This window comes from Mauremys reevesii, linkage group 2 (assembly GCF_016161935.1).
Source record: "Mauremys reevesii isolate NIE-2019 linkage group 2, ASM1616193v1, whole genome shotgun sequence".
NCBI classification, from domain to species: domain Eukaryota; kingdom Metazoa; phylum Chordata; order Testudines; family Geoemydidae; genus Mauremys; species Mauremys reevesii.
The window spans coordinates 136,306,217-136,369,935 of record NC_052624.1 but is presented as its reverse complement, the minus strand read 5'-3'; the positions used below and the strand labels follow the sequence as shown (position 1 = coordinate 136,369,935).

The 63,719-nt window shown below is 44.6% G+C and overlaps 2 long non-coding RNA genes across 3 annotated transcripts; both read left to right on the top strand.

Annotated features, from left to right (window-relative positions):
* The first annotated feature begins 1,647 nt into the window (after positions 1–1,647).
* Positions 1,648–13,399, top strand: LOC120398968. Of its 2 annotated transcripts, XR_005594850.1 has the most exons (5): positions 1,648–1,776; positions 2,660–2,805; positions 9,797–9,990; positions 12,025–12,143; positions 12,710–13,399. It is a non-coding gene; the product is annotated as an uncharacterized LOC120398968 (long non-coding RNA). The 2 variants fall into 2 exon arrangements; XR_005594849.1 differs by lacking the exon at positions 9,797–9,990.
* A 39,725-nt stretch (positions 13,400–53,124) lies between these two features.
* LOC120396490 lies at positions 53,125–63,405 on the top strand. Its single transcript, XR_005593177.1, has 3 exons — positions 53,125–53,168; positions 53,257–53,321; positions 63,142–63,405. It is a non-coding gene; the product is annotated as an uncharacterized LOC120396490 (long non-coding RNA).
* The last annotated feature ends 314 nt before the right edge of the window (positions 63,406–63,719 follow it).

Sequence of the window (63,719 nt, the reverse complement as noted above, 5' to 3'; positions counted from 1 at the left end):
ACATAAGCTTTTATTAGATACCTCACTGGATCCTCTTTGGATAAATACTATGAAAGCAATGTGTTGGGTGTAGTGAATTTATCAGGTGCCTCAAGAGTTGCTGACAAAGAACAGCAAAGAATCCTGTGGCACCTTATAGACTAACAGACGTTTTGCAGCATGAGCTTTCGTGGGTGAATACCCACTTCTTCGGATGCAAGAAGTCTTGCATCTGAAGAAGTGGGTATTCACCCACGAAAGCTCATGCTGCAAAATGTCTGTTAGTCTATAAGGTGCCACAGGATTCTTTGCTGCTTCTACAGAACCAGACTAACACGGCTACCCCTCTGATACTTGACAAAGAACAGTGCTCATTTTGTGTGATGCACTCAGACAATCAGCAGATAATGCTGAGAGTGACACAATGTAACAATGAAGTAGGGATTCTAGTATAGTCCTACATCAGTATGCCCGTTGCGCAAAGGGAGGAGGGGTGTGGGGGGAGACCAAAGAACTTTAGGGATCTGTTCCTCCCTCCTGTACTTCAAAACTAGAGCCCTACCAAATTCACAGCTGTGAAAAACAAATCACAGACCATGAAATCAGACATCTCCCATGAAATGTTGGGTTTGGTCCTGCTTTGAGCAGGGGGTTGGACTAGATGACCTCCTGAGGTCCCTTCCAACCCTGAGATTCTATGATTCTATGAAATCTAGCTATTAGTGGGGCAGAGCTGGGGGCATCCCAGCTGGGGGCTCCTACCATTCACCAGGCTCCAGCTGCTAGTCTCTGGGGCTAGAGAGGGCTGGGACTTCAGCTTCCACTGCATGGCCACTCTTCAGGGGGAGATCAGACCTACCTCTGGGTACCTCCCCCAGCTGCAGGAAGCTCTGTGGCTGCACTACCTTCAGAGTCCAGCTCTGGATAGGGCCCTATTCATAATAGAAGAAAACACAATGACTGGTTGGAGGGAAAGCTGGTATCTCTTAGGCTGAATAATCACAGTTGAATAATCTTGGGAGAAATGGGCAGGGAGAGTGAGTGAAATGGAAGCTAACACACCTGGACAATTAAAGACCAACATGTGCTGAGTATACAGGGGGAGGAAAGCAGGACAAAGGAAAGGCCTGGCAGAGCCAAAAATTGCCTCTTTACTGGTTTTGCAGGATATTTTTTACTTGTTTTCCTTTAGCACACCTGGGAGAGTGACTTTTTTCAGCTAATTAGCTAGAGGGCACAACTGAAAGCATGCCAGGCAGGTGCTTTACCAATTAGCACTCCATCTTCTTTATAGGACGATATTCAAATTGAGGACACCTGGCCAAACCAAACACAAACCCACACTTGGTGTGCTACTCTTCCCTCAGTAACCCTGCTACAGTCTACCCTCTGATAATCAGCACAGCTGGGCATGGGCTGGGGCAGCAGGAATTTCTTTGCTCATAGCCCCCACACACTTTCTTTGCTACAGCCTAATCTGCAAAGATTCCACAAAGTTTACACATACACTCTACTTGTGAGTAATGGAAGTGTGCAGGGACAGGCAGGGGTCAGCAGGAGAAGTATTAGGAAGCCTTAGGCTACATGGTTTGCCTTCAGTTACATTGAAAAGCCACTGGTGGCAGCTTACTGCCCCATGGGAGCTTTAAGGAGATGCCAAAAAAATACAGCTGTTGCCTAATCATAAGTGGGAGTGATTCCAGCCTCAGTCAGCAGCATACACCTCCTGGAGCTTGCATGCTGAGGAACCACTGATGAGCAAGCTTACCTGAATCAGATGAACAGCGGTGCTATGAGGTACAGATGTCTGGGTGAGGGGGGACAGCAGGCCCTGTAATGGAAAAGAGAGCTCTGCCTCTGCTGCCCATCTCTTGCACAGCAGCTCACTGGCCTCTCCTAAATCCTTTCCCATAATTCCACTATTTGCCCTGCTGCCTAAGACCCCTTCCTCTGCAAAACATCCTACCCAATTTGCAGCTGTCCTCCCCAGCCAACCCCCACCAGCCCAGCCACAATGGAATCCCCCAAGCCTCCTTGCCAGTCCTTTCCCACTCCCATTCCCCCAACCTATACACCATGGTCACTACCCCAGTCCAGCAGTTCCATACTTACCCCAAACCCCTCAACTCTTCCCTCCAGGATTCATCATCCCCTTTATATCTTCAGCTCCTCCTTTGGAGAACAAACCCAACTCCTTGTTACCTTCTGCTCCCCCTTCTCACTGTAGCCACTTTATGTTTCTGATATTATACTCAGGCTGTAAACTCTTCTGGGCAGAGCCCTTCCTCTGCTCTCACCTCCCTCGAATTGTAGCCCATGCCAGTTTCTCAGGAGACCCCTTATTGCCCATCTTCATCCCCACTGAAGTCCCCTGAGGTCTCCTCCACATCCCAGTCTGCCTATTTCCTGCCTCTCCAGTCATGTTTTTCCTTCTCTCCTCTCCAGTGAATGTTTCCTCATGTCTTTGATCAGTACTGGCAATCAGTGGCAGGAGCTTGCAAACAGTGAAGGTTTCTTCCCTTTTCCTCCTCAGTTTCACCCTCTGGGGAAAGGGCAGAAATGCTTGGCAGAGGTCAGCAAGAACAAGGAGATGAACAAATGTCCAGTTGCCCCTCCTCCAGATGTTGGAAAGAGGGTAGCATGGCAAGAGAAAAAAAAATCTTTCTTCCCTTCCATTTAGATTATGGGTGATCAGAAATAAAAACTAAAAAAGAAGTGGCCCATCACCATTGCAAGCCAAAACTGTGCATTAGTCAACTCTGATGGCACCATCTGCCTCAGTGGCCTGGAATCTGGAAGATCCTTCATTCTGAGCAACTTGCAAAGGTATTTCCACTAATTGGCCACAAGGGGGTGCTTTCAGTTCATCACATGCTTCAGGCAGACGCCTTTACTTCTTGCTTCAGGGAAGGAAAGACAGTCAATTCTTGTACCATTTTCACTCATGCTGAGATTTCCCTAAGTAATGATGACCATTTGTCCTTTTCCATATGATGATCAACACTGCACTGCTGTTGGGATTTCAAAGGTCAATGCACCACGGCTAGTAGTCTGCCACTCTATTTTATGAAGAGGATTTTAAAATGCATTAAAAGTCCAATTCACTGTTGACCTGCACTTCATGCAGTCATTTACACCAGTGCAAAATCAGTGCAGACTGGGAGTAAAACCCTATTCTAATCCGGTTGCATGCACACCTACTTTGCACAGGTATATCTAACTACCCCACGTTCAGGGCGCTGATGAGAGGGGGCCCACAAAGCTTAAAGTATGGGGGAGGTATTTTTGCAAGTTTTGTATTTGAAACCTTTTGTATTTTTTAGTCATTACTGGGGCTTGTTTCTAAAGCACTGGGGCTCAGCCTTAGCATAACAACAACACAGCTCATAGCACAATGTGATCTTATAAGAGTGTTGCCTGGAAATTCCTATGAAAAGTTCTTTGGCCCAGATCCTCAAGGGTATTTGGGCTCCTAGCTTCAATGGAAGTTAGGAGCTTCAATACCTTTGAAGATATGGGCCTTTGCCTTTCTATATGTTTGTAAGTGCTGAGCACATTTTGGGCACTATTCCAATATATATATACACAAAATTCCATTCTATTTAGGTTCTTATATCACACCCATGAGCAGTATCTGACATCTAAGTAATTCCATCATAAATCTCTCCACTTTATTGCACAAATACTTGATGATTGATTGACAGGTCGGAGGAAGAAGAATGTGATTTTTATTAATATAACATCAGAAAAGTCTGCAGGGACTGGCCCTATTTGCCTGCTTCATTCCTGGAAGCAGAATGTTTACGTATACAAGTATCCTTGTTCCAATATGGCTAAATCCCAAATTCTGAAAAAAAGCACACAACCTGAATGTGTGAGCCACTTAGGAAACACATGCACTTGGCACTGAAGAAGGCAATCCTCAGCTCCAGTCTGCCATAGTGGACACCCTGTGGTTACTACTGCATAGTGTGGACAGGCTCATCCCCTTTCTTCCCCACCCCCCCCTTCTGTGCTCCCGTGGACTGCTCTGCCAGAGAGATTGGCTTTGTGCCATTCAGGCGGCTGCCATGTTCAGTGATGTGACCTCTCTAGATTCAGGTCCATAGCTAGGGTTGCCAACTTTACTTTCTGAAAACTGGACCTCCCCTGCTCCACCTCTTCCCCCAGGCCCCACCCCCTGTTCCACCTATTCCCTTTAGGCCCTGCCCTCACTCACTCCTCCCCCTTTCCCCATCACTTGCTCCTCTCCCCCTCCTTCCTCCTCACTGGATCCTCTCCACCTCCTTTTCCCCTCCCTCCAGCTGGGCTCCCTCTGCTCCAGGGCTGGGACAGGAGATGCAGCCTGACATGAAGCCTGCTGCCTGCCCACACACAAGATGCAGGTAGGAGGTGGCCCCAGCTGAGCAGGGGCTGGTGCAGGTTGATAACCCGGTGCCTTTCCCCACCAGTGGTAAAAATGGTTACCTGCCTTTTTGTAACTGTTGTTCTTCGGCATGTGTTGTTCACGTCCATTACACCTTAAGTGTGCGCGCACCGCATGCACAGACATTGGAAACTTTTTCCCTTAGTGGCTCCCGTCGGGCTGGCAGGGGAGCCCCCGCCAGAGCGGCGCCTCACGCTGGTGCATATATACCCCTGCTGACCCGACCCTCCCTCAGTTCCTTCATGTCGGTGACTCCGACAGAGGGGAAGGAGGGTGGGAAGTGTAATGGATGTGAACAACACATCTCGAAGAACAACAGTTACGAAAAGGTAGGTAACAGTTTTTTCTTCTTCAAGTGATGGTTTGCGTCCATTATACATTAGGTGACTCACAGGCTTACCATAGTAGGCGTCATGGAACAATTGATTGAAGCACAGCCCTGCCGACCGCCGCGTCCTCTCTGGCCTGTTGATGGACCGCATAGTGGGCTGTGACTGTGTGCACCGACGACCAGGTCCTGTCCTGCAAAATTATTTTAGGGAGGAATTTAGGGAGTGGCCTAAGTTGCACCTTGTCCTTATAAAAAACTGTATAATGGGGCTCCAAAGTGAGGGCCCTCAGTTCTGACACCCTCCTTGCGGACGTAATGGCCACCAAAAATGTCACCTTCCAGGAGAGGGGAGTGAAAGATCAAGAGGCTAGGGGCTCGAAAGGGGGTCCCATGGGTTTGGTCAGGACCAGGTTAAGGTTCCAGGGAGGGACCAGTGGGCAAGAGTAAGGAAACACCCTCTCCAGTTCCTCCCTTGAGGAACCGGGCTACCATGGGATTGGAAAACACCAAATGCCCAGACTCCCCCAGATGGAACGCTGAAATTGCAGCCGGATGCACTCTAATTGAGGGGGTGGCGAGTATGACTGGAGCAGAGGCCTGTAAAGGCTGTATGTGCTTTGGTTCACACCAGCAGGAGAACCTCTTCCACTTAGCAAGGTATGTCGCCCTAGTGGAAGGCTTCCTACTACCGAGGAGAATTTGTCGCACCTGAAGGGAGCACTGACTCTCCACAGCATTCAACCACAGAGTTTCCACACCATTAGATGTAGCGATAGCAGGTTTGGGTGGAGCAGGCGCCTGCGGTCCGGCATGATGAGATCTCGGTGCAGGGGCAGGGCAATCAGGGCGGCCACTGACAGTTTCAGCAAAGTCGTAAACCAATGTTGGCGGGGCCAAGCCAGTGCGATGAGAATCATCGCCGCTTTGTCCCTGTGAACCTTGAGGAGGACTCTGTGGATGAGCGGGAGCGGTGGAAAGGCATACTTCAGACTCACGCTCCAAGGGATCGCGAAGGCATCTGCGATCGAGACTGTGGTTTTGGAAAGAACAAAACTGCGGGCATTGACTGTTGTCTTTGGTCGCAAAGAGGTCCATTTGGGGAAATCCCCACTTCTGGAAGATCGAATGCAGGACATCCGATCTCATCGTCCATTCGTGCATTTGGCACAACCTGCTGAGGTGGTCCGCCAGCTCATTTCGCTCCCCCGGAAGGTATGACACTATAAGGTGCGCTGAGCGGGCTATACAAAAGACCCATAGGAGAAGGGCCTCTCAGCAGAGGGGAGAGGAACGGGTTCTGCCCTGCTTGTTTATATAAAACATGGCGGTGATGTTGTCTGTCAGAACTGTCATGCTGTGCCCTTCTAAAGTAGTGTGAAAGGTCTGGCAGGCTAGGCAAACCACCCTGAGCTCCTTTACATTGACGTGGAGCAACATTTTGTCCCTGGACCACAAGCCCTGCATCTGTAGGTCCCCCAAGTGTGCTCCCCAGCCAAGGTCTGATGCATCTGTTACCAGTGTCAGAGTGGGCTGCAGTGCGGTGAAGGGGATCCCTTTGCAAACTACCTGTTGATTGAGCCACCAGCGCAGGGAGTCCAATTCCTGGGCAGGGATTGTCACTACAAGGTCCAAGGGGTCTCTGCCGGGGCGATACAACTGAGCTAGCCACAATTGCAAAGTCCTGAGACGGTCCAAGATGCAGACGAGCGTGTTTGACCACATGAGTGCACGCCGCCATATTTCCTAAAAGCTTCAGGCAGCATCTGGCCGTGGTTGTGGGGAACCTCAGCATTGAGTCTATGGCACGCTGGATGGCCAGGAACCTGGATTCCGGGAGGCTTGCTTGCGCCTGTACTGAGTCCAGGACTGCCCCAATGATCTCCAGCCTCTGTGCGGGTATCAGGGAGGACTTGGGCACATTGACTAGGAGACCTATCCTGTGGAATACGCCCAGTGCCATCGTCACGTGGGAGCAGACCTCCTCCTTGGACCGACCCGCGAGTAGCCAGTCGTCTAAGTACGGATACACCCGCATTTTTCTTTTGCGAAGAAAGGCTGCCACTACTGACATGCATTTCGTGAACACAGGTGGGGCCATCGCCAGGCCGAAAGGTAGGACCGCAAACTGGTAATGGTGCTGGTTTATGGTGAACCGCAGGAACTGCCAATGAGTGGGATGAATAGCGACATGGAAGTATGCATCTTTCATGTCGAGGGCAGCATACCAGTCCCCCGGATCCAGGGACAGGATAACAGAGCCAAGGAAGACCATGCAGAAGTGGACCTTGACTAAGAATTTGTTGAGACCCCCCTTTGCTTTGGGGATAAGGAAATAACAGGTGTAAAACCCCTTTCCCCTTAGGTCCCGAGGGACCTCTTCCACAGCCCCCGCCTCGAGGAGCGCCTGTACCTCCTGCATCAGGAGTTGCTCGTGAGAGGGGTCTCTGAAGAGGGAAGGGGAGGAGGAGAACTGAAGCATGTATCCCACTTTCACCGTGTGTAGAACCCAACGGTCTGATGTTATATGGGACCACGCACAGCAGAAGCGGGACAAGCGGTTCAGGAATCATAGGGAAGGATCTGGTAACTGGTTCGGTGCGCTGTCCTCGAGCGCACCTTCAAAACTCTTGTTTGTTGCTGGGTTGCGGCTGGCCCCGGCCCTGGCCTTGACTAGGCGTGTTGTTCTGCCTATGCCTATTGTCTCTGCCTCTCCTACGGTATGGCTCCTGTCTAGGGCGAGGTTGGTATTGCCTTTGTTACGGCGGCTGGGGCTTGAAGGATTTCCTCTGCGTCGCCAGGGTGCGCATCCCCAATGACTTAAGGGTTGCCCGGGAGTTTTTAAGGCTATGCAGCTTGGCAGCCGTTTGGTCCAAGAAGAGGCCAGACCCTTCGAATGGGAGGTCTTGAAGGGTATTTTGGACCCCTGGGCAGAGGAGAAAGGGGATGATGGATCCCAGATATACGGAGGTGTTCTTCGCAGAGAGAGTTCCTGCGCCATTCCAGGCTGGGCTCCAGGGTCTGGTCTCCTGAGGAAAGGGGCAGTTCGACAGCCTGAGAGGTTTGAGAGACTTGTGCAACAGCTCAGGGAGACTCAGCAGAGGCATTGTGAGGCACAGTGGGCCCTACAGGAACAGTTGGGGCACCTGGCAAGGGAACAGTGGGACCTGGTAAAACTCCTCAGACAGGAGTTTTGGAGGAACTGTGGAGAATGGTGTGAGAAGCTGAGCACCAGGGCCAGAAGGCCTGGGGCAGAGTTTAGGGCTTGTTAGGCCTGTGGGAGGCAGGGACAGGTAAGGGTGGATTGTCCCTACTGGGATGAGGGCAGGAAGCCTCACCCAGAAAGGGAGAAGGGACAAGCTCCTATGAGAGGCCACCTGGCAAGAGATGTCAGGAGGCGAAGAAGGTGTTGGGCCTGTGAGCGGAGAGAGTGCCCTGCCTCAAGGAGCACGCCCCAGGGCAGTGCAGGGAGGGCTGTCCCAGAGAAGGACTAATGGAAGAAACCTGGGACCAGGGCAGCAAAGGGATGGGGAGCCTGCTTTGGCTGCCACGAATGGGGCCACATAAAGAGGAACTGCCCCCTTGGAAGAGGGCGAACTTAGGTGGAGGGGCCTGAGGACCCAAAGAGCTCCAGGACCAGACAGGTAGATCTGCCCGAGAGCCACCCACAGGGGATGGCAGACAAAGAGATTGGGACAGAGTGGGCCCAGCAAGAGGCCGGGACCCAGGCTATTGTGGAGCAGGTCGCAGTAGGAACACAGACCCTGAAGGAGGAGGGAACAGGGGACTCTGGCCTCCATGCGCAGCTGGAGGCTGCAGAGCAGGCCCGCCATGAGGCCGAAGCAAGCACCATGGACCTTGCTAAAGAGTATGTGGCCGTCCTAGAGGAGGAGACCCGCTTGCGTACGCAGCTGGAGGAGTCAGAAAAGAAATGAGTGGCTCTGGAGAAGCATGGGCAACTGGTCTAGGCTAGGAGACCTCCCTACCCCCAGGGGTGGTGATCTTGGGGGGCGGGGTGTAGCAGGGCTGTCACCCTGCTCCGTCTCAGAAAGGTTAAAAGCCAGCCCTTGGAGAGGGCTGGGGCTGAGAGCCAATAAAAAAAGGCTGATTGGGAAGGCAGCCACAGCTGGGGCCACACCCAATTAGGAGACAGCTGGCCCTATAAAAGGGCTGTGAGCGAGGCACTGGGAGAGTCTCTCTCTACCAGTGGAGAGAGAAGGACCTAGCTGCCTGGGGGCAGGGTACCAGAGATACAGCAGTGCTGGGGAAAGGCAAGAGAAGCTGGGGAACTCCATCCTGGCAACCCCCCAGGCTGCAGGCCTTGTGCAAGACCTAAAGAAGGTACTGGGGCTACAGAGGTGCAGTCTGGGGTTAGGCAGAGGCAGCTGGTCCAAACCTCCTTGCCAATGATGAGTGGCCATGACAGAGTGTAGTTTGCCCCAGTGAGCAGGGGGCTAGATAATGACTGGCAGTAGCCACTGAAGCAAGGTGGGTGAGAGGGTTGGGAGTTCCCCTGGGAGGGAAGACCCAGAGCATGGTGGGGTACTGCTGGGACAGAACCCCGAGGTAAAGGGCACCGGGGTCTGGGAAGGACATGGGGGCCAGCAGCAGGCGAGACAGCGGCCACTGGGAGGTGCTCCAAGTGCTGGAGAGCTAGTTCCCAAGACACCAGCAAGAGGCGCCGCACCGGTGAGTTTCACTTCGCTACATGGACCTCTACATAAAACTCAAAAATTGCTAAAAAAAATAAGCTCCCCTGAAATGAAATTAATTATGAATAGGGTCTCTGTTTTCCAGAGTTTATTATAGGGTAATTATTACAGTTTACTAGCAATGTTGTTATATTTGAAAGTGCAATCTGTGTTCAGGGGACTAGATTTTTCATGCCCTAGGCATGTACATATGATTACACATTTTTTAAGGGTCAATATATTTTGGGTCTGGTTTTGTTTTTATTTTCAATAGCTTATTGAGGAGTAGTGGGGAGGGTAAATAAAAATCCTAAAACTGCATAGGTTGGGTTATGTTCAGGTATACAAAAATTACTGATTCGTCGCATGCAGAAACAATCCATAACACCTAATCGGATGATGGACCTGAACCAAACCGCCATATCGGAACAGTGCTGAATACAAAGCCAAATTCTGATCCAAATAATGGAGTGAGTCCCTAGCTCCACAGTGGTATGAACAAAATAATTGGATCCAAACACCCTTGAATATTGTGGTGGCTGACATCTAGATCCCAAAATGTTGTGGTATGTCTGAATATATTATGCTTCTATGTAGTTATTTAGTCCATAGTACACGGTAAAACAAACAGCAACAGGGAAAAAATGACTAACCAAATCCTTTTGGACTTGCAAAATTCATAAAAGTTGCATTATATTTATTTAGCACATTTAAAGAAGACCACATTTTTCTTCATTTCTGAACAGGAAGGGAACTTCCTTTTGCATATTTGGAAAAAAGACAACTATATGTCCACACATTTTGAACACCTGTCAGTTAATTGGCTCTTGTGGTGGCAGCTTCTCCATTGCCAATATTGAGGCTAGTTCCTGACGCCCTAGTTCCATTTTCACTTAGTTTTTCTTTATTGGACCCTTTGCCTGAGGAAGAACTGAATTACAGGCTTCAGCCTTTGGCACTTTGGCAACAAAGTTCCTTCCAGCTAAGAGTTCAAGAATTATCAGATCCTGATATTGATCATAATCCTTATCCTAACCCCACATTATACATGACCTGATCCTGTGTCCACTAACGTCAATGGAAACAGTCCCAAGAATTTCAATGCCACAGCTCCATATTGATTTATTGGATGAAATCTACTATCTACTTTAAGTATTTATATGGCCCCCATCATCTGAGCACCTCACAATCTCTAATGTATTTATCCTCATACCACTTCTGTAAGGTAGGGAAGTTCTATTATCCCCTTTTACACTTGGGGAACTGAGGCAGGCAGACTCGGGCCTAGAGGCTCAAAGATATTTAGGATCCTAAATTCAATTTATTTCAGTCAAAGTTAGGAGAGTAAATACCTTTGAAGATATGAGCCTAAATGACTTGTCCAAAGTCACACAGGAAGCCTGTGATAGAGAAGGGACTTGAACCCTTGTTCATTAAAGTCTTAGGCAAGGGCCTTAACCACTTGGACCATCCTGCCTATCTAGAAAGTAAAGCCCCCACAGCTAGAACACCTGTACCCTCACTGTAATACAAATGCCAGTAATATTAATGAGATTTTAACCATAGTCCAAAATCCTGTTAACACTGATGTTGTTTTCTTAATGTAGATTTTGCACATAGAGCTTGATCCAATGACTTGATCCACTGACTTCAAAGACAGATGGATCAAGACCTTCCTGTATAGCTGCCTTGTGGATGGCATGACTGTTCTGTTCTGTATTAATAATAAAATCTACCAAGTATAATTTACATGATACTGAGATCAGTTTTTAAAAAAGTGACTTCTAATTTGGGTGCCTCCATTTTTCAGTGTCTGCCTTTAGATATCTAGGGTGAAAACCTGGCCCCATTGACACCACAAGCAAAACTCCCATTGACCTCAATAGGGCCATGATTTCACCCCAGAGGTGCTTTGCAATCAGAAAGGATTTGGGAATAAGACCCCTCCAGGAGTATGATTCTCTCCGTTTGCACCTGGTATGATCATTTCCACTTGTGCAAACTGAGTGTAAAACTAATGTAAAATACTACCACTGAAGTGAGTACAGAATTCTGATTTGACTGCATTTTGCACAGATGTGAGTGATTAAATAAGGTACAAGGTGCTGAAGAACCAAGCCCTACAGCCCTGAACCTCAGTTCTCGGAATGGTCATTTTGCACCATTAAAACTGCCCTAAAATTCCCCATTAGGAATATTACATTATTCTGTAATATAGATTGCTCCCATGTGGTAATGGAATTCTCGTTTGGCAAATTAACAGTCAACAGTTATGAGACTCTTCTGTTAAATGAACATGTTGGCAGAAGATTCTGAAGAGTATATAGCACAATGGTCACTGAAGATAGCTGTCTTCTACTGACCTTCAAACTGGGAGACTTGAGTTTCAACGGGGACATTGGTCATTAAGGTGTGGTTGCATACAAGTTAATTTGCTATCTCCCATTAAGTAGGATACATTCCCACAGTGGTGCACCAAGGATTTAGCCACAGGACTCTTGTCTATGTTATAGGGAGACATGCTGTCTCCTGAGCCATGCTTTGGAATGTTACCCCATTTTGCTCGAGATGTTTATTTTCATCTCTGTTTATGTGCTAAGTTTAGTGACCATGGAGGGAGAAAGAACTTGAGCTTTAAAGAATCTTGAAGATGTGTACTACCAGCTGTCTATCTCTGACTGAGTGAGGATCTAATTGCTATACCTTTTGCCTATATTAGGTGACTTGTGTGGATGCCACAAATGAATGAACATATGGGGAAGGCCTAAAACATATGGCAGGATCAACGCTGTTTTCAGTATTAGATGTTTGTATTATATACACACTAGAAATGACTATCCTGTAGCTATACTGCAAAACTTCAGAAAGGAAATGAGAGAGAAGCCAGTGGTGTCTGTGGAGATAGAGAAACGGATGATGCACTCAGCTACAGTGAAGAGACCACTAAGTATCTACTGCTTGAGCAATTAGAACTTGCTGACCTGCATGCCTGTGCATTGCAAAGGCAGATGTTTGCTTGCCCAGTGACACGGATGGACTTACAGGGAGAGACAGGTAACAGTCTTCATGGCGGGCACAAGCTGCCAACACCACTAGGTCCCTCAGGCAAGGTCAATTGATTGCCAAGACCATCCAAGCTTGATTTTGAAAAATGGCAGCAAAGGTTTCCATTTATTTGGTTTAAGGGAGAGATGCTGGCAATGAAACTATGTATACAGGACTAAGAAATTAGGTCCTAATCCAAAATCCACTGAAGTCGCTAGAAGGTTTCTCATTGTCTTTCAGGCCTGATGCAAAGCCCATCCAAGGAGCATTCTGTTTGAACAGAGAGTGTGAATAACAACATTCTGTAGAGACGAGGTTTCAGTGTCACTGGACTGTTCACCCAACGCCTGTATTAAAATTGCTAATTGTGAGCCCTTCTCTGCTGCTTCAGAGAGCTACACACAGAGGAGCTGGCATCAGCTGGGGACAGCAAGATCTTAGGCTCAGGGGTCTAGTGTTCTCCTGTTCTGTATGCTGACTCACTGTTAGAGCAGGTGAACATTTTCCCAAGTTTCAGACTTGGATGATAAAGTGTCACCATCATGACAGTTTGTGACAATACTATCCAAATTTTCAACCAGCCCTACTTGTTCTACAATCTCAACTAAGTCATTGTCTGTGCCTTGCTTTAGCCAGCTGTAAAAAGAGGTTAATACAGTTATAATTCAAAGGTGCTTGGTCTATATTAGATAATAACGGTATTCTGCACAGAATGAACTCCAACACCTAAAGCTGAGCTGTTTATATTAACAATTTGAAAGTTAAAAGCAAAGCAATGGAATTTGTTAGCCCAGTATATGGTTATTCCTGAGTTAACAGGAAGTACCCTCAAACAGCTATTACACAATACTAATATTTTTAATTAAACTTTCCAAATTAAAATGAAAGAAAGGGGAAGAACTACATAACCCAGAATGGCTCTACATCTGCTGAAACGTAAAGTGTTTAATAAATAAAAGCTTAAAAGATTCCTTTGGCCTTTGCCTTCACCCTCACTCTTCCTTCCTATTGTCTACCCTTCTCTCCCTTATCATTTTTCTCCTTCATTCCCTTTTAGGTTAGCAAAGCTCTTATCCCCAAAACTGGTAATATATATGTGTTTATATTGTGTTTCAGCATTATACTGGGAGAGTGTGACGGTACCCAGGGTTGTGAGGTACTTCACTCCCACTCACCCTTAGCCTGAAGCAGCCTTGTTTGTGTCTGCTGTGGATCAGCTCCCTGAAACCACCAGCCTCTGGCAACACAAGCACTACCTTCTAGGCCTCTGCAGGCCTCACTTTCTCTGTACATGTAGTGATAGGCACCACACCAACCCCTGAGTCCTCTGAGCATTCCCTGTGGTGTCCCCCCTCCTGCCCCCCCCCCCGCATCCGCAGAACACTCACAGAACTACCAGGCCTGCTGCTCCTGAAGGAACAGTACACTGCAGCTTACTAGTTATACCTCACAATTCAGCCCTGCTGAACACACAACACTTAGATATATTTATATTGAAAACAAGAAGTTTATCTATTATCAAAGAACAGACATTCAAGTCATAGTGAGTGAGAATATTAGAAACAAGTGGTTTCATATACAACAAAATCATAACATGCTTTCTAGAGACTAAACTTAACTAACAAGTTATTCTCCTGCTGAAGCAGCTTATCTCACTCAAAGGTCTCAGCATTTTCAACCAAGCCTGGCTGAGATCATACTTTCATGAAGCAAGTCTGCTATCCATTTACCTCCGAGGCAGGGAATGCCCAGGTGTCCTCTCTTCTCCCCCTTCCCCCAGATATAGTCAAGGAAACCTTTGGAGTGCACCTTAAGATAAGGTTCTCTCCCTTCTCTCCCCTGCTGTTTTTCTCTTCCTGTAAGATTCTTTCTGAAGTTCGCACAATTCTTCATTTGCATTCAATTCAGACTGGTGATAGGAGACCCACTATGAATGAGACAATACTCAATTTATTCAAACAAGCAGGTGAATAAACATCTCTTTGTCTGATAGAAAACCTGTTTTTCACCATTGCTGGTGATCAACCTCCAAACACAGATTCTAAGAACATATTTTGGTATATATACATAACTCTTTAAATAGTGGCTGTACATACATTTCACACTGCTATCAATAACCAGCATGACATAGACTTGTTTAAGACCTAACATGACATTATTTGGTGAACTAGAATGAACACACCAGACTCAGGATATTTCTTTAACTCCTCTACGCTCCCTGGCCAGTTGGCATTAAGAGGTTCTTGGGTTACAGAGAGGCCGAGTCTGCAATTAATAATACAGACACAAATGTCTCCAGTCACCACCTGGCCACTTTGTTGTTTTGGTTCCCTTTCCCAACTTTCCACCTTTGTCTCTGCTGTCTTCCTAGAGTGTGAGCTCTTTGGGGCAGGGGATTCATTTATGTGTATACAGCACTTGGCTCATTGTGGGTGTGATGGGTTTGGTCACAGGGATCCCCTTGGGACTGTCACCTGATGTGCTGAAATTACTTCTGAGCCCATTTTCCCTGGCAGCTTGGGACTCCAGAACCCTGCCTTGTTGAGCCAGACACACTAGCCTGCTGCAACACAGATCCAGGGTCTGGGCCACGCCCCCAAAGCTGCAGACTTTAACCAAAAACATATCAGCAGGTTACCTCTCCAGCACCCAGAAACCCAGTTCCCAATGGGATCCAAACCTCAAATAAATCCATTTTACTCCGTATAAAGCTTATACAGGGTAATTCCTAAATTGTCCGCTCTCTATAACGCTGATAGAATGATATGCAAAGCTGTTTGCTCCCCCAGGTATTAATCACTTACTCTGGGTTTATTAATAAACAAAAGTGATTTTATTAAGTATAAAAAGTAGGATTTAAGTGGTTTAAAGTAATAACAGACAGAACAAAGTAAGTCACCAATAAAGTAAAGCAAAAACATGCAAGTCTAAGCCTAATACATTAAGAAACTGATTACGGGTAATATCTCACCCTCGGAAAAGTTCCAATAAGCTTCTTTCACAGACTAGACTCCTTCTTAGTCTAGGCCCAATCCTTTCTCCTGGTACAGTCCTTGTTAGTTCCAGCAGACATCTTAGGTGGTAAACAGGGGTTTTCTTATGACTGGCAGCCTCTTTTGTCCTGCTCCACCCCCTTTTATAGCTTTGACACAACGCAGGAATCTTTTGTCTCTCTGGGTCCCCACCCTCCTTCTAAATGGAAAAGTACCAGATTTAAGATGGATTTCATTATCAGGTGACATGGTCACATGTCACTGTAAGACCCCTAGTCTCCATTCCCCATGGGCTGGCCCACACGTACATAGGAAGGCTTTCAAGTAACTAAGGCCATTTACAACTGATTGTATTAATGGCCTCCACTTAATATGTTTGCATCAGTGATACAAGTTTATATCTTATTCTCCTAACTCCAGATAGAGAAATAATACATGCAAATAAATAGGATGAACACACTTAGTAGATTACAAGCTTTCTAATGACACCATACAAGGGGTATTTAGCATAAAGCATATTCCAGTTATGTCATATTCATAAGCATATTTCCATAGAGCATATGGAGTGCAACGTCACAGTGGGCACTAGCAGAACTAAATAAATAATAGGCAAAAGCATGACCCTGACTACACGGCCACACAGAAAAGTAAAGGGTCACAAAAGCCCAGATCCTCAAAGGTATTTTGACTGCTAAATTCTATTGAAATCAATGGAATTTAGCAACCTAAATACCTTTGGGGATCTGGGCCTAAGGGCTCCCTGTATCACCAATAGAAGCATATGGTGAGTCAGGGACATGAGTTTCCATCAGGTTGTTACTCCCCATCCTGTGTAATTGGCTAGGGAGCAGGTGGACATGGGTGAGTACTGGGAGGAGTCTTGTCTCTACCTTCAGTACAGCCAAATTAGCACAGATGGGGGAAATAATCTGCACTAGCTATAGGGCTAGCTGTCCTTGGAGTAAGGGAGAAACCAGGGATCAGAATGTGACTCCAAGTCTCCGTCTGGTCCCTGGTCTGCTCCTGGGGAAGCACGACTAGAGCCTATCCCTTGCATAGAGCCCTCCAGTAGTAAGGGGTGGGGGACAATCTTTAATGCTCCAACATGCTCTGTATAAGTTTCCAGTGTGTGAAAACTATGCCCTGCCACTAGAGGTGAGACATGGTTAATGCTGAGAAATGCCAAGTCATTCTGGATAGTCACAGTGGATTCATCATCGAGCAATTCAGCCCTGGTGTTTGTGTGGTTTGATGGTCTAATCTTCAGTAAACTGTAATGCAAACCATGCTGGAATATTGACTAGCCCAGTACAATCTACTGACACATGGATTTCATTTTCTTCCTCTGCCTGTGCTAGTTTGTGCAGCTTTGTGTGTTTCTTTTTTTTTGTATATGAGTAAAAAGCAGCATGTTTGTAAGAAGGAGGCAACATAGGATTTACAGGTCGGGGGTGGGAGGCGTTAATGCTTGTGACAGCAGTGGACTTTTCTGCCTTGGGAAGTTAAATCCCCTATCTAAGCATAGAACAAGTACAGCAGGGGCAGCAGTACAAGCTTCCCCGCACTGCCCTGCCAAGTACCTTGACCTTAGGCCAAGTCTACACTACAGCTGTCACAGTAGCACAGCTACAGTGCTGCAGGTGTACCATGGTAACATGGTAGTGTAGATGTTTCCTACATTGATGGAAAGGGTTTTTCAGTTGCTGTAGTTAATCTACCTCTCCAAGACATGGTAGCTAGGTCAACAGATGAATTCTTCAATGACTTAGCTGTGTCTACACCAGGGTTTAGGTCGACCTAACTACAGCATTCATGGCTCAAAATTGTTCAAACCCATGAGCAGCATAGTTAGGTCAATCTAATTTTTTAAGCAGCATAGTTAGGTCAATCTAGGCCTTAATTTAAAGGAATTACTTCTAAGGGTAAGAGAATTTTAGTATCCACTGTCCATTTGATCTTTGGCCTTTCTGCTGACACTGCCATTGGTGATGTAGGCTACTGTCCAGGAACTGGACTGAGACTGCCAATTCATTTTCCTCAGGCCATTACACAGCCAACTAATTGTATTTAACACTCAGTCACTGTATGCCGAAATCAAATTTTAAAAGAAGGCTAGAGGGCAAAGGTGCTGAAACTAGGAGTGCTGGGGGTGCTGCAGCACCTCCGGGCTTGAAGTGGTTTCAACCATTTACAGGATTTATAGTTTGGTTCAATGGCTCTCAGCACCACCTTTATAAAAATTGCTCCAGCACCCCTGCTAGAGGGGAAAGGATCCATAGTCCATTACCAATCCTTTCAACTATCCAGACCCACAAGGCTCTTTTAAAGACAATCTGCAAATGAGTTTAAGAAGTTGGGTCTGGATTTTTTTTTATGATGGTTAAAAGCAGAGAGGTTTTTCCAAAACAAATAGTTTTATCTTTGGGTCCCTAGGAGGTACAGTAATAATCATAATATTTTTATCACCTTAGAAATATCAAGAATGCCAAATACAGTCAGCCTTTATTTTACTGGAGGTGCTCTTGAGAGTCTTAGGAGATGTGTATTGTGAGCGCTTACACCTTAACAGAAAAGGTGCTGAAATTTTAACAAAGCCCATTTTTCTTCCACACTGTTGCTTGGGCACTGGAGTTAAGTAGATGTTAAAAAAAATATTGACTAAAAGTCTTTTCCCTCTCAACTGCTCAACTGTCAGTCTCTAGCGATAAACAATGTATTAATTCTCTAGAGTTTTCAGGGTAGGTAAGACCTCAAATTCTATCATTTCTGTCTCTTACATACACACACAGAGACAGACAGACACACACACTTCCTTTCTAAGCCCCTCCCCACTTTTGCTCTCACCCCTGTATACAAAACAAATGAAACAAAATGAAAAAACCTTGCACACTTCTTTATCCAACATAAAGAAGCAAAGAAGGCACAAGCCAAATTATTTTTCCTTTTCAGGACACAACTAATGTTTAGGAATCTTTCATAGTCTAACCACAAGCATTATATCAGCCAGTTAGAGGTGTACACTACACATGCAAGAAAAAGTGCACCTGCTTGTCAATTTTTAGCTATAGGTTGGAGAGAGGCTCATACTGTACTAGAGGGGAATTTGGAATCTGCATTCAGGACCTAGTTACTTGTTAGAATATAATTAGCTTTCCACCCACTCTCACAGCCATATAAACTCTGGCATTTTAAATGGCATTTCCCCTCCCTCTGGTCACATTAATAGAGAGAAAAAAATCCAGGGCATTATTTTTTCTAACTGGTGTATGTCAGAATTATTGCAACTGGGGAGGAAAGGAAGGGCAGCAGTGCCACTTGCTAATCAAACCAACATCAACCAGCTATTTTGAGGCTCCCTTCTATAACACCACACACCTGCAGCAGCATAGGTTTGTATAGCTATATTTCCGACAATTATTATAAAGTAGAATGAGTCTCTCTAAGGTGCTTATGTGGCCCCCATTACTGTAGTATCTGGGTGCATCACAACATCCCTTTTGAGTAGGGAAGTACTATTATCCCATTGAACATATGTGGAACTGAGGCACAAAGAGAGAGAGACTAAAGCCTGGTCTACATTTAACTATTCCAGTAAAATGTAAGTCTGTTCAGAGTGTGATCATTTTTACCAGCATGGCTATACAGGCAAAACCCTCTAGAGTGGCTGCATTTACATTAGTATAAAAGTAGTTACACTGGTATACCTTATGCTGGTTCCCCAAGCCAGCATAAGCCAAATCAATATAAACACTTTTATACCATTATAACTTCATCCATGCTACAGGGTTTTGTTGTATAGCTAAATTGTTATAAATGTACCAGCAAAACCCTTCTAGTGCAGACAAGGCCTACGTGACTTAGGTTCCATTTCAAAAGTGACTTTGTCACTTAAGAGTCTTTCTCAAGGTCTCACAGGAAGTCTGTAGCAGAGCAGTGATTCCAGATCTCCAAGGTCCTTTGCTAATGCCCTAACCACTGGACCATGCTTCCCCTGTAAGATTCAACTCTCCATACCAATGATATTTTGGATTCCCCTTCCCCAAAATGTACAGACCCACGGGATGCCTGCCAGGGAAAAGAAATACAAATAAATGATGCTAACCTAAAAAGCTGCCAGCTTCTTTCTTTGCTTTTTCATTTCATGTATATAGTTCTTTAGTCCTTTCTGTCCACCTTGCGATGGGTTGGATCACAGAACCCCCCTTGGGAGCTGCCACCTGATGTGCCAAGACTACTTCTGCCCCTGCTTTCCTGCCTTAGGACTTCAGTGCCCTGCCTGGTTTGAGCCAGACTCGCTGGCCTGCTGCAAACCCAGACCCAGGTCTGAATCACATTCCCTAATAGCTGTAGGCTTACCTGAAAGCAGCTTACAGAAGTGTTCTTGCCTTTAACACTCAGATGCCCAAATCCCAATGGGGTCTAAACCCAAATAAATCTGTTTTACCCTTTATAAAGCTTATACAGGGTAAACTAAAAAATTGTTCGCCCTCTTTAACACTGATAGAAAGAGATGCACAGCTGTTTTCCCACCCAGGTATTAATACATACTCTGAGTTAATTAATAAGTAAAAAGTGTTTTTATTAAATACAGAAAGTAGGATATAAGTGGTTTCAAATAGTAACAGACAGAACAAAGTGAATTACCAACCAAAATAAAATAAAACACGCAAATCTAAACCTAATACAGTAATACAATTGAGTACAAATAAAATCTCACCCTGAGAGATGTTTCAATAAGTTTCTTTCACAGATTGGACGCCTTTCTAGTCTACAGACCTTGTTCCAGCTCAGGTGGTCACTAGGGGATTCCTCATGACGGCTGCCTCTTTTCTCTGTTCCACCCATTTATATATCTTTTGCATAAGGTGGGAATCCTTTGTCTTCCCCACCCCCTTTCTCAATGGAAAAGCAGTAGATTAAAGACGGATTTCAGTTCAGGTGACATGATCACATGTCACTGTAAGACTTCATTACCCCTTGCCAGCACAAGGGGTACACAAGTATACAGGGAGACTTACAGGTAAATCAGAGCCTGACAGAGCCAGCGCTGTCCACCTCCCTGTGGGGAATAACGGACAGCGCTGGGAGCCACGCTCCCAGCACTGGGGCTGTGACCACACTGGCGCTTTGCAGCGCCGCAGTTTGCAGCGCTGGAGAGGGTGTGTTTTCACACCCTGCTGCAGCGCTGCAAATTTGCAAGTGTAGCCAAGGCCATAGAGTGCAACGTCACACACCTCTATCTTTAATTCCAGCCCTCTAGATTTCTGGTTTTCCTCCTTTCTGTTTGGTTTGCAATCCTTACTTTGTCTCTCCCTCTCTTTTTCCTCTTTTTTTGAAAATAAAAATCTTCCTTTTGTTTCTGGGAGGAGCAGCTACTCCTTTCCCTTTCATAAAATCATATAATCATAGCAATGTAGAGCTGGAAGGGACCTTGAGAAGTTATCAAGTCCAGCCCCTTGTTTTGAGGCAGGATCATCCCTGACAGGTGTTTGTTCAACCTGTTCCTAAAAAACGCCAATAATGGGTATTCCATAGTGTTCCTTGGAAGCCAATTCCAGAGCTTAATTATCCTTATGTTAGAAAGCTTTAACTGATATCTAACCAAAATCTCCCTTGCTACAGATTAAGGCCATTATTTCTTGTCCTACCGTCAGTAGATATGGAGGCCAACTGATCACCGTCCTCTTTATAACAGCCCTTAACATATCCAAAGTCTGTTAAAAGGTTCCCACAGCAGTCATCTTTTCTCAACACTAAACATGCCCTTTTTTTTTTTTTTTAACTTTTCCTCATTATTCAGGTTTTCTAAACCTTTTATCATTTCTGTTGCTCTCCTCTTTTCTTTCATAGAATCATAGAATATCAGAGTTGGAAGGGATCTCAGGAGGTCATCTAGTCCAACCCCCTGCTCAAAGCAGGACCAATCCCCAACTAAATCATCCCAGCCAGGGCTTTGTCAAGCCTGACTTTAAAAACCTCTAAGGAAGGAGATTCCACCACCTCCCTAGGTAACCCATTCCAGTGCTTCACCACCCTCCTAGTGAAAAAGTTTTTCCTAATATCCAACCTAAGCCTCCCCCACTGCAACTTGAGACCATTACTCCTTGATCTGTCATCTTCTACCACTGAGAACAGTCTAGATCCATCCTCTTTGGAACCCCCTTTCAGGTAGTTGAAAGCAGCTATCAAATCCCCCCTCGTTCTTTTTTTCTGCAAACTAAACAATCCCAGTTCCCTCAGCCTCTCCCCATAAGTCATGTGCTCCAGCCCCCTAATCATTTTTGTTGCCCTTTGCTGGACTCTTTCCAATTTTTTCACATCCTTCTTGTAGTGTGGGGCCCAAAACTGGACACAGTACTCCAGGTGAGGCCTCACCAATGCCAAATAGAGGCGAATGATCACGTCCCTCGATCTGCTGGTCATATATGTGTCCTGGGGGAGCAGACACCACCATGCCTTTTCCCTCAATCATTTCCTGCTGTGTTCGCAGCACTCTCCAAAGTCACAACAAGGATCAGCTTATGGACTCACATCAGTTCTCACTGATCTGGAGACTCTTCCCCTTAACTTGTGGTCTCCACAGGGCCTTCGGCAGCTCTACCCTGGGGATTGGTCCAGGCAGGGTGGAGCTCCTACAGCCTCTCTAAAGGAACTACCAGCATCAGACTGCTCCCTTGCTCTGCTTGCCCTGACTGAGCTGGACTGCTCCCTTTTGAGCTCCACCTCCATTGTGGTTTTAAATTATAAACATGTCAAAGCTAGTGCTGAGTGATCATTCCCAAATATCACTGCAAAGCTTATCATTAGTATTATATTTCTAAACAGTTCTCATTTTTTGCTACTGATATATAATGTAGGAGATTTGAGGGACGTATAACTGGAATACGTCAAAGGTATGCAAAGCCTACACCCATATTGCCATGGGCTGTGCATGGCCTTGACAGATCTATTCTGTTCTATAAAGATTTTTATACTACATTCATCACTGTAGTGTCGGAGCATCTTCCAGCAGTGCATTAAGCAATGTGACTAACATCAGTTGTGTGTTTGTTCTCCATCTAATAAGCTAAGCATTGTCAGGAGAGGAAAGTCCTTCCATTCAACACTACCAAGGAAAAGTCAGGTGCTGCTGAACACAATGTTAGTGATTCATAAAGTGGCACTCTTCACTCTGACTTAGGCCAGGTCTATACTTACAGCTAGATCAGCGCTGCTGTGATCAATGCAGTGGTGTCGATTTAGCAGGTCTAGTGAAGACAAGCTAAATCGATTGCAGAGCACTCTCCCGTTGACTTCTGTACTCCAGCTCGCAGAGAACTGTAAGGGAAGTTGACAGGAGAGCATCTCCTGTTGACACAGCATGGTGTAGACATGCTACGTTGACTTAGGTAGCATAACTTAGGTCAACTTACAGCTGTAGTGTAGACCAGCCCTTAGTTACTAAATCAGAGTCCTAGCACAGTGCTGGTAGCCTTTTTTTGAAGGGGACATCAAACTGAAGTCCTAACAACTCCCTTCTATATGGATCTGATATTCTCTATTTCCTGTCTTTAAACTGTTATGTAATGATTCCAGGTGCCATTAAACAGCCGCCAAGAGTTAGCAGCACTTCAGGGGCTTTTCCTCAACTGGTGTCATCTTCACCCCTTGATTCCATTGGCACCTACATCAGCTCCATCAGCTGAGGGGCTGCACCAAGCAGAGACAAGTTTCCTGACTAAAAAGCTAATGGGCCAGTTATGCCAGTGCAAATTCAGACTAACTCAGCTGAAGCAAGCAGAGGTGTTATTGTGGGTTTACTATAGTGTAACCTATGCAGAATTTGGCTCAGTCATTTAGCAAGAGCAACAGCATTTTTTGTAACAATAAACCCGGTTATTTCAGCTTTCATTCTTAAAGGGTTCTGTATATTATCCAATATCAGGAAACAACATTGCAAAGGCACAAAGGGTCTGATTTTATTTAAACTGATGGAGTCACCAAAGTAAACGAGATCAGAGGCAGGCCATAAGAATGGGTTGTGACAACAAAAATGAGAGCATGTGCATAACTACAACTGAGACCCCTTTAAATTAAAAAAGAGAGAGAGAGAGTGAAGCATATACGACTTCTCCACTGTCTTTAAGAAATTAGGGCCTAATACATTTATATTTGTTGACATTTGCTGTGCTTTTGGTGAACAGTTAGGCTGGAAGTATACTAACAGGAAATTCCATTCATGAGATAAGCAGCTGTTCATGCCAAAAGCTTCAGCAGATCAGGGGGCAAGAAGCTACTTTAGACAACTACTGGTTTAATGAATAGTCAGCATTCCATACTCACCCAAAGGAAATGCTCTGAGGGCAACTTTTATAGATATGTGTAAATCTCATGTGCTTCTGAAAAGGACAGAAGTCTGCCAGTTGTTTGTGAAACAGGAATGTATTTGAAAGGTTATGCTTTCACCACAAAAATCTCAAACTGTAGGCACTCTGAAATGCGTAAGAAACAGCCAATTTTGCAATGTTGATTTTAAGTGGACTATTACAAATGGGGGGCCAGATCTTGTCACCAATGTTAAAGTAGAAATCCCCAGAGATATTAACAGTGATTTCTGCTCAAACATTAGTGCTACACTATGGCCTATAACTTCCATAACTCATTCCGGTAGACTACTGAAAAATTCTAATACAATGATCCTTTAATGTTACCTTATGCCGTTCAGTAGAGTTCCTCAGCTTCAGGTCTGTTGGCTCAATACATTTTAATTGCATTTAAAGTAAGCTTACCAGTGGAGCAGGAAGAACAGAAATTTGTTGCTAGTTATGTACTGTAGTTATGATGAGTTAGTAAGACTATATCACTTTATCTGTAGAGCTCACAGTGCTATGAAGAGACAGGTATTATTCCCATTTTATAGGTGGGGAAAGTGAAGCATAGAAGGCCAGATTTTTAACTGTACTTAGGCACCTAAAGATGCAGATGGATTCCTAGTGGCATTTTCAAACGTGCCTAGATACCTAAATACCTTTAAAAATCAGGCCCTACATTGCAACTGGGAATGAGCTTGGCTGGCTCGTCTGTGTCTCTACCAGTGCCGCAACATCCACACTGCTAAAAATAGCGTACTAGCTCAAGCCCTGCTAGCACACATCTGTCTATCCAGGTTAGGAGGCTTGCTCCCGGATGCAGTGTAGACAAACCCTGAGAGGATAAGTGACTTTCCAGGATCACACAGTGGACCACATCCTCAATGGGGGCAGTTAGCAAAACTCCACTGAAGTCAAGAGCTATGACGATTTACATCCGCTGAGGATCTGACCTGGTGAGTCAGTGGCAATTTTGGAAATACCCCAGGCCATCTGCCTCTTAACCCCACACTGAATTCAGTATAAAAATTCTGTTCTTGGTAATACACAGTGGGGATCTCCATTGCTTAATCCGCACACATCATCGTGAAACTCATTGTTGGCAGTAAAAATTCTGGTGGGGATGTCCAAAATATGCAACAGAGCTTGCTCTGCAGTACAGATCCCAGGCACCAGAGAACTCAACGGGAGAGTCAGCTGTAGAGAGTGACACATTCAACACGCAAAAATAGGATAAATTACTGTAGGATCTATATGTTCTATTTGTAGCTGAACAAAGAAACATGAGAGCCCTGAATTCCTCTTGGTGGAAAAAAGCCTATAAGAAGCCTGGCATTCACAGAATCTTAATCCAACAACACTATAGATTTAGTAAACAATGCTTTCCGCAGGAAGTCAGGAGCGATTATTTTAAAACCCAAAGATCTTTAAGATCCAAATGATAAAGAATGCAGCTGGACCTCAACCAATCTGGACTTAAGCCATATTTTTTGTTAAACATGATGGCCCAAATTCCAATATTTACTCTGAAGGTTACATTTACTCTTGACTTCAATAGAGTTATTCTGGATTTACACTGGTCTAACAATGGAGTTTCGCTTACTTTTGTATTTCTTCCAACTCCCCCCACCACCACCACTAGAATAACCAAAGGAAGTTTGTACTTGGTAATGTACTAAGGAATGTTAACATACACAAAACAAATCTTTATGGATTAAAAGAAAATAATTTCACATATGGAATGCTAATCAGTTGCAAGTTGAGTGTATGTTCAATTTATTGTAAAAGCAGCAAAGAATCCTGTGCCACCTTATAGACTAACTGACGTTTTGCAGCATGAGCTTTCGTGGGTGAATACCCACTTCTTCGGATGCAAGAGAACAAAGGAGCCGGAATCAACGGGAGATTCTGGCCCTATGAATATTTAGCCATAAGTTCATAAGACAAAAATAACAGGAAATTTGATACAGTATTTCTACCGACATCAATATATGTTTCACAGTGATCAAAGTCTGATGTTTTTGTTTTACTCTGTTGTATCTTTCTCTCTACTCTCAGTCTCTCAAATTGAACAACCAAATGCTCGTTGTACATGATTACAAACTGGGCATTCTTGTAGGGAAAATGTCACAGTAAATTGAAGTATCAGAGGGGTAGCCGTGTTAGTCTGGATCTGTAAAAGCAGCAAAGAATCCTGTGGCACCTTATAGACTAACTGACGTTTTGCAGCATGAGCTTTCGTGGGTGAATACCCACTTCTTCGGATGCAAGTAGTGGAAATTTCCAGGGGCAGGTTTATATATGCAAGCAAGAAGCAAGCTAGAGATAAGAAGGTTAGTTCAATCAGGGAGGATGAGGCCCTGTTCTAGCAGTTGAGTGAAAACCAAGGGAAGAGAAACTGGTTCTGTAGTTGGCAAGCCATTCACAGTCTTTGTTTAATCCTGAGCTGATGGTGTCAAATTTGCAGATGAACTGAAGCTCAGCAGTTTCTCTTTGAAGTCTAGTCCTGAAGTTTTTTTGCTGCAGGATGGCCACCTTAAGATCTGTAATATATGCCATCATATGCCAGCAATGCCCCTCTGCTATGTACATCAGCCAAACTGGACAGTCTCTAAGGAAAAGGATAAATGGACACAAATCAGATATTAGGAATGGCAATATACAAAAACCTGTAGGAGAACACTTCAACCTCCCTGGCCACACAATAGCAGATCTTAAGGTGGCCATCCTGCAGCAAAAAAACTTTAGGACCAGACTTCAAAGAGAAACTGCTGAGCTCCAGTTCATCTGCAAATTTAAAACCATCAGCTCAGGACTAAACAAAGACTGTGAATGGCTTGCCAATTACAGAACCAGTTTCTCCTCCCTTGGTTTTCACACCTCAGCTGCTAGAACAGGGCCTCATCCTCCCTGATTGAACTAATCTCGTTATCTCTAGCTTGCTTCTTGCTTGCATATATAAACCTGCCCCTGGAAATTTCCACTACTTGCATCCGAAGAAGTGGGTATTCACCCACGAAAGCTCATGCTGCAAAATGTCTGTTAGTCTATAAGGTGCCACAGGACTCTTTGCTGCTTTTACAGATCCAGACTAACACAGCTACCCCTCTGATACTTCAATTTATTGTGACATTTCCCCTACAAGAATGCCCAGTTTGTAATCATGTACAACGAGCATTTGGTTGTTCAATATGAGAGACTGAGAGTAGAGAGAAAGATACAACAGAGTAAAACAAAAACATCAGACTTTGATCACTGTGAAACATATATTGATGTCGGTAGAAATACTGTATCAAATTTCCTGTTATTTTTGTCTTATGAACTTATGGCTAAATATTCATAGGGCCAGAATCTCCCGTTGATTCTGGCTCCTTTGTTCTCTTCAGCTGGTGCGGAGCTGGATAAACCAGTTATTCCCATTTCACCTTCCCCCAGCCTCATCCCACCACACACATAGCCTGGCATAAGGGACAATTTGGGTGCAGGAGAATGAATGGCCAGAGGGCAACTGTGCTCCAGCAGTCCTCAACTGGTTAGCCCATTGAGGCCATAGCCAGCTGCCTTGTGTGTCTACACTGTTTTAAACCCGGGGCAGCGAGTCTACAGACTCAGGCTCATGCTACAGTGCTAAAAACAGCAGCGTAAATGTTGTGGCTCAGGCTCTGAAACACACCCCTCTCACCAGCCTTCAGAACCCAAGCTCAACCTCTACACAGCTGGTTTTAGCATCGCAGTGCAAGCCCATGTCTGTACACCCAGACTCTGAGTCTTGCTACTGTGGGTTTTAAATGCAGTGTAGCTATACCATAGCTGCAGCAGATCCCACAGCCACAATGGCCTCCTTTCCAGACCTGCACTGGCTATTCTCAGGAGATACAGGGCACAGCTGAGATCCTAGACCACAGCGTGAAGAGGAGTAGGATTTTCTGAAGCTCTCTGGTCTCAGTGGAAAATACAATACTGCCCCCTTAGTCCCTGGACTCTGATAAGCTTTGCACTATATTTCCTAAGTCAGCAGTTATCAAACTTGAGCAACCCAAGGACCCCCATTTTCATTTTAAAAAATTTTGGAGACCCCCAAGCCCTCTGCTCAGCCCCAGGCCCTGCCCCCACTCCACTCCTTCATTTTATCACCATCTACAGTTGTTTACTTTTAGTCCCACATTTCCCATAGGTTCTCCATGTTCTGTGTGCCCAAAGTGCATTCAAATTTTTCCCCCATGCTGGGAAGCCCAGAGTCTTCCAAATCTAGTAACTTCTTTTCTAAGTACTTGTTTCTCCTTGGACGCTAATCAAATACTCTCTCTCCTCTTTGGAACTGTTTCCTCCTAGCACTCGCTCAGTAGCCTATCCTTCTCCTGTACTGCCTGTCCTCCTGTCACCCTTGGACTGAGCTGGGCCTGTATTATACAGGACCCCATGCCCCTCCCACTGCCAGCAGGCTTTGCTAAGGAGTCGTAGTTAACTGAAGCCAGCTGGACAACACCATAGTTCCAATTTTTGTGATAGTCAAACTTTCTACAGATGCATCTTGTAAAATCTAGCTTCTCAAAGGGCTTAGTTTTCCTTTCATTTTTTCCCCAGCTACAGTTTACTCTTTCATCGCCAATTTAGTGCAGCATAATGTACTGCGATATTTGGAGGATACGCCCATCTGTGTCTTTGAAAATTTCAACCATTTACCCACATTTAGGGATAGTATGTCACTTATTCACATTTGTTTTTATATTCTGAATGGATATTATTTGGAAGTTCAAATATTATAATTAAGAACAATATCTTATGATAGTAAGTATGGGTAGTTAATGTTGAAATCCAGCTGCTATCCTACCCCCCTTTTTTGCATTGCTTATAACTCAAACTCCTTTGGGGCTTCAATTTTCCATGCTCAGCCCAAAAGTGATTCTTTTTTAGAAATTTCGAGCAAAATCTGTTGAACTATTTTTAAATTATTCAGGTGTGAAAAATATACACTCCCCATATGCTCTGACCAGAAATGTTGTGCTGAAATAACACAAAAATAAAAGGAGAGAGATGTTTTAAACAGCAGGCTGTGGTTTGTTGGGGGCGGGGGAGGTTTTTTTTTTTTTTTTTTGTAGAGCTCATTGAATAAAACTGGTTGATGATTTTTAAAGTTTCCTTCATCTGAATTAGAATTTTTCAATATTTTATAAAAACACATTTTCAGGATTCATGAAAGAAGGAAACTCAGTTATAGATTTCCTGTTTCACTGACAACACATACAAGTTCCACATGCTTAGTAAGAGTAGGGTGACCAGATGTCCCATTTTTAAAGGGACAGTCCGGTTTTTTGGGACTTTTTCTTATATGGGCGCCTATTACTCCCACCCCCTGTCCCGTTTTTTCACAGTTGTTATCTGGTAACCCTAGGTAAGAGCCTCATTGTGTTTCTATGGACTTCAGTGGGAGCACAATCAAATGCTTAAATAGAATTAGATATAATAGGTCTATCTTATTCCAAGAAATTTACAAGCACCACTTACAAAGATGTCAAAGTTTATGTTTCCCAAACCAAACAGAGCAAGATTTTTCTTTAGGTGAGGTTGAGGATATGGATGCTGCTAAGTTTCAGAAACAGATTTCCCACATATACTAATGCAGCGGTTCTCAAACTGTGGGTCGGGACCCCAAAGTGGGTCACAATCCCATATTAATGGAGTTGCCATAGCTTACCTTAAACTTGCTGAGGCTAAGAGCCAAAGTCGAAGCCCAAGTCCCACCATCTGGGGTAGTGGGGCTTGGGCTTTGCCCCCCGCCCCCAAGCTGGGACAGTGGGGATCAGACTTCAACTTCGCCCCCACCCAGGCTGGTGGGCCTCAGCTGGGCTCAGGCTTTAGTCCTCCTTTTGGGGGTCATGTACTAATTTTTGTTGTCAGAAGGGGGTCATGGTGCAATGCAGCTTGAGAACCCCTGCACTAGTGTCAGTCAATAGTAATTTCACCAATGTAAGAAGAGAACATTATTTAAAGAAAAGGTTCAGCTCATACATTGAGCATGCTGAAGGTCATATGGACAAGGAGCAGAATAAGGCCATGTCTACACTACCAGCTAAATCGGCACTGCTGCGATCAATGCAGTGGTGTCAATTTAGCGTGTCTGGTGAAGACACACTAAATCGATGGGAGAGTGTCCACCTCCGCGAGAAGTGTAAGGGAAGTCAGAAGGAGAGCATCTCCTGTCAATACAACATGGTGTAGACATCACACTAAATGGATCTAGCTGTGTCGACTTCAGCGATGTTATTCACATAACTGAATTAGCATAACTTAGATCGATTTACCGTGGTAGTGTAGAACAGCTCTAAGTGAGAAACTGTAATTGAAGTATTATTAATTGAAGTATTATTAATGTGAATAAATGAACAACTGCACACTGTAAGGCTGTTCTAAAGTCCATAGAGCCCAATGGAAGTTTTTCCATTGACTTCAGTTGGCTTTGGGTCAGACCCTATTACAATGAGTTAGGAAGTGAAGAATGCAAGAATGTGTGAGAGAGATTGTGGTGGGGTTGAGTCATACTACTAGTTAAAACGGAGGTAAATTTGCAGTTGAGATTAGAAGAGACGTGACTATGGGAGTGAAGGAGTCAGTAATTCCCAGACAGATGAAGTGGTATGGATGTTGAAAGAACCTAATGGTGGAAGTAAAGTCATAGGGGGTGGAACCAAAAAAACCCTCAGACCAGGCCAAGAAGTGGCTTTCCAGACTTCAAATAATTCTTGTCACTCTTTCCTGAACCCTTTCCAATTTATCCACATCCTTTTAAAAGTGTGGATGCAAGAACTGGACACGGTATCTCATGCATCTCATTACTTATGCATGCTGGGGTAATATCCCCTCCAAACTCTTACTTCTCATGCCTCATAAGCAGGAGGTTTTATGTATCCAAGGTCATGTTGTTCCTTTTTAGCTACAATATCTTGTGGGGTGCTTATGTTCAACTGGCTATCTGCCAAGGCCTCCAATCCTTATCAGTTATCAGAGGGGTAGCCATGTTAGTCTGTATCCACAAAAACAATGAGGAGTCCGGTAGCACCTTAAAGTCTAACAGATTTATTTGGGCATAAGCTTTCGTGGGTAAAAATCCCACTTCTTCACATGCAATCATGTGAGTTACCCTACCAAGTCTCTGTTATTCCAAATCACATCATACTTCCTTGACTGTGCCAGGACTTCCAATTCTTCCTGCTTGTTTCCCGGGCTTCTTGCGTTTGTGTACAGGCTTCTAAGATAATGTCCCAATTGCCCTACTTTCTCAATATGAATCAGGAGGCCTCCCCTGTTGCACCCTCTTCCTTGTGCTTCCTCCCAGTATCCCACTTCCCCACTTACCTCAGGGCTTAGGTCTCCATCTCCTGGTGAACCTAGTTTAAAGCCCTCCTCACTAGGTTAGCAAGCCTGCCTGTGAAGATGCTCTTCCCTCTCTTCGTTAGGTGGATTCCATCTCTTCCTAGCAATCCTTCTTCTTGGAACAACATCCTATGGTCAAAGAATCCAAAGCCCTCTCTCCGACACCTCCTGCGTAACCACACATTTACCTCCACAATTCGATGGTCCCTACCTGGCCCTTTTCCTTCAAAATGGAGGATGAACGAGAACATGACTTGCACCTCAAACTCCTTTATCCTTCTTCCCAGAGCCACATAGTCTGCAGTGACCTGCTCAAGGGCATTCTTGGCAGTATCATTGGTGCCCACATGGAGAAGTTGGAAGGGGTAGCAGTCCAAGGGCTTGATCTGTCTCAGCAGACACTCCTACACATCCTGAATTCTATCTCCCAGCAAGCAGCACACTTCTCGAGTTTCCCAATCTGGATGGCAGATAGATGACTCCATCCCCCTTAGGAGGCAGTCCCCACCCACCACCACCTCCTTCTCTTGGGAGTGGTGGTTGTGGAACCCCCATCCCTAGGACAATGCATCCCATGCCTTCCGGTCGATGGGGTCTTCTTCTGATCCTTTCCCTCAGATGACTCTTTCAAACCATTCTCCACCGTGGTACCTATACAGTGAGCCTGAAAACTGTTTCTCATCTCTATCTGCATACATGGATATGGGGGTACATGGGTTCTCCTCTTTCTTCTGGAGGTCACATGCTGACAATTTCTTCCCTGTTCTGCACTGCCCTCACTGATTCTTCACCATACTCTGTGTGCAGCACCAAATGCTGACTTTTATCCAGAAAGTCTTCATTTTCTCTGATGCAACACAGGGTTGATACTTGGGTCTCTAGTCCTTTAACCTTCTCTTCCAATATGGAGACCAGCTTGCACTTTGTACAGATGAAGTGGCTTCTATCCTCTGGGAGAAAGAGAAACATGGCACATCCTGTGCAGGTCACAACAGCTGATCGCTCACTATCCATATTGTCTTCCTTCTAAGAGCCTCTTCAGATGTTGTATTTACTGCTCACAGAAGCCTGAAAGGCAAAAAACTCTGTGGGAACTCCCCCCAGGCAAACTCCCTCTGTTTGCTTCTCCTGCATTGCCCTGGCTCATAGCCTTCCCCAGGGGCAGATCCAGGCACCAGCATGCCAAGCACGTGCCTGGGGTGGCAAGCCACGGGGGGCGCTCTGCTGGTCGCCGCGATGGAGGCAGGCAGGCTTCCTTTGGCGGCATGCTTGCGGAGGGTTCGCTGGTCCCGCAGCTTCGGCGGACCTCCCTCAGGCTGCCGCCGAATTCCTGGGACTGGGGACCTCCTGCAGGCAAGTCGCCGAAGACAGCCTGCCTGCCATGCTTGGGGTGGCAAAATACCTAGAGCCGCCCCTGGCCTTCCCTCCAATCAACCACTCAAGGCTCACCTGGAACAAAGCACTCCCAATTCACACTTTCCAAACAAACAACCACACGGCCAAACAGTCACACTTTGCAAACATATAAAGAACTGATACACTGCTCATAACTGGTCTGACAAACATTCCCAAAAGTACATAAGCCACAGACTGGAACTCTTATGTGAGTCAAAACCCTGACGTTTTGTGGTGTTCCCTATCCACCACTAAATTACAGAAAGGATTTCAATATTTCTCCATCAATCGCATTAAAGAATAGACTCATATTTAACATCTAGGCCATTGGAGGCAGCACAGTCTAGTAAAGAAGGCACTGGATTGGGAATCAGAAGCTGTTGGTTGTATTCTTGGCTCTGCCATAGACCTGCTATGTAACTTGAGCCCAGATTTTTAAATGCAGTGTTATTGTAGTCATGTTGGTCCCAGGATATTAGAGAGACCAGGTGGATGAGATAATATCTTTTATAGGACCAACTTCTGTTGGCAAGAGAGACAAGCTTTCAAGCTTACACAGAGCTCTTCTTCAGACCCTGAAGAACTCTCTGTAAGCTCAAAAGCTTGTCTCTATCACAAACAGAAGCTGGTCCAATAAAAGATATTACCTCACCCATCTTGCCTCATATTTTTAAAACTATCTAGGCATTGCAATGCCTAACTGGCTTAGAAGCCTGCGTCTCATTGTAAATCAATTGGATTTAGGCACCTAAGTCACTGAGGCTTTGTCTAGACTAGCCCTTTTGTCAGCAAAACTTTTGTTGCTCCGGAGTGTGAAAAAACCCACCCCTGACTGACATAAGTTTCACTGACAATAGCACCGGTGTGGACAGCGCTAGGTGGGTGGGGGATGCTCTCCCGCTGGCACAGCTACGGTCACTTGTTGTGGGTGGTTTAATTATGCCAGCGGAAGAGCTCTCTCCCATCAGCATAAAGCGGCTAAATGGGAGACCTTACAGTAGCCCAGCTGTAGCGGTACAGCTGTGTCGCTGTAAGGTCTGTAGTGTGGACATAGGTGTTGTACCTTAGGTATTGCAATGCTGAGCAGAACCACGCCTAAACACCTTTAAACATTTGGGCCTTCATCTCTCTGTACCTCTATTTTCCCTCCCTTTGTTTTATCTATTTAGACTAGGCATTTGGGGGCTAGGACAGTCTTTTATGATCGCTAATCAGACCTCTAGGTATGACTGCAATACAAATAACCCTAATGGAGTATACTATTTGCTATTCAAGCAATATCAGCATCCACTACAAGTGCTATGAGCAATGTCACCTAGAAAACCTAGTGATCAGCCCCTTGAATGAAAAAGAGGAATGGAATAGTGGTTAACAGTCCTGGCAGTCAGGACATGCAACTTCTATGCCCAGCTACGCCACCACACTGTTCTTATTTGGCATTTGGAAATCAGTTAAGTTTTCTGTACTTCCATTTGCCCATCTAAAAATAGATATAATACTCACCTATTCCAGAGGGGTGTTGTGACAGTCTGTATCCCTATGTCCATCTCTTTTTTCAAGACTATGATCAATTTCATACAAACTATGCCTTTTAAAGTATCATCTGAAAACCCATGCTTTACTGATCTTTATTGTCCTCATAAAATGTGTGGCAACTTTGTATTCAAAGTTATAAGATTCTACTCTGTGATATAACTAAGCATATTCCAAATCTGGGGAAGCAGCCACAAACCAGTTCTTCAGAGACAAAAGGCAAACTGATGCCTCAGCCAGATGTCAACAAAATCAAATGGATTATCACCTGTTTAAGTGGCCATTCTTTGGCAGGAAAAAGGGTGTGAGCAAGAAATTTACATCCTGGCAAAGAAACAGCTGACCGTTCCCATCCCCACAGCCTTTCTGTCTCCTGAACCCCAGCTGGAGATGATTCTCAAAGAAAAAGAAAAGGCATATGAATGGGGAACAGACGCCCCAAGATATCTTTCCCTTCATCTCTACTCATGGCATCAACAACACTTGAAGAACAAAGGAAGCATCACTGAAATGGGGAGGGATCCCGGCAGAAAGGAATTCAGTGAGTAAGACTGCTAGAACATGTGGTGAGAGAGACTTTTGCTTTGAATTTGCTTAGCTTGTTAAGTTAGGTATTAGTTGTGTTTCATGTTTTTATTTCTTTGTAACCAATTCTGACTTTTATGCGTCATTACTTGTAATCACTTAAAATCGACCTTTCTGTAGTTAATAAGTTTGTTTTATTGTTTTAACTAAACCACTGTGCTGGGATTGAAGTGTTTGGAAACTCTATTTGAGATAATGGGATTTGTGCACATCATTTTCTATTAATAAAATGACAGACTTAACATGAGCTTGTGTTTCCAGGAGAGGGCTGGGCAGTACAAGACGCACATTTCTGGGGGAGAGTCTGGGACTGGGAATTTGTTGGTGTTGCTCTATAGTGTAATTCAAGAGTGGGTGGTCATAGCACTCATACAGTATAAGTGGGAGTAATTTACATGCTGGAGGCTGTGTGTGAGCAGACCAAGAGTGGTTGCTGTCACAGCAAAGCAGTGTAAAAGGCACCCATGTTGGAAAATTGAGGGGACACAGTTGTTCAACAGTCCAGATTGTTCCCTGGATAATGTCACAAGTGCTGTATGGCTTAATTCTTTAATGTGTGTTAGATTGGTGGATAGAGTCTACTACAGGAGAGCAGTATGAGAAAGGGAAAAGAATCACCCCTAGAATTGGGAGTAGAGTCTCCCTAAAGATTAAGGAGTGCAATATTTTTAAATAGTCACTAAACTTTCCTTTTCCATCCCTCATTAGTTTTCTTGGCTAATGGAGGCATTTTAGGTTTGTTTCATCCAGGGCCGGCTCTGGCTTTTTTGCCGCCTCAAGCAAAAAAAAAAGCGGGGGGCCACCAGAGCAGCAAAGCAGGGGGGAAAAAAACGGTGCGGCTGGAGCAGCAAAGCGGGGAGGGGGAACACGGAGTGGCTGGAGCGGCAAAGTGGGAGGGGGAACACGGTGTGGCTGGAGTGGCAAAGCGAGGGGAGCGGGGGAAGAAACAACAGCACGGCCGGCAAAGTAGGGGAAAAACAAAACAAAAAACCCTACAGGGCGGCCGGAGCCAGGGGACTCCTTGTGCTGCAGAGTGTGTGCCTGGTCTAATGGTGGGGAAGGGGAGGGAGCAGGGGAGAGAGAAAGAACGGGGGTGGCCAGCGCTTCAGCAAGGTGCTCGCCACGTGGCCCCAACTGCCGTGCCGCCTGCCGGGAGGGCTCCGCTCTGTTCCGGTCGGCGGGGAGGGAAGGACGCGGGCTGCCCTGCCGAGTTTGCTGCAGGGCGCTCCCCTCCTCTGTGCCACCACCCCCTACAGGGCAGCCGGAGCAGCGAACAAAAAAAAAAAAGTGGCCGTGCCGCCCTAGGTTTGGGCAGAATGCCGCCCCGTAGAATCTGCCGCCCCAAGCACGAGCTTGATCAGCTGGTGCCTGGAGCCGGCCCAGGTTTCATCCTTCCTCCCCAGCTAGTGGTGTACATGTCTTGACCATAAATAACCAACATCAGCCTATGCACAAAGGAAAAAAAACAGATTCCAGTGTTCTGTTTAAAATACAGAGTATTTCTATAGTGCAATTTCTTTTTTTTTTTTTTGCACAGCCAATGCCATAGCAGACTAATGATTCGACAGCCACAAAACTACAAGAGATCTAAGCTTTCAATGACATACGATTCTATATAAAGAGCCTGTGGGCTCTTCATTACCTCCTTTCTCAACCTCTAACACTCACAATGAATTGTTTGGGTTAATTAGGTCATTAAGATTGTTTTTATTTTTTTTTCCCCTGGGTTACTTGTGTCTCCTTATTCTCATGTCAATAGTAATGATCTCTTACTACACATACATATAGTTAAATACACACTTACTAGAGAAACAAAGGCTGAAAAATCACATAATTCTAAAGACCATCACCATCTGCTCATAAGATCAATTAATATTGGATGGATAGATTCTCCTGGCTTCAGTTTCACCAGAAACAAGTCTTTCAGCCTTGGCTATAGGGGCACTGGTATCAAAAGCTGATCTGTTAAAAATGAATAATGATTCTGTGAAAAAAGCTGCATAGACAAAGGGTTATGTAGGCCACACACTCCCCTTAACTATTCAAAGCATCCATTATAATAGCTTTGTTTGTTTTTAAAAGACTTCCACCAGGAATTAAAACACGCTCTATAATTTTTGTTTATATTTCAAAAATGCCTGACTATTTTGACTCAGAGCTCTCTAGGTTTTTCTCTTCTCCAAGGGGAAATAAGAGCCCTAGACTAATGCTGTGCAGAGGTGACAATTTCGGAAGAAAAGCTGACTGAGACCAGGAATTAGATGTTATATTTAGGTAAGCAGCAGCCACCAGTTTCTCAGTTTCACCATCTGCTTTTTAAATTAATTCCCACTGTGGAAAATTAAAATTGAAGAAGGGCACAGAGTCCCCATTATTTAAGATAAGTGGCATTTTAAATATGTTGGGCCTGAGCACTGACAGGTAGCCATTAGCCAAGAGGACACAGACAGAGAGAGAGAGAGACAAGCAGGCAAAATTTGTCTTTCCCCCTCAGATACATAATGGAAAGTATATGTCTTACATTAAACAAAGTTGCTTATGGAGAAAGAGTCTTTAAAATCAGATTAACTTCCCAAGTAGCATGTTTGCTTTATTTGGATTTAAAAGAGCAAAGGGTTCCTATTTTACAGCTTCGGCTCCCTGAACAATTAAAGACACAACAGAGTACAATCAATCTCAACTAAAGGAAAAACAGCAACAGCTCTACCGAGTATAATAACTAACTTAGCCACACAGTAAAATCAAGTAATATTTCCTGCCCTCTTTAATCACCACCACTAAGTAATATGCCCGCCCCCGCCGCTTTTGTGCACACCCCATTCCAAGCAGCTTTAAAAAGATGATCCTTGTAGCATGCCCTGTCAGTCAACAAGCTCTGGTATTGTGGACCAATGAGAGTGCAAGGAGTGCACTTCTAAAAAAAGGGATCCTTAAGGAGAGCTCTCAATCACCAGTTCTTTTATGTTAAGGGAGTTTCTCCAGTTTAGGCACTTCCATAGACCTCAGCTGTGGCAGTTTGCCATCAGGAAAAAGGCAGTCTCTCAAACTGGGCTTAGTGCTAAAAATCTTCAGTGAAATTATTGCCTACATAATAAGTGTGCAATTGGACACCACCACCACACACACACACACGCCATGGGTCAAAACCAGCTTGTTATACTCACAGGAAGTCCCAATGATTTCTATAGGATTACTCACATGACGAGGAGGAGAATTTGGCCAGATTTTACCTTTCAAGGTACTACTCCACTATTAGGTTCCATTCTTGCTTTCATGAGCATGGTATACATTTAAGGGAATCTCATTTTAACTGTTGTAATTAGACTGAACAAATGCTGTTCGGACAGGTCATAAAGTTCTATCACTTTTAGTATCCATTTCCTATTTCTGCCTACCATTTAGACTAGAAACATTCCACATGACAAGTTCCAGTCCTTGCATCTTTATAGATTAAGAATTGTCAAGCAAAACCACGGGGAGAGTCATTTTACAGAGTTGGGTTTTTTAGAGTTCCTTTGCTTGGAGCCATTTAGTTTTACAACAGTCTTACCAAGGGATATGCAGATGAATCCTGGCCTTTTTAGCATACCTTTCCACTCAAATGTATACCTTGGTTCTTTTTCTACTAATTTAGACAAACCATGTGAATTAGACAATCATTCGAGACAAATATTTATACACATTTAATTTAAATGGTCTTCCCATTCATATCAGAAGCTTCATTTTAAAGTGAAATGATATTTAGGGTTTGAGTAGCTCAAGCCAGCTTTCTTTGTCATGTCAGCTTTCTCTATACAAGATTCAGCCTTCAGTGGCCAGCATCCAGCAAAACTGTATCAATGCAGACCCCAGGTGTTGTGAAGGAAAGCTACAATTTGCACCAGTTGATCTTCCCACGGTGTCAAGCAGATGCAAATTCAACTGGTGCAAGTCACAGCTCTTCATCAATGCGTGGGGTTCACTCCAGTGCAGTTATATCAGATGCTGGCCATCAGTGGCAGAACCAAGGCCAATCCCAAGCATAGGCAAGGCATTCATTGGATTGATTTCATCTTAGTTTAGCTATAGTTCTAGTCAGCTATAGTTATGGTATGATGAGATGGTCATTGGCCATTTTCTGATTGAGACACGACATGAGGCTCATTCGGTGACCCCTATTCATACAACTAGCCTTCCAGTTGAATTACTCAGATGAACAAGGGCCGCAGACTCAGGCCCAGGGGGAAAGAGCCTGGGTATATGTAAAAGATACATGCAAGCCATATTTCATGAAATATTTGATGGAATATCAGTAAATATACATACTCTTTGAGTCCCTGTATATATTTCTCTTATTATTATTTATACTTTTATTATTTTTTACAAAACAAAGAGACCAAAATACCAGATTCATCATAATACACAAAGTGAATAAAGAGGGTAGGATAAAGGGAGGGGAGGGACAGCAACACATCTATCCTTAGGGTCTATGTTAATCATAGACCTCTAAAAAGTCAGCCCAAATTGCTTTGAATTTTTTGGGCATTCCCTTTCTGCAGAATGTCAGCCATTCATTAGCTGCAGGATCAGCCATATCCTGACCCAAGCATCAATATTTGGTGGGGATCGACTTTTCCATTTTTGCTAAATGAATTTTTTAGCAAGCAAAGCTGCACTTTGGAACCACACATCCTTGTTACCAGGTAATCTCCAGGTATCAGAAATATATCTAAGAAAGAAATTGAAGTGGGATGGCTCCAACTTAGCATCCAATATCAAATTGGTCTTTTGACCCACTTTTTGTAGCATTAGATACAATTGTATTCCATTGGGTTGGAGATAGTTGTGTATCCAAATCTCTATTCCAAGCAACACACACATTATCAATCTTTGGCCGAGATTTTTGATACAGAAAATCAGAAAAGGATACCACTGGCCCAGTAAATCCACGAAGTTTCCTCTAAAATACTAAAAGTTCTGGAGCTCCCAATGCATCTGGTCCAAGCAGATCTGCAAGTAATGTTTTAACTGGAGATATTACCATGCTCCAGAGCAGGGTAAGCCAAATTGTTGCTGGAGGTCTACATATGGTTTTACTTTTTCATTGTCAATTAGCTGCAACACGGTGATCATTTCTCTGACCATCCTCTCCCTCCACATCAAGGATTTGCCACCAATTTTAAGGATAGACTTGCTCCATAGGACCACCTCTACATGGAAGAATGGTTGGAAACAGAACTTTGACAAAGCTTGCTTCACAGCCATTATTGTGGGAGCTCTGGAGCTATCAAATCTACAATAAATTTGATCCTACAGTGCCTGAAAGGGGGAGATGGTATACCAATTCTCATTCAATCTGGGTCTATGTGATCATATCTAATAGCCACAAAGATGGCTGTCTTAACAAAAAGGAGAGATGATAATTTTCCAAGTTAGGACAACAAAATCCTGCCAGAGATAGAGAGAGCTGTAATTTGTTCAGAGTCAGCCTTACCTGTGCCCCAAAGAAACTTTCTGAAAATATTACTGAATTTCTTTAAATAAGTTTGAGGAAATAGAAATAGAGAGACCCCTGAGGACATACAAAATTCTGGGAAGGACATTCATTTTCAGTATATAATTTTACCCCACAAACTGAGAATTAACGAACTTCCTCTCCCCAAATGTTAGGCACTGGGGCAATAATTATTTCTATATTTATCTTATGGCTGTCCTGAATATTTTTGGGAATCAGTATTTCTAAATATTTCCCATAAGAGAATTGCCATTGAAAGTCCCAATTTGAGAAAAGGCCTTTGTAGGCATATTTGTTAATGACTAAGATTTCTGATGTACCTCAGTTAATTGTATATCCTGAGAGGAGTCCAGACTTATTAATAGTGGTTACAAAAATGGTATTCTTGGGCTTAGACAGTCTGCCCTGAGGTAGACACTCACAGTCGTGAGCCACTCCAGACAGCGTGATAATATGGTTAATTTTGCATTGATGTTCCTTTCCCATGTAGTTAAGGCAATAGAAAAAAAATTAATATTAACCCTTTATTCCTTCAACCCCAGTGAGAGAAAGAGAAAAGAAAAAGAACTAACATATCAGAATCAGCTACCATCCATTGAAGTTCATCTAGATAGCTGGATTTTTCATGTTATCCTAGCAAGATGGACGGGGGGAGGTTTGTAGCTCCCATGTTAAGAACAGCAAATTATGTTCAGAGAAGCACTAAGCTAGCAACTAGGTCAAGGAAAGTATGTTGTATTATTTTTCCTTAGATCAAGATATTACTATAATAAGTAAAAAGACAGGGTGAAGAATGCTAAGCCAAGGCACATAAAGACTCCTAAAGCCACTTAGAACCAGGTATCAGCTTTTTTGTCTTTCACCTAGTGTAAGGAGTACAGCCCAATGAGACATGAAAAGTTTGTCCAGACTCAGTAGTACTTTCTGAACAGTTTCCTCCCTTCAGATGTTAAAATACTTGAAGTCTTTGGCACATGGACCTGTTCCTATATGATACTTATCTCTTATCTAGCTCTCTTCATCCATAGATCTCAAAGTGTTTTACAAAGGAGGTCAATATCATTATCCCCATTTCACAGAAAGGGAAGTTGAGGCTTAGAGAGGCAAAATGATTTGTCCAAGGTCAGCCAGCATCAGAGCAGGGAATAGCACCCAGATCTCCTGACTTCCAGTTCAGTGCACTGTCACCTAGGACACTCTGCCACCCAACAAGATTGCCTGCAACACTTACTCACAAGAGTATTTCCATTGGGCCTGATTTTCCAGTGCCTTGCACCTTGAGTAATCTCTTGCATTTGTGCAGAGCAGTGTGTGAAACTCTATCAAATCAGAATCCTATTGACACCCATATAAATTTGGAGGAACTTAGTAAATGGAATCACACTGCTTACAAGAAAAGAATTTGGTCCACTGCCTGCAGTGGGGCTGCTTTTATGAGGGTAGCAAGACTGGCCCATCAGCAGGAGTCACATGAGGGGGCTATAGGCTGGTGATATATGCCTTGCAGTTTAGGGTATTGTAGTGAGGAGGCGTGGCCTCCTCAGATGTTGCCAGGGAGGGACCACAACATGTCCCCTGGTGTGCAGAATCAGGAAAACCATGCCTCCCCTGCAGGAAGTACAAAAGGTAGGCCCTGTAGCTTAGTTGGGCTGGAACTGCCAAGGGAAACAGACACATCCCATCAGTTGCTGGAACCTGAAGAGCTCCCCGCCATTCCAAGGACTGGCCAAAACTTCCCAGGCTACTAGCCGACCAAGATGCCAAGGAGCTGCTGGGGCTGCCACCTGAGGACTGGCCAGAGCTCCCCAAGAAGACAAAAGACCTCCCATGTTATAGACGTACCAAACCCCAGAGATGTAGGAAGTAGCCATGGGGGACTAGACTACTGCCTGGTTAAGTGATGGCCTGATTCTAGCTCAGCGTGTTGCAGGCAGATCCCTGCTGACCCAGTGGCAGAACACTTCACCACTGTCAAGGCCCTGGGCTGGAACATGGTGGAGTCAGGTGGGCCCACATCCCCCTATCCCCTGCCACTCCACCCCCGGGATGGTAGCCTCCCCATATTAGGCCAGGAAGCCTGTGTTAGTGTACCTGAGCCCCTAGACTCTGCTGGTGCTCACCCTTTCCTGAGCCCAGAGTCTGTGTTGGTGCTCACCCTTACTGGGGCTCATAGACTGCTTAACTACTCTGCCCTGATTGCAGGCCAGAGCCTACTAACTGGTTTCTGCCCCACCTTGGATCTGGGGCTCATAGACTGCTGTACTGCTTTGCCGGGCTGGAGCCCTAGGTACAGCTAATTCCCTCCTTTTGGGCTCACCTTTACTGATATGTGACAGCAAGGAGGTGTGGCCTCCCTCAGAGGTTGACAGGGATGGGTGGCCATGCAGCTAAGGCCTTGTCTACACTACAAGACTATTTCGAATCTACTTAAGTCGAATTTGTGGATTCGACCTTATGAAGTCGAATTTGTGTATCCACAGTAAAGACACTAATTCGAATTTCTGAGTCCACATTAACAGGGCCGGCATCGACTTTCGAAGCGGTGCACTGTGGGAAGCTATCCCACAGTTCCCGCAGTCCCCGCTGCCCATTGGAATGCTGGGTAGAGCTCCCAATGCCTGCTGGGGGAAAAAATGTGTCGAGGGTGGTTTTGGGTAACTGTCATCATTGAACCGTCAATCACGCCCTCCCTCCCTGAAAGCGCCGGCGGGAAATCTGTTCGCGCACTTTTCTGGTCAGTTACAGCGCGGACGCCACAGCACTGCGAGCATGGAGCCCGCTGCGATCATCGCTGCACTTATGGCCGTTGTCAACTCCTCGCACCTTATCGTCCACCTCTTCCACAGTCAGCTGCTGAGAAATCGGGCGAGGAGGCTCCGGCAGCGCAGTGAGGAGAGTGGCGCAGACCTCTCACAAAGCAGGGTACGCCGCGCAGTGGAGATCATGGTGGCAATGGGTTCAGTTCATGGTGTGGAACGGCGATTCTGGGCCCGGGAAACAAGCATGGACTGGTGGGACCGCATAGTGCTGCAGGTCTGGGATGAATCACAGTGGCTGCGAAACTTCAGGATGCGTAAGGGCACTTTCCTTGAACTCTGTGAGTTGCTGGCCCCTGCCCTGAAGCGCCAGGACACCCGGATGCGAGCAGCCCTGAGTGTGCAGAAGCGAGTGGCCATAGCCCTCTGGAAACTTGCCACGCCAGACAGCTACCGGTCAGTAGCGAACCACTTTGGCGTGGGCAAATCTACCGTGGGGGTTGCTGTGATTCAAGTAGCCCACGCAATCGTTGAGCAACTGCTCTCAAAGGTAGTGACTCTTGGAAACGTCCAGGTCATCATAGATGGCTTTGCCGCGATGGGATTCCCAAACTGCGGTGGGGCTATAGATGGGACTCACATCCCTATCCTGGCACCAGCCCACCAGGCCAGCCAGTATATTAACCGAAAGGGCTACTTTTCAATGGTGCTGCAAGCACTGGTGGACCATAGGGGACGTTTTACCAACATCTTCGTCGGGTGGGCGGGCAAGGTTCATGACGCGCGTGTGTTCAGGAACTCTGGTCTGTTTAGACGCCTCCAGGCAGGAAATTTCTTCCCGGACCACAAAATAACGGTTGGGGATGTGCAGATGCCTACAGTCATCCTCGGGGACCCAGCCTACCCGCTAATGCCCTGGCTCATGAAGCCCTATACAGGCGCCTTGGACAGTGAGAAGGAACTCTTCAACTACCGGCTGAGCAAGTGCAGAATGGTGGTGGAGTGTGCTCGGACGCCTTAAGGAGGTGGCGGAGCTTACTGACTCGCTCGGACATCAGCGAAAGAATATCCCCGTAGTTATTGCTTGCTGTGTGCTCCACAATGTCTGTGAGAGCAAGGGCGAGACCTTTTTGGCCGGATGGGAGGTTGAGGCAAATCGCCTGGCTGCTGTTTACGCTCAGCCAGACACCCGTGCCGAAAGAATATCCCAGCGGGAAGGGCTGTGTATCCGGGAGGCTTTGAAAGCAAGTTTCCTCGGAGAGCAGGGTAACCTATGACTCTCCACTTGATTTTTAGAGAAGCTGATCCTGGGCCTGTGTCTCTATGTGTTGAGTGAGATCTGCGGTTACAGACCCCGTTCTCCAAGTTTCCCCCACTTCCCAAACACGTTTTAAAACAAATTAAACGGAACAGTTATTGTTAATAAATCTTTCTTTTACTTTGCATTTCTGTTCAGGGTTTGAAACATGGACGCATACTGTGCTGGGTACGGTGTGCACTGATGTACAGACCGCTTGTACAATACAGGACGGACAGCCTCCTGCTCCTACTTAGGTCTCTGGGGTGGGGGACGGTTTCAAGTGGTTGTGCATGTAGGGGTGGGTTTGCAGGAAGGGGCGAGTGGTGCCGTCTTTTTATAGGGATTTGGATGCAGGCTCTGGGCTGTGGGTTTGGGCGTAGGAAGGGGTGAGGGGTGTGGGGGAAGGGTGAGTATCTGTCCGTGGATGAGGGCTCTTCTTGGGGCTCAGGGCAGCGGAGAGGATCGCGCCTACGGTGGAAGTGCATGGTAAGGGCAGCATGCCTTAACATTAGGGGGTGGCAGGCGCTAGGACCGTGGACAAGCGTACACATCACAGAATGACCCGGGGCAGCATACACCACACAGAGTGACCCTGGTGACTAGTGACTGCAGTCTGTGTGTGCCCTGCAGTTGATCCTGCCCCCGATAGTCTGTACCCTGCTAATGTAGGCTATCCCGTGCAATTATAAATCCCCTGCCTCCCCCCCCACATACACACAGTCTTCTGACACGAAAGACGTGACGGAAAGAGTGAACAACAGCAAACAGCTTTTATTAATCTACTACAGAGTGGGGTGATGAAACTTGGATTTGGGACTGGGTGATCCTGTAAGGGAAGCGCTTCGACACAGTTATAGCGTCAGAGGTGTGTGGTACATTAGCACTCAGCTGTGGTGCAGTGACAGTTCTCACGGCCCCTACCGCCCCTCCGTCTTGTAATTTTCGGTGAGGGGGGGATAGGACTTCTTGGCGTTGGAGGGTGGTTGCAGATACAGTGCAGGGGGGCTCTCTCCTCCTGCCTGCGGTCCTGCAGAACATCAACAAGGCGCCGGAGCGTGTCCGTTTGCTCCCTCATTAGCCCAAGCAGCGTTTGAGTCGCCTGCTGGTCTTCCTGCCGCCACCTGTCCTCCGTTCACTGTGTGAGCGCTGCTGCTGAGAGAGGGTCTCCCTCCACTGGCTCTGCTGGGCCGCCTCAGCTCTGGAGCAGGCCATCAGTTCCGCGAACATCTCGTCCCGAGTCTTTTTCTTTCGCCGCCTAATCTGAGCCAGCCTCTGCGAGGGGGATGCCGGGGCAGTCCGGGAAAGAGCAGAAACTGTGTGATGGGAAACAGTAAGTGATTTCCTTGAACAGATACATGTTTGCGAACAGTGAACACAGTGTAGTCAGTTTCTCTGAACAAGACCATACAGGGCACCAAGTTCCACGAGATCTCAGGACAAGTTCGAGATTTCGGAATACGCTCTCATTGGCGGCGCCATTGCACAGGAGAGCGGACAAGCGGGGAGAGACAGCTGAATCCGTCTTGCAGACAGTCCTGGTAAGCCTTAAAGTAGATAATGCTTATCAGTTAGTGGATAGCTGTGCTCTCCTGCTAAAGGCAATCTGGAAAGCAGAAAGGCTGAGCCTTTTCCAGCCCCTCCCGCCAGTGCACGGGAAAGATCAATGTATGCTTGTTCTCTGTGGCCTCCAGCACGTGGCTGTTAAGCGAGGGTCATTGTTATGCAACCTAATTGTAAACCATTAACAGTAGTAACAATACACTAATTGCCCTACTTAGATGCAGCCTGTCCAGAACGACATCACCCTGAGGCGGGTCACTCGGAGTCAGAGAGAGCGGATGCTAAGAGAAGCCCTGCACAGACCAGGACCATATGCAGCAATGCTGGTGGAGGCGATGATTCCTCTGTACATTAGGATGTCCTGGCGCGGAAGAGTGTGCTTCCACGGAGCACCCAATAAGGCACCTCTCCCCAGGAACCTCCTGCGGAGGCTTTTCGAGCAGCTCTCTGAAAGCTTTGTTGAACTGTCCCCAGAGGATTATTGTTCTATCCCTATATGTGTGGACCTACTTTTTATATAGTTAGACATTTAAAATTTTTATATAGTATTTCTATTTTTTCTATACCTGTTTTTTAAAAAATAAATGTTTCCATGTTTATAGCACTTACCGCCTGATCCTTCCCCTGATTCTGAGTCCGGGTTAACGGCCGGGGAGGGTTGGGAGGGGATCTCTGTGAGGGTGATGAAGAGATCCTGGCTGTCAGGGCAAGCGGTATTGTGTTCGCTGTCGCCTGCGCCGTCCTCCACAAACCCTTCCTCATCTTCCCCATCGGCGAACATCGCCAAGGAACTGTCCAGGTACACTATGCCATCGTCAGAGTCCACGGTCACTGGTGGGGCAGTGGTGGCAGACCCACCTAGAATGGCATGCAGTGCCTCGTAGAAGCGGCATGTCTGGGGCTGTGCTCCGGAGCGTCCATTTAACGCTCTGACTTTTTGGTAACCTTGTCTCAGGTCCTTGACTTTCACGCGGCACTGCATCGCATCCCGGCTGTATCCTTTCTCTATCATGGCTTTGGAGACCTTCTCGAAGGTCTTTGCATTCCGCTTGTTGGAGCGCAGCTCCGAGAGCACAGACTCCTCGCCCCACACAGCGATCAGATCCATGACTTCCCGGTCAGTCCATGCTGGGGACCTCTTTCTATTCTTGGATTGCCCGGACTCCTCTGCTGGAGAGCTCTGCATCGTTGCAGGTGCTGCGGAGCTCGCCCCGATGTCCAACCAGGACATCAGATTCAAAGTGCCCAGACAGGAAAAGGAATTCAAATTTTCCCGGGTCGTTTCCTGTGTGGCTGGTCAGAGCATCCAAGCTCGGACTGCTGTCCAGAGCTTCAACAGAGTGGTACAGTGTGGGATAGCTCCCGGAGCTACTAAGTTCGATTAGCATCCACACATAGCCTAATTCGAGCTAGCCATGTCGAATTTAGCGCTACTCCACCTGTCGGGGTGGAGTACCAAATTCGAACTAAAGAGCCCTCTAGTTCGAATTAAATGGCTTCCTGGTGTGGACGGTTGACCGGTTAGTTCGAATTAACGCTGCTAAATTCGACTTAAAGTCCTAGTGTAGACCAGGCCTAACAAGTATAGAGATAGCTATAATGGATGCATATTGTGATTTCCTCTTAGTTCTTTCGATAGGTTTTGCTCCCACTCTTTAGGTCTGATCCCAAGAGATGACTGAAGTGTACCCACCTACTCTCTAGAAGATCATCTCAACATTTTACGAATCCTCTACAGGAGGACTTTCCACTTGAGACATTGCCCCTGTAGAAAAACATTTAGGAGATTTGTTACAAGATGAAGTATTGCGGTCAACAATTAGAGTGAGCTCCCTGAGTTCACTAACAACCCATTTCTAGAGAAGAAAATTACCCTGTATGAACAGTGTACTCACGCCCCTCAAAGCCCCACAGCATGTTGTAGGGTAATATGAGGCCAGCATGACACACTGCTTTTGAAAATTAAAGGCAAAGGCAGGCGAGTTAAGGTTAAGAATTTGGGGCAGGCCACATATGCTATTAATACCTACTCCAACTCAGGAAGATAATAAATATGAGTCATTTATGACATTCTTTGTAGTGTTTTGTTCTTTGTTTCTGTGGTTAGATTTTATTTTCTTAGGAAGACCATTAAAAAAAATAAAACCCTAATATATTCCATCTCAGCTGTACATTTGTAACAACAAAAAAGGTCCATGTAAGTTAGAAGATATGTTTGACACCACATAGAAGTAAATCTATGAACATCATTAAGTTATTTTAAAAAATGCAAAATGAATGAATGTGTTAGCACATAAGGCATAGTGCTGCCTCTTAAAGGAGCCAGCTCTACACTGAAAGTTCTAGGAGAAACAATGACCATAGCTTACCCCAGGGGTTCTCAAAGCCAGTTTGCTGCTTGTTCAAGGAAAGCCTCTGGTGGGCCAGGCCGGTTTGTTTACCTGCCACGACCACAAGTTCAGCCGATCGCGGCTTCCACTGGCCGCGGTTTGCCACTCCAGGCCAATGGGGGCGGCGGGAAGCAGCGGCCAGCACATCCCTCAGCCCATGCTGCTTCCCGTCGCCCCCATTGGCCTGGAGTGGAGAACCGCGGCCAGTGGGAGCCACAATCGGCGGAACCTGTGGACACAGCAGGTAAACAAACTGGTCCGGCCCACCAGGGGCTTTCCCTAAACAAGCAGAGAACCGGCTTTGAGAACCACTGGCTTACACAAGTCACCCTATAACAAGTCAATAGAAGTATATACTCCATAGGCCGCTCCTTTCCTGGAAAGAAGTGCTCCTGACAGTAACAGCTTTGGAAGACAGGGGAATGGGAAAGTAGCCCCCTATAGACCCACAGTATGAAAGTCACACCACACTGCCACATAAAGGAGAGACCCACTAGTCCCTCCTTTAAGGACACTGCCATCCCCAGAAGGAAGAGCTTCCAAAAGCAGTGGCTGCAGCTTCTGCAGTAAGCAGACATAGGCAGGCAGTTTCACAGCTGCTAAAGCTATGCTGAGGTCCTGGGTACCAGGCAAAGATGACATGTGCCTACCAATAGTGTGGAGGGTGGCAGAGTGAGGGCAACCAGCTTAAGCAGTGTTAGTGAGCATGCTCAGCCCATGTGAGCATGTGCACTACAAATCTGGGGGGGCACATGACACTGCTTCCCCCACACACACATTGCCTCTGGTACCAGGCCCTGTGAGCCATTTCTGTGGGACAGGTGGTTTGACTTTGGGGAAGGAGGTATAATGAGAGGAGTGAGGGGCCATGTTGTTGAAGTATAAGACCAGGGCAATTGTCAATGAAATGGATAGAGTAGGGTGTTAATGAATAGGCAGGAATGGCTATTGAGGGATGAGGCTGGCAGGAGGAAATGAGGAAAGCTTGAGAAACATGGGGAGAAACATGGTATGGAATGAGCTGGTGTCTCAATTGATGAAAAATAAAGGGTAAATTGTACCTGGCCAGAAAGGTGTTTATTTAGTTTAAAGCACAAATACGAAGAACATCCATCCTATGGTTTAAACCCCACATATTAGGAGCACCCATCCTATGTTCCAAGCACTGCTTCAATAATTAAATTAACATACCAAAATCCAGTGACCGCCTGTACAATCAGTTCATTCCCACTCCATCGTACCACTCTCTCAACAGACTAATAAGCACCACAATCTCATCCCATGCCATGCCTTCCCCAAACGCCTACAGAAAGAAAGAGCTTTGCAGCATGTCAGGAAGGTTAACAAAGGCTGTAATAAATTGGATGGGGGAAAATAAACACGTTCTAGAGTCAATGGTGAAAGTGTACTGCTAGCAGCTCAATCGCCTTTATAGAGAGAGTTCCTGCTGATTTCACCCAAGGCAGCATGGAACAGGCGGAGGGGCTGTCTTCTAGGTAACCCAGATTCTAGCCATTTAAGGTTTTAAAGGGTCAAAATCAACACCTTCAGTGCCGCCTGGAAACCCTGATTATATGGGGGGATTTCTTGGATCTAACTACTGTTTAAATAGTAATGTGTGTTCCATTAGTCTGCATTAAGACAATGGGAGTAAGCCAGTGATAATTTTTAAAACTGATTTTTTTATTGAACACAAAGGAGGAAGACAGTTGAAACATTTGTAGCCTAATTAAATTCAAAACTTTCATTTTGTTTCCTTTATTGTCTGTTCCTTTATAGCTCTACAGTATCTTCTACAGGGGAAAATCCCCTATTTGGTAATATTAAAAGTTATTTTGGAATATAATCCATTATAGATTTTGAGTTGTTTAAATGCCAATCCTGATTCTTTTGGGGAGGAGAAAACAGAGTAAGAAATTATAGCAGAGAAAATGATGCTGCTTCATTCCCTGTTTACTTGCACCCTAGACATCAGGAAGTTAGAAGCCCACCATGTAAACTTGTTAGCCATTTTGACAGCTTGCAAATTTGAATGGGATCAGGCAAAGTTGTTGTTAAGTTTGCCTTTTTAAATATATTCATGTTATAAAGGTAAGTTTGTTTGTTTGTTTGACTAAGCCAGCATTTATTCAGATAAAGAAAACAAATAGAGAAAAAAGAAGAAATATGAGAAGGAAGAGTGACACTCAAGAAGGCATGAAAATAAACATCTCAAATTCACATCCCAGATGTTAAGGATAAAGCCAGACCTGATGGAGGCAGTGATATCATCTGGTTCCATCTCCTGGCCTAGTCTGGGCAGGCTATCTTTCAACAGCCTGGGATTGGTCCTGCTCTGAGCAGGGGGGTGGACTAGACAACCTCCTGAGGTCCCTTCCAACCCTAATATTCTATGATTCTATGAAATCTACAGCAATGAAGGCTCATCAGTAGGATAGCAGATTCCTGGAACTCAGCAGATGTTAGTATCTATGATAGAGTTACTTGCTCCTGAAAGAAATCTTAAACAAGTGGCCACAAGCTACCACATTCAACAACAGATTCCTGGATCTCAATAGGGTGTTGGTATTTAGGATAACAATCTCCTCCTGAAAGAAATCTTAAGGAAATCTCTAAATTTCAATCACTCATCAAATCAAGCAGTTATCTGTTATAAGAACAACCATAGTATCCACTGCCAAGATAACTGCACCTCTGAGCCCTTCATAGTCTCCTTGAGGGTGCCATTCTTGGGTCTCAGGCCTATAGCCACCATGCTTCTCAGGGCAAAACCCTATGATGCACTCCCTCCTTACCAAGGACTAAAGCTGCAGTCGTCTGCCATTCCCTGTGATCACTTCAGCAGGTCTCACTTCAGTCAGCACCTATAGTCCTGTGATGGGGTGGACTAAGCCCAGAGGCCCCCTGTCCCAGAAAGGAGCAGAATGGCCTAGAGTGGTTGCGGGGAAGCAGCCAATGAGGGAGGCCACCGGGAGCAGCCAATCAGGGCCCAGCAGACTCACATAAAATGAGCTGCGGGGTCAGAGTCAGTTAGTTGCTGCCTGGAGCTGGGGGAGAGAGGACTCTGTTCCTGGCTGGCTGAAGGAGCAGCAGGACCACAGCTAGATCAGTTGCTGGCAGGGACTAGAGGAGCAAAGAGGAAGCTCCTGGCTGGCTGCTGTGACTGAGCCCAAGACAGTCTGGTGGCAGGGCCTAGGGGAGCAAGGAAGGTGTGCCTGGCTAGCTGCTGGGACTGAGTAAGGACTGAGCCCAGGGAGGGCTGCAGGAAGACATTATCTCCAGGGAGAAAGCCTGGGGGATATGGCCCCATACCAGAGCCAGAACTAGTTAAAGACTGAGCCCAGGGAGGGCTACAGAGATACCAACAGAGGTTTTCAGTGACTCAGCAGAGGGCTGAGTCACTGAAAACCTGCCTGAAAAATCACCAACACAGGTTACCACAAACTGAGAGACTGCAGGCACACACACACTCAACCCTGGGGCACTCACAAGAGGGGGTGCCACCCTGTTACAAGTCCTCTTCTCTCAGGGACAATGAGAGGGTAACCAGTGACCAGCTTTTATAAAGCAAAGTACTATTTATTCAGAACAAAACCATTTCAAAGAAAACATAATATAAACAAGAAACAGCTTATACACATCTAACTTACAGGCTCTCACCCATTTTCCACAGGGAGACTCTAGTAGGACCAATGTACTTCAGTCTCTCTCACATGACCTGTCTCTCTTCATAGACCCATGGCATTTCTTGAATTTAGTGTAACTGACTCACTCTTCCAGGTGTGGGTTATCACTTTATATCAGTTCAAGTCCTCTGTATCCTTAGGCTTCTTGAACCAGGTCTGTGATAAATGAAGGGTGGGGGGTAGCACCCTTTTATGGACACCCAGCCAGTCAGTAGTTATAAAGTCCCTCTTAGTAGCTGTTCTCTAATTGCTCTACCTCTAAAGGGTTAAAAAGTCACACTGTGATGCATAGGTAAAAGGAAGTAAGTAGGCACCTGGCCAAAAGAGCCAATGGGAAGGCTAGAACTTTTTAAAAGACTCCCCTTTTGTCTGTCTGTTGTCGTTCTCCAGGGAGAGGCAGACAGGGAGCAATTATGCTGTGAGAAGCTTGGGCCAGGTATGAAAAATGATCAGTATCATACCTAGAAACTACACATCTAAAACCCCAGATATGGAAGTAGATCAGGAAATGTCTAGGAAGCCACAATTATGATTATTCCTTTTTTCTTTATGGCTTGTGGATTCCTCTGTGCTAACCCCAGGTGCCTTGCGGGCCCCCACCTTCTGCACTCGAAGTGCCAGCATGGGGAATCAGTCTTGACAAGGTCAAACTAGTATGTGCTATTTCCCAAGGGGGCACAACTTCAAAAGACTTGATTCCTGTATTATTTTAGCATTGGGGATATGGACTAATTACCCTACTCCCATTCCCTTGACTTTAAATTCCTACAGGATGCACCCTTTAGTTCACCCATCAGTCAGAAACACAATCACTAACAAGCTCATTAAGAGATATATAACATGTATAAAGAGGGTACAATAACCTTTGAATATTCCATGTATCCATAGCCTCTGTCATATCTCAATATAATAGTCTTTGAACAGTCCATGCTTCCAAAGTATCATCTCTATCACACCTCCCTTAGCAATTGTGTGGTTCTGACTTAATTTTCCTTGTACAGGCTTGCCCTTTTGCAGGCACTTTTCCCCCAGCATGGAGAACCCAAGTTGCAGTCCTAAATAGCTATTTTGCACCTGATAGGCTGTGAAGCATATGTTGTTGACTATTGCTTGTAATTAAGGAGACTATAGTTTTCTAGAGGTATATAACAATCAAGTTAATTAATCAGAATGAAAATAATGAAAATGTCTTTCCCTACTTTGTCTCTTTTCCTTTTAGAGTGTGACCTTTTCAAAAATACCATATAGTCCAAAAGGTCAACAAAAGCATATTGGAGATCTAGTAAAGGTATGTTGGCTGGTCGCTGCCTTGGTGGGACTTTGGTGCTATGAACAGGGGACTAAATCTATTTCAGCTCTCTTCTCTCTTTGCACAGGTACATAGGAAAGGTCTATCGGAACAACTACTTGTGCAATAGGATGGGAAGAATGCATAGGGCAGGTTAGTTTCCGCACATGGGGTTGAGCTGAACCCCACACATGGACCCTTTCTTGCCAATTTTCAGTAAAACTATTCATTTAAGGCTTTGCTGGTTGTTCCTTTAGTTTTCTTCTGCTGAGTCTTTCCACTAGCTTATAGTATAATCCATTTATACTCATTGATTGTCCAGGCAAGGAGGTCCAGTTTTATGCCATAAGGCTGCATCTATTCTAGAAGAGCCCCAACAACAAAACTGCCCACAATTATCCCATAACTTGAGGGATTTGCCCATTGATGATCAGAGTTTTTACAGCAAGTAGATGGTAGGTAAGACATTTTTCATTCAAAAATTAAGGAAAGGGAAACTCCCAAGATAAACACTAACCATCAGTAAATGTAAGTGATAATCAGAAATGGTGCAAATTGCAAAGTTCAAAATGGAGTTTGAAATCCTTCAAAGCTAGGGGTTGTTCTGATTTCTGCTTTTGGTTTCAGCCCTGCTGTCATGGAAAAGCCATGCATTAAAACAATATGTGAAAATAGCACAGTAATAAACTTGGAAGGCTATTCATTTTGATACCTGCAATGCAAAGCTTGTATGGTTTATTGCCCCCAGTATCCCTAGCTTCAGTTACATCACTGCACAAATAGTTCTGCTGCATCTAATGTTTTAACAATGCAAATATATCATCCCAGAATATTGTAAAGAATGTATGTGTATCACATCTGGCTATAAAGCTTTTATAATACTCTTTATTATTTGCATGTGTGACTTCTTATGTGAGCATTTAACACTAACGTTTGTGCTAAGCAACAAAAGGCTTGTAACTGTCATTTGCTCATAAACCTATTCCGATCTTCCACATATTAGGAAGGTCTTGTGGTTAAGGCATGAGACTGAAAATAAGCAATCTGGGTTCTATCCTGTGTCTACAGGCTACTGGTATATTTCTGGGCAAGTCATTAGCGACACTGTCAACTTTAAAGGAGTCACAGTTCTTTGTAAAAAATATTTTATGTAACCCTGTGTCATAAACAGATAGTTAAGGGTTAATGTCTTTTACCTGTAAAGGGTTAAGAAGCTCAGTAAACCTGGCTGACACCTGACCAGAGGACCAATAAGGGGATAAGATACTTTCAAATCTTGGTGAAGGGAAGTCTTTTGTTTGTGCTCTTTGTTTTGGGGGTTGTTCGCTCTTGGGACTAAGAGGGACCAGACATCAATCCAGGCTCTCCAAATCTTTCTGAATCAGTCTCTCATGTTTCAAACATGTAAGTAATAGCCAGGCAAGGCGTGTTAGTCTTATTTTTGTTTTCTCAACTTGTAAATGTTCCTTTTTGCTGAGAGGATTTTACCTCTGTTTGCTGTAACTTTGAACCTAAGACTAGAGGGGGTTCCTCCAGGCTATATAAATCTGATTACCCTGTAAAGTATTTTCCATCCTGATTTTACAGAGATAATTTTTACCTTTCTTTCTTTAATTAAAAGCTTTCTTTTTAAGAATCTGATTGATTTTTTCCTTGTGTTAAGATCCAAGGGGATTGGATCTGGACTCACCAGGAATTGGTGGGGGATGGGAGGGGGGATGGTTAAATTCTCCTTGTGTTAAGATCCAAGGGGTTGGATCGGTGTTCATCAGGAACTTGGTGAAAAAGCCTCTCAAGGCTGCCAGGGAGGGGAAGGTTTTGGGGGGACAGAAAGTGACACTGAAAATTTCAGACACTGAAATTTCTGGATGGTGGCAGTGTTACCAGATCTAAGCTAGTAATTAAGCTTAGAAGTGTCCATGCAGGTTCCCACATCTGTACCCTAAAGTTCAGAGTGGGGGAGGAACCTTGACACCGTGTCACATACAACATTTAAACTTACTATAATGGAAATTCCGAAGAATATTTTTTTTTCATTTTGCTTATATTCTACATTTGACAGCATGTGGTAATATGAACCATTTCTTTCTTTTACCTGTACAGTTAGGCCCCAATCCTGCAAAGTTTTATGCACTTGCTTAGCTTGGGTAGTTCCACTGGTTTCAGTGGGGCTACTCACATGCAAATGTATTTGGAGGGTTAGGGCCTTCAGTTTGTGCGGGTCTTTGATCCAGTAAAACACCCACTTTTAAAATCAGAGACTGTGACTGTAAAACCACAAAATGTTGGCAAGATTTAGCGGCAGGTATAGAACTTGGAAGCATTTTAACTTTTTTTTTTTTTAAAGGAGTAGATTTCAAATTGACAATGTTCATTTAATATCTCTGTGCTCTAGTTTCCATATACATAAAATGGGGATAATAATACTTCCCTTCCTCACAGGGGAGTTGTGAGAGCTAAATTCGGAGTATGTCAACACTACAAGAGCTACAGTGACAGAAGGAGTTTTTTCCTTCACTGTAGTAAATCTACCCTCTCGAGAGGCCGTAGCTACGTTGACAGAAGAATTCTTTCATCAATCTAGCCTCATCTACAGTGCTGGGGTTAGGTTGACCTAACTGTTGCACTGGCCATGAATATTTTCACAGACCTGAGCAATGTAACTAGGACAACCTAAGTTTTAGGTGTAGACCAGCCTCATCAATGTTCATTACATGCTTTGCGATCCTCAGATGCAAAGCACTACACAAGTATAAATGATCCTAATTCTGACAAATGAAGTAAGTACATTTACTATTTTACAGTCAACGTTATACTTTAGAGTAAAGATGAGAGAAGTTTTTGGCCTGATCTCCAGCGGTTGTGAATCCCCAAAGTTCCTCCTGACTTCATTTGAAGTTGTGGATGCTCACCTTCTCTGAAAATCATGCCTCTAGGGTGTAAATGTCCTATAGACCACTGAAAAAATAATGGGTACGATATAATGCTAGCACTCTTCCAGCAATCTTGTTGAGAACAGAAGGTTTGTAGCATAAGGTCTCTTAATTTTTTAAGCATAGTAAATTAAGGATCAGCACTGAATATTTAAATATTTAAATTTTGAAAATTAGCTATTGCCATCCAAGATTTGGGAATACCATGAAGAAAAATTAGCTCACACATTATTTCAGCCCCATCGGCATAATGCCCTAAGACATTACAACACCCTGAGAAAAGGCAAATACAAACACAAATATTCAAAACACACATGGAAGTAAAACACATGTAAGATCAAGCTGATGTAGCTAAGCACCAGGAGTAGCCCCTCCTGAGCTCAGGCTGAGGGTCATTAATATTTTCACCACTATCTTCCAATGGGAGTTATACTAGGAAACAGAAGCTTTCCCTTTTGGCCAGACCTCCATTGGTTACCTCTGACAGATGCTGAGACAATGACCCTCTGCTATGGCCAGACTTTGTGAGATAACTTGGTCAGCTCCAGACCTCATAACAAAATGAGATTGGTAGGCAGTTTCAGGACAACATCCCACCATCCATGGTTTCTTTACCATCCATGTGATCCAGAGGTGAATCAAGTCCATATAGCTGAAATACACATATGTGTACTCTTATAAATTACAATTAAACCTATCCTAAGCAATCACTCAATGGACCAACAAAAACTGGCTGCTTGGTACAGGTGACCTGCTAATAAAGTTGTTGTAGAAGCACGCTGCATACATTTGAGGATACCCCCTCAAAGACAAGTCAGGATTCACTCTATCTGATGCATTTATGTAAGAAGAGCTCTCACTTGCTCGTCACGATTCTGCTAGTGCAGACATGGTAGTACAGATAACAACACAGAGTTCTTATTAGCTGCCTTTTTCTCCTCTTGGATGCCAAAAATAGCACTCTGCCTTCAACTTGGTTCTACATGATGCACCAGAAACCTACATCCAAGACAAAAAGAACTCGACACCTTTGTACATTATGAGTTAGGCCCCAGTGCAGTGTTACATTGCCCTACGGTGCATATCCTTGGTAGGGAGCCACTCTTCCCTCAATCTTCAGGTCTCATCAAATTCAGTTGGAGTTGCACCTGTAGAAATAAAGTCAAGATTGGGCCCTTGGAGTTCATAAATAGTTAACGGGTCATTTTTTCTGATTCACAGATTAGATTTTTGAAAAGTGTATCAAATAGGTGATATCTGTTCTCTGCAGGTGAGAAGTGTGGTCTATGGATTGTACCCTAAAGCATATGTGATTGTTTTTCTTTCACAGGAGTGTGGATTGGTTGGATCTGGCAATATTTAAGTGGAACAGAACATTAAAAATAGTCTTAATTCCCCCCACACAGTCACACACCAGTGTGTGCAAAGTAAAAAGAAAGCCATGACATGGCAAACAAGAATGTTTTCATGGCTGTAAAAATCTAACGTTAGAAACTGGTCCCAAGCTGGTGAAAAAGAGCACTTTGTTTGGAGATGAAGGGCACCATTTGTAAGGTAACCACATTAAAGTATCATGCAAACCTATGCCTAACCTCTGCTATAAATGTCCTTCAAGAGGTCACATGCTTTGTTGGTTTTCACTAGTCTTTTCTAGACTCTTCAGGTTAAAAATATTATGGGCCTCATTCTGGTCTCAAACTAGTCAGTGGGTGCATTGATTGATTTTAGCTGAGTTGCATCTGATTCTCATCCATATTACCAGAGAAATCAGCTCATTTTACTGTCACGTACAGTATTGTTCGCATGCCAGAATTGCCCTTCCAGACATCCCTGGGGAAAAAAGGAAATATTCTCTAGCGTGGGTAATATTGTATTTTATTCTAAATTATAAATTACAGGCTGCTGTCCTTCCAAGGTGTGGAAAAAAATATACAGGCAAGGAGACTTTGAAATCAAAATTTCTCTCCAACACAAGTGCATTATTGATATGTCCCATCTCCCCTACCCTCTCCAAGCTGGATAGCAACAGCCGCATGTGCAGGCAGCAAAGAGCAAAATCAAGTTAATGTCAGGTGTGGCAAATATCACCCACAGATAAGCACCTAAGTCTGGGATGTCCTCACGCCACTCAAAACAGAGTGGGTAAGAATTGAAAGAAATGGCGGTAGTGCCCCCTGGCATAACTTTTAGCCTAGTGACTGGAACACTCACTGGGGATACAAGAGACTCAATTCTCCCCCTCCCCAAGGGAAAGAGAACCCCTTGTTCAAATCCTTCCTCTCAGGAGAGTGTGCTAACCACCAAGCTATGGGACATTCTGACACAGGGCTCCCTCAGTCTCTCCTGTTGAAGCTGTTCCATTGTGAATGAATATTTAGAATAATTGGACCAGAGAACAAGTGACTCTGTAGTTCAATGCTTAGGGTACTCAGTTGGGCCTGAGAGACCCTGCTCCACAGGCTCTTTAATTATTTATCCACAGTGGAACAGCTTCAACAGGAGAGATTGAGGGAGCCCCATTTTAGAATATTTCATAGCTCAGTGGTTGGCGCACTCACCTGAGAGGAAGGAGACCCTTGTTAAAATCTTTTCTCCCCCTCTGCCTGAGGGTTTCCCACCGTCCAGCTGAGTGCTCTAACCACTGGGCTAAAAGTTATAAGATGGGTGGCAGAACCATATCCTCCTCCTCAGCCAGATTTATAATGGGACCCAATCCAGAAGGCAGCCTGTGAGCAAGTGATTTAGATGTTCGTTCCCAGTTTGTGGATCACTCAAGGGCTTAAGCAGAAGATAGGCATCCAGACACGTAGTGAGAGAGGCAGCTATGCGTGTGCTCAGCGGAAGAAACTTAGGCCCCAGGGGAACTTCTACCTTGAAAATTTAGGTGCCAAGTGAGTTTAAGTTTTGTGAGTTACAGTGGAACCAAAACTGGGACTTAGTATCTAAACCTCAGATGTAGGTGCCTAAGTTCCTTTGTGGATTTGGGCCTAAGTCACTTGGGAGCACACATCCTATTTATTCCCAGTTGGGCTTGTGCTCTTAAGTCACTTATATGCTTTAGAAAATCCACCAGAATTCTTATCCTAATTTTTTTTCACTACTTCTGCTACTGTCACAAGGCAAAAGCTGAGATTTTTACTAACTGGAATCTAGCAGTGTTTTACAGATGCCTCGAGGCCTAACTTGCTCCCACTGGAGTTAATGCCAAAACTCTCCTGGGCTTCAGTGAGCGCAAAATCAGGACCTTTGTGTGAGTTGTGTATCTACTATCTACATAAAGGACAATAGTCAAAATCCTGCTTTCAGTTTACTTCACTACAGCTGCATGTGCATATCTGTTTAAGATATGGAATTCTGCATCACTCACTGGGAACCTGTACACTGAGTGACTATAGCATTTGGTCCTCAGAATAAAAGTCTGCAGAAGAAGCCTACCAGTGTGAAGATTTGGGTGGACAAGTGATAGACACAAGCAAGTAATAAACAGGATCCCACATTTGAATGCCTCCCTGGTTTGCACCTCTTCACTCCCAAAAAGGAAATGAAAGAATTCAGTTAGTATTCTTGTAAACCTCTAATCTTTGAAAAGTGACAACACACTTTGCGTGCTAGAAAAATATTTCTGTACATTAATAGAACATGAAGGTTGCAATGAGAAGGTCTCAGAAGTCAGGAATCAACAAAGTTAAGGTTATGTGTGTGTGTGCTCATTATGATAGAGGCTTTAATTGCATGATCCCATGGTAATTTTTCCCCTGGACTCCTGCCTAATTCAGCTAAGATTGAATGAATCTGGAAACTGGTTGGGTGATAGTGAGTGGTCAAATATCACAAGCAAGTGGAGAAATAACTATGTTTCCAGATTTCCTAACATGTAGGTTTTATTAAGAGGTGTGAAGGGAGGTTTAAAAATATTTGCTTGGGCTTTGCTTTTAAGTGCTTTCAAACCCAACTATCTTGCAAAGTTTGAGTGGGAATATTAACCAATAATCCATAAAAGTACTAACAACATCACAGCATGCACGTAGCGGCCCTATTCTCGCCTCCCAGAACACGTAATAAGCTTGTTCTTTATTCTCTCCTGGCATATTAAAATGAACTGTTGACACAGTTTAAAAAAAAATACAGACCCCTCTGTCCAGCTCTGAGAAAACTGTCCAGGAGAGACAGACTCAGTGCCAGCTTCTCCATCCTTTCATGCTCTTTGATTTGAATCTCCCTTTGTGTCCAGTGTGGAGTCAACAGGATACTGCATCATTACCCTTCCTGATGGCAGCTTCCTTTGATTTTTTTCAAAGGTTTACTATTGCCATTAGTACAGACTCCGATCACCTAACTAGTGGAATCCTTCCCCTAACAGTTATCTTGCACTAACAGTAACTATGCTTAGGCACTTATACTGGCAACATTTAATTTCTAAAGATTTGTATAGATAATTAATTTCTCTTCACAACACCCATGTGAGGTAATAGTAAATAAATAATACCTAGCACAAGTGTAGTACATTGTATCTGTAAATCTCAAGCATTTTGCAAAGGTAGGTGAATATCATCTCCATTTCACACATGGAAAGACTGAGGCAGGGAGACTGAATTACTTGGCCATGGTAACAGAAGAGTGTGTCAGAGTCAGGATGAGAACTCAGATTCCTGGCCCCACTGTTCTGGTTAACAACTCTACTATGATAAAACAATTATTTGATCCCTGCTTCCATAAATTCCCCATCATTACCCAATTAACATATTAATATACCAAGTCCAAATGAATTTGCACAGAGGGCAGAATTTGATCTGAGTCTTCTTTGTGCATCAGAATTAGCCATACAATTTCTTTCTGTTCTGCAATAAATTCATACATTATTATATATAGACAGAATTATTTCTTTGTGAGTAGGACGTTCACTAGGTATCTAAAAGATAGTGGCCAAATCAACTTCTCCATCTGTGACTGTGAAGGTCAAAATGTATTGATATCTCTTATTGCCTATTTTTGTTCTACAGCAGTATATTGTGTAAAATGATACAGCCTATACCCACTTACATCCTGTACAAAACTCAATCCTTGGAACTCATTGTGTGATTTTTCTACGCCAATGAGAAATATGCTAGTGCATGTGAGCCAGGAAGTGAAAATGACTAAAAGCTGATTAGAAACATACATTAAATTAAACTTGTCTGCTATATTTTCATTGTTCAAGTTGAGAAGTGAAAAGCTAAAAAAGAAGAAACAAGGGCAAAAATAATTAAAAGTAATTTAGATTTTTAAATGACTTCAGTTTTACTCATCTATGATGCTAATAATATAGGTGATATATATTTTTTTACACATTGAGCTGGTGGGGTTATACCTGGGATGAATCTGATAGTGTACCTTAATGGCCTGCAGTCTGAGACCCTGTAGTTTGAAAACTAGTGTAGATGGATTTGGTTGATTTTCTTTAGCTGTGCTTCCAGGTATCTTCATTTGAAGAAAGAAAGATCTTAACAATTTGATCTGATAATTCCGGCATGTGCCTGACATGAGTTAGTGGCCACTAAAAAAGGCAGCTGAGTGGAATACTAAGCACCACTACTTTCATTAATCCTTGCCCATCGAGACAAAGACTTCCATTTTCAGAAGGAATGGAAATAGAGTTGCATTACAAACCAAATCCCTTGAGAGCAGTATATCTTACTGCATAATGACTAACATTAAATCTTTAAAGATGTTTCTGTTCTTGCAGTATCTGGTTTGATGCTATGCAACTTTACTGCTATCACAAAATAGATCTTGGATGCATAAAAACAGCTAAACTCTGAGTAAGACAGGCAGGCACAGAACTCACAGCCCAGGTGGGAGGGGGAGTATGATGATTTCTCCTTTGTATCCTCTCAGTCCTCCTCTACACAGGTGATTGGAGAGGCCCCTAGTGCAGGGGTCAGCAATCTTTCAGAAGTGGTGTGCCGAGTCTTCATTTATTCACTCTAATTTAAGGTTTTGCGTGCCAGTAATAAATTTTAACATTTTTAGAAGGTCTCTTTCTATAAGTCTATAATATATAACGAAACTATTGTAGTATGTAAAGTAAATAAGGTTTTTTAAATGTTTAAGAAGCTTCATTTAAAATTAAATTAAAATGCAGAGCCCCCTGGACCAGTGGCCAGGACCCAGGCAGTGTGAGTGCCACTGAAAATCAGTTAACGTGCTACCTTCGGCACGCGTGCCATAGGTTGCCTACCCCTGCCCTAGTGTAATACAGACAGTTATGAGAATCTGTCTAACTTAAGCAGTCTCTCAGGGTTGCTCTATGGGCTGCAGTGCTGCCTAGAATCTTGGCAGTGCTGTGTCCTGGCCCCCAACACCCATCTCTTGGCCCCCAGCATGCCCTCTTGCCAAGGCTTGTTGAAAGATCTTTAGAGGGCAGTCTTATGATCTCTTGCCATGATACCTGTGCCAGGGGACTCCTCATCCAACCTGAACTGGGGCTTTTAGGGTCCCTTTATATGACTGCAGCCCTTTTACATAACATAAAGGGGCCAGAGCAGGGGTGAGAATCTTACCCTATTAAAGAATTCAACATACATTTTCCATTAACAAAATCCTGCCCTTGTCTGAGGGAGGTTAATGGTCCCCAAAAAGAGTGAGCATGTGTTAAAACCCTGCTACTTAAAGGTTTAGAGAAAAATCTTACTGAGACAGAGTAGGTAGGAGGTGACATGGAAGGTCACTCTAACCTATAAAGATGTTACGTAAAATGTTATTAGAAACATAAGTACGATACTGAGCTGAAAGTATGTGAAATTAACTGTGTTTTGTCTGGAAAAGTGTTTGAGATTTCCAAGGTCTCCGATTAAGCCTGTAATTGTTATGGGAACCATCGCAAAATAACTTGAGTTCTCAGAAATGGGGAGGTACAGTACCTGCATCCAAAGGCACTGAAAATCTTCCGTTTGTTATTTCTAATGAGATGCTGGTTGAATAACTATTTTTGAACTTTGGAAATTGGCCAAGATGTTCTTCAGGATCCTTCATTTCCTGCATTCTTCTTTTGCCTCACTAAGAGACAATGCCTTTGGAAGAAGCCATCATTTTCCTGCCTCTAAACCTGGATGATGCCCTGCCTAGACAAGATTGAGGGAAGAAGGATCAAGTGGAATAAGCCAGTTCATCTATTGACATCTCACTTATGGTATCCATTCCTGACTCCAGAAGAAAGCTCAATGCCATTCTGGGATCTAGCTTCTTACATGGTGACTGTTACTGTAGCATCTAAGCACCTAAAAAAATAAGTGTGTGCATACTGATATGTTGTTTTCTCTTCCCTCCAGCGTCAGTCTGTCTTCCCCTATCGCTTCAGCCTCTCTCTCCATTAGGTCGCCAAACTTGATCATCATCTCTTTGAGATCTCTGCCATTTTGACTCACATAAAGGCAATGTGTCTAGATGAGATATTGGTAGCTGTGAACGATAAGTCCATGCTGAGCCTGGTGTGAGAAGACAAGACTGCACCCTCTAAAGCAGCAGATCACCCCATCTTGTGAATGTATGCATGGGCTGGCATGCCAGCAGAATGTATCTCCCATTGTCCTTGGTAGCTCTATCAGGATGCTTCCCTGCGCTTGTGTAAACATTAAAGGTA